At 34.1% G+C, this 72,089-nt stretch overlaps 2 protein-coding genes and 1 long non-coding RNA gene across 4 annotated transcripts; 2 read left to right on the forward strand and 1 right to left on the reverse strand.

Moving 5' to 3' along the window:
* The first annotated feature begins 14,067 nt into the window (after nucleotides 1–14,067).
* LOC139893656 (uncharacterized) lies at nucleotides 14,068–14,696 on the forward strand. Of its 2 annotated transcripts, none has more exons than XR_011774646.1 (3): nucleotides 14,068–14,341; nucleotides 14,427–14,476; nucleotides 14,551–14,696. It is a non-coding gene; the product is annotated as an uncharacterized lncRNA (long non-coding RNA). The 2 variants fall into 2 exon arrangements; XR_011774647.1 differs by having other exon boundaries at nucleotides 14,432–14,476.
* Nucleotides 14,697–32,958: 18,262 nt separating this feature from the next.
* Nucleotides 32,959–34,096, forward strand: LOC139893657 (uncharacterized). Its single transcript, XM_071876829.1, has 3 exons — nucleotides 32,959–33,003; nucleotides 33,318–33,849; nucleotides 33,974–34,096. The coding sequence occupies exons 2-3, from the start codon at nucleotides 33,496–33,498 to the stop codon at nucleotides 34,094–34,096; spliced, it is 477 nt and encodes a 158-aa protein (XP_071732930.1). The 5' UTR covers nucleotides 32,959–33,003; nucleotides 33,318–33,495.
* Nucleotides 34,097–38,714: 4,618 nt separating this feature from the next.
* LOC139890104 (uncharacterized) lies at nucleotides 38,715–42,842 on the reverse strand. Its single transcript, XM_071873005.1, has 2 exons — nucleotides 42,584–42,842; nucleotides 38,715–38,857 (listed from the first exon to the last, which is right to left on the reverse strand). Exons 1-2 carry the CDS (start codon nucleotides 42,840–42,842, stop codon nucleotides 38,715–38,717), a joined length of 402 nt encoding a protein of 133 aa, XP_071729106.1.
* Nucleotides 42,843–72,089: the final 29,247 nt, after the last annotated feature.

Raw genomic sequence — 72,089 nt, forward strand, 5'->3', positions numbered from 1 at the left:
TCATTTTGTAAAAACCTAAAAAAAAATAAAAATTCAGAATGGGGGGAGAAGACTAGTTCTTTAGGGTCTGCTAGGGAAAGACCATTCGGGTTCCATTTTCGAGAACTACACGAAAACAGACAATCTAACTCTAACAGAAATACATAAACCCCTTTAAAGACTTGATTCTCCCCACACTTAGTTAGCTGTGGTGTCGAAATTGTGATTAACTTCGTTGTCGACTTCCATCGGACTATCTATGTAGTGTTTAACTCTGTGACCATTAACTTTAAATTCAATCCCATTTGAATTTATTAATTCTATCGTTCCGTATGGGAAAACTCTTTTAACTATGAATGGTCCAGACCATCTTGATTTCAATTTTCCAGGAAATAGCTTGAATCGTGAATTGAAAAGAAGAACTCTGTCTCCTTCTTTAAATTCTTTTGAACTTCTGATTCTTTTATCATGCCATTTCTTCGTTCTTTCTTTATAGATTAACGAATTTTCGTATGCTTCATGTCTTAATTCTTCTAATTCATTTAGTTGACTTAATCGTAGACGTCCGGCTTCATGTAAATCAAGATTACATGTCTTCAAAGCCCAAAATGCTTTGTGTTCAATTTCTACTGGAAGATGACATGCTTTTCCATAAACAAGTCTAAAAGGTGTGGTTCCAATTGGAGTTTCGTAGGCTGTTCTAAAAGCCCAGAGTGCATCCTCCAATTTAATGGACCATTCCTTCGGATTTAATCCTACGGTTTTCTCTAGAATACGTTTTAAAGCTCGGTTGGTATTTTCAACTTGTCCACTTGTTTGTGGATGATATGCGGTGGAGATTTTATGAGTTACTCCATATCTTTTAAGAACTTTCTCAAGTTGATTATTACAGAAATGAGTACCCCGATCACTTATTAAAGCTTTCGGTGTTCCAAACCTTGCAAAAAGACGTTTTAAAAAGTTGACTACAACTCGTGCATCGTTATTTGGGAGAGCTTGTGCTTCCGCCCATTTAGATACATAATCAACGGCTACGAGTATATATAGATTATTATGAGATTTTGGAAATGGACCCATAAAGTCAATACCCCAAATGTCAAATACTTTACATACTTGGATGACATTTTGTGGCATTTCATCACGTTGACTTATTTTTCCGGCCCTTTGACAAGCATCACAGGATTTGCAAAGAAGGTGTGCGTCTTTGTAAATTGTAGGCCAATAGAATCCAGCATCATAAACTTTTCTTGCTGTTAGTTGAGGCCCATAATGCCCTCATGTTGGTCCTGTGTGACAATGGTTTAATATTTTACTAGCTTCATCTCCAAATACACATCGGCGTATTATTCTATCGGGACAACTTTTAAACAAATGTGGATCTTCCCAAAAATAGTGTTTTATATCACTGAAGAATTTCTTTCGTCTTTGGTACGATAATCCTTTTTCAAGGAATCCACAAACTAAGTAGTTTGCATAGTCTGCAAACCATGGAATTTCTTTATAATCTATCTTCAATAGATATTCATCAGGAAAGTTGTCTTGTATGGCCGATTCATTTAGAACTTCTAATTCGGGATTTTCAAGACGAGAAAGATGATCAGCGGCGAGATTTTCTGCTCCTCTTTTATCTCGGATTTCAATATCAAACTCTTGTAAGAGTAAGATCCAACGGATTAATCTTGGTTTAGCATCTTGTTTCGAAAATAGGTATCTAAGAGCAGAATGGTCGGTATAGACCACCGTTTTTGCTAGAACGAGATATGATCGAAATTTGTCAAAAGCAAAGACAATAGCAAGGAGTTCTTTTTCAGTAGTTGTATAGTTCGTTTGTGCTCCTTGTAAGGTCTTACTAGCATAATATATAGGTTGAAATCGTTTTTCAATCCTTTGTCCTAAAACGGCTCCCATTACAAAATCACTTGCATCGCACATTAGTTCAAATGGTAGATTCCAATTTGGTGTTATCATGATCGGTGCATTAGTGAGTTTCTCTTTAAGAATATTAAAAGATTTGATACACTCATCTGAAAAGATGAATGGAGCATCCTTTTCTAGGAGTTTAGTCATAGGAGTGGCAATTTTAGAAAAATCTTTTATGAAACGTCGGTAAAAACCGGCATGCCCTAGAAAACTCCTAACTCCTCTAACATTGATGGGATGTGGAAGTTTAGCAATTACATCTACTTTAGCTCTATCCACTTCAATTCCTTCTTTTGAAATTTTATGACCAAGAACGATGCCTTCTTTAACCATGAAATGGCATTTCTCCCAATTAAGTACTAGATTTGATTGTTCGCATCTAATAAGCATTCATTCCAGATTAACTAGACATGATTCAAATGTATCACCGAAGACTGAAAAGTCATCCATGAAAACTTCCATGCATTCTTCTATCATGTCGTGAAAAATCGCCATCATACACCTTTGAAAGGTTGCAGGGGCGTTGCAAAGTCCAAATGGCATGCGTTTGTAAGCAAAAGTACCATAAGGGCACGTGAATGTGGTTTTCTCTTGATCTTCGGGTGCTATTGGAATTTGAAAATATCCGGAAAATCCATCTAGAAAACAATAGTAACTGTTTCCGGCTAATCTTTCCAACATTTGATCTATGAAAGGTAAGGAAAAGTGATCTTTTCTGGTGGCGTCATTTAATTTTCTATAATCAATACACACACGCCATCCTGTTATAGTCCTAGTAGGAATAAGCTCATTTTTCTCATTTGTAATGACAGTCATGCCACCCTTCTTAGGCACGCATTGTACTGGGCTTACCCATGGACTATCAGAGATTGGATAAATTAGACCTGCATCTAGCAGTTTAATAATCTCTTTCTTAACTACATCTTGCATATTAGGATTTAGTCTTCGTTGGCGTTGCACATACGTTTTATGACCTTCTTCCATAAGGATTTTATGTGTGCAATACGAAGGACTTATTCCTTTAATATCATGAATCTTCCATGCAATGGCTGGTTTATGGGCTTTCAACACAGAAATGAGTTGTGATTTCTCATTTTCAGTAAGAGAAGACGATATTATTACAGGTAATTCAGATTCACCATGTAAATAAGCGTATTCCAAATGGTTTGGAAGTGGCTTTAACTCTAATTTCGGAGGTTCTTCCATCGATGATTTATATCGATATCTGTCTTCTTCTTTTAGCATTTGAATTTTTTCTGTTGTTGGTTCATATCCATTAGCTATAAGTGTAGCTAACATTTCAGCTTCATCAATTGGTTCATTACCTTCTCCTAAAGAACATTCTCCTGTTCCTTGTAATTCTGGAAATTCTTCTAATAATTCTGCATGTGCATCTATAGTTTGAATATAATAACATGTATCATCTGCAGATTGTGGTTGTTGCGTTGCTCTATCAACTGAAAAGGTAACACTCTCATCCTCTATACTTAGGGTCAGTTTCTTACCGAACACGTCTATCATTGCTTTAGCTGTGTTTAAGAATGGTCTTCCTAATATGAGAGGAACTTGAGAATCTTCTTCCATGTCCAAAACAACAAAATCTACTGGAAATACTAAAGTACCAACTTTAACTAGCATGTTCTCCATTATCCCTCTAGGATATTTTATTGATCTATCGGCTAGTTGTATGCTTATTCTGGTTGGTTTCAATTCTCCAAGGTCTAGTATAGCGTATAGTGAATACGACATTAAATTTATACTAGCACCTAAGTCTGCCAATGCTTCTATTGAACTAAGACTACCCAGAAAACATGGAATTGTGAAACTTCCTGGATCAGATAGTTTTTCTGGTATCTTATTCAACAGCACTGCTGAACAATTAGCATTCATGGTAACAGCCGAGAGTTCTTCCATTTTCTTTCTATTTGAGATTAGATCTTTCAAGAATTTAGCATATCTAGGCATTCCTGAAATCACATCAATGAAAGGAAGATTTACATTTATCTGTTTAAACATATCCAAGAATTTGGATTGCTCGGCTTCAAGTTTCTCTTTCTTCATTTTACTCGGGTAAGAAAGTGGTGGTTGGTATGGTTTAACATAAGGTTTAGCCTTAACTGTGTTATCTTCATTAACCTTTTCAACTACCGGTTCTTTTTCCTTATCTTGATTAGGTTGTGGTTCTTGTGGAGTAGGAATAGCTTCATCAGAAGTTACAGGTATTTCAGGTGATTTAAGTGTTGTACCACTTCTTGTGGTAATGGCTTTAGCTGTTTCATTTCGGGGGTTAGCATTTGTATCACTAGGTAGACTTCCCGGTTTTCTTTCACCTATTAACCTTGCTAGGTTACTTACTTCTTGTTCCAGATTTTGAATAGAAGCTTGTTGATTTCTAAATGCTTGAGCATTTTGTTCATTAGTTTGTTTCTGAGATGTGAAAAACTGCGTTTGAGTTTCAACTAGCTTCGTCATCATATCTTCTAAATTCGGCTTTTTATCATCGGTTTGTTGTGGTGGTTTGTTTTGAAAATTAGGTCTTTGCTGATTATAAGTATTATTGGATACTTGTTGATTGCTAGGACCTTGTTGGTTGTTGTATGGAATATTTCGGTTATAATTCTGGTTTTGATTGTAAATCGGTCTTGGCGGTTGATAATTATTCTGATAATTATTTCCAGGCCTTTGGTTTATGTATGAAATATTCTCTCTTTGTTCCATTGTTAATTCAATACTGAGACAATCTTTTGTCAAATGTGGTCCTCCACACTGCTCACAACTAATTCGTATTGAGTGAATATCTTTAGTCATCTTTTCCATTCGTCTCTCCACAGCATCTATCTTTGCGGAAATGGAATCTAAGTCATGGCTAGAATCGGCTCTAGCTGCTTTAGATGATCTAACGATATCTTTTTCTTGGTGCCACTCATGTGAGTGGGAAGCAGTGTTATCAATAATTTTGTAAGCATCAGTTTCGGTTTTCTTCATAATAGAACCACCAGCTGCTATATCTATGTCTTTCCTTGTAGTGATGTCGCATCCTTGGTAGAATATTTGTACTATTTGACAGGTGTCTAAACCATGTTGCGGACATCCTCTTAACAACTTTCCATATCTAGTCCATGCCTCATATAGAGTTTCATTTGGCTTCTGTGTGAACGTAACAATTTATGCTTGAAGTCTTACGGCTTTAGATGCAGGAAAGAATTGTTTAAGAAATTTTTCAACTAAAACGTCCCATGTATCGATCGCCCCTTCAGGTAACGATTCCAACCAATCTTTGGCTTCTCCCTTTAAAGTCCAGGGAAATAACATGAGATATATCTGTTCATCCTCCACTTCTCGGATTTTAAATAGTGTGCAGATCCTATTAAAGGTACGTAGATGTTCATTTGGATCTTCCTTCGGCGCACCACTAAATTGGCATTGATTAGTCACCATGTGTAGAATTTGTCCTTTGATTTCATAATCTGGCGCATTAATGTCTGGATGAGTAATTGCGTGACCTTGACCAGTGCGTTTAGCTCTCATTCGGTCTTCCATACTTAAAGGTTCCAGATTCTCCATAATTGAATTTGTTGAATCGGAATCACTAGAGGATTCTGATTTAATGGTTCGTTCCTCAACAATCTCTGTTTGAATGATTGGTGGTTCCGGATGAAAATTTAGTGGTTCAGGATCTACGAATCGTTCCTGAATATTCTCCGGATTCTCAATTGTGAGGTCGGGTTCAAAAAATGGATTATCGGAAATTTGAACTGGAGTACTTGGTCGACTGGATGACGATTCTAAAGAAAAATCAATGGCAGTAATATTTGCTAAATGTCTTGATCTAGTTACAGGTGGTGAACGTACAAAAGGTGGTGAACGTCTTGCTCGGTGCATTCACTGAATATCCTATTAGTTTTTAAAAGGAAAGAAAAATTATAATAAGTTATCCAATCAATAGACTTTTCTGATTTTGCCCACGTTTCGAATAGCCAAAAAATGCAGCAGAGGGGCAGGATTCGTTTGGTCTCAATATAATTGAGGACTGTTTGGCTCCAATAACCCGGTCCACGTACAAATCCAACTATTACTACGAACCAGAAAATTTTGATGTCTATCAATTTAACCACTTAAAATAAATTTTCGTAATTTTAAGAAATTTAGATAAGAAGTATAATAAAAATCTATGTCCTAAAAACTAGAATAGCGAGAAATAAGAAAGAAAAAGAGTTCGTCGAAAAAGGTCGAAAAAGAAAAATGGTTAAAACATAAAAGGTGACGGAAAAATAAAAGAAACTTATAAAACTTAAAAATACTTGACTAACCTAACCTTATTACTACAACTAACTTAAAATTATAATCGCAAATTGAGATTACTAATTGGAATGATAATTGATACATAGGTAAAAGTCGTCTAAAAATATTAAAGCTTACAATAAAAACTATATCCCAAATGGAAATCACTTAAAAAGAAACTAAAACTTAAAAAGGCGTCGCAAAATTCTAAAGTACCTAAAACTTAGTCTAAAGAAAAAGCACTTAAGGAATTCTACGGCAAAGTCTAAAAATCTAGAAGTAAAAATAACTATGGTAAAAAACTAAGTTTAAAACTAAATATGAGCTAAAAATACAAATATTACGCTAAAACGATTAAAAAGGGACAAAATATAAAAATATACAAAAAGTTGTAAAAAGTACAATTTTTATAAAAATATTATTTTATATTATTTATTTATTAAAACTATTAATTTTCCAATTTAATTAAATTAATTTAACTAAATAAAACAAATTAAATAAAAAGTAACTTAAAATAAAACTAATTATAATAATAATAGGTAATTAGGGTTTATAATAATAATAATTAATAAATACCCCGTAATTAATGATGTTTAGGGTTTCTGTCGGTGGCGTCAGAGAAACTCCGCGAGTTGCGGTATTCCAAGCATCAAACCCCGCGAGTCGCGGGGTTCCAAAATTCAACTCTGGAACAGTTTAAATTTTACGCGTTTTTTTTTTCTGTTTTTATATTTTCTGTTTATATAATCTAAAATTTTTTATATAATAAAAAAAACTTATATTTAAAAACTTAGAATAAAAATAGAACTACTTTATAATTTTTTAAATAAAAATCTTAAAGCTAGATTTATATATATATTTTTTTTTTTCGGTTTTTTATATTTATAAAATATATTTATAAAATAAATTAAATAAAACTTATATATTTTCAAACTAAAGAAACTTTATAAAACTTAAATATTTATCAAACTCCTAAAAATATTTATATTTTTGTTTTTCTTTTTATGTTTTCGAATATTTAAAACGTATTTTTATAAAAACGAATTTTAATAAAAGTAAACTAATTTTTTTTTATATATATATTAGCGTTGCGCTTCCGGCGTTTAAGAGTTCCCCGGCAGCGGCGCCAAAAATATACTTGATGTTTCGCGAGGTGTATATAAAATACTATTAAATTTTACAAGAAATATTATTAAATACGATACAATTTTACACAAGATATTTATTTATTTAGAGAATGGATATACTTAAACCTTGCTACAACACTTATAGGCGGTGTACCTAATCGTACAGTAGTGTAGTTTTTAGTAAGTCCGGTTCGTTCCACAGGGAAATATTTAAATAAAGCTTAACGCTATATTAGTTTACTTTTATAAAAATACAAATATAGATATAAGTAATATTATTATTATAAAGGGGGGGTTTTACCGTTTAATGACCGGTTTGTCGATTTTAAAAACTTTAGTCGCAGTTAAAACTAAATGTAAAATAATAAATAAATACAAGACTTAATTTTAAGCGTAAAGTAAATAACGATAATGAAATTGCGATTAATAAAAGTGCGATAAAATAAACTTGCGATAATTAAAAAGTACGATAATTAAAAGTGCAATTAAATACAATAACAATAAAAATGCGATAATTAGAAGTGCAATTAAATATAAAATAAAGGAAATTAAATATGAAATAAAAGAATTATGCTTATTTAAACTTCCGTAATCATGATGTTTGACGTGTTGATTTTTAATTTTATGCCCATGGGTTAATTGTCCTTTGTCCTGGATTATTTAATATGTCCGTCTGGTTTTTGTCCAAAACAGTCCATCAGTCATAAATATAAAGTGCGAGTATCCTCGTCAAATTATCCTTATACCCGAAGTTAAATATTCCAACTAATTGGGGACTTAAACTGTAACAAGATTTTAATACTTTGTTTAATAATTACACCAGGATGTCGACTGAGTGTAACCCAAGGTTTTAATATTTTGTTATCAATTATACCAAGTGTCCTTGTACATAATTTCACCCCTGTTTTAATTATTCTAGTGGCTATTAATCCATTCCCGTGTCCGGTTAAATGAACGATTATTCGTACATATAAATACCCCGCCCATCGTGTCCGATCGAGTGTATATGGTAATTTATAGGGACGCCCAATTGTAAATCTTTATATTAACATTAACAAACTATCATTTAGTTAAACAAATATAAAGCCCATTAATAGCCCATAGTCTAATTTCCACAAGTGTCGTTCTTTTGTCCAAACCCCAATTATGGTACAAAGCCCAATTACCCAATTTTAGTAATTAGCCCAACATCATGATTACTTCGGATTAAATAAGCATAATAATAACTTAGCTACGAGACATTAATATAAAAAGGTTGAACATAACTTACAATGATTAAAAATAGCGTAGCGTTACACGGACAGAATTTTGACTTACACCCTTACAATACTCGCTAACATACCCTTATTATTAGAATTAAAATTAAAATTAAAATTAAAATTAAAATATATATATAATACGTTTATGAGAGAAGAAGAAAAAGGATGATTTTGCGATCATAATTCGGTTGCTTTTATAGGGAGTTTCAGAAATTGGGGCTCCGCGACTCGCGGCATTTTTTGCCTTCAAACTCCGCGAGTCGCGGAGTTTGTAAATACAGCTCACACAATTTGGAGTCTTTCTTGCCGACGGTTTTATTTTATAAATATAAAATATATATAATTAATATAATTAATTATATATTATATTATATTTATATATATAATTAACTTGTAATTTTTAGTCCGTTGCGTCGAGCGTTGAGAGTTGACTCTGGTCCCGGTTCCGGATTTTCGAACGTCCTTGCGTACAATTTTATATTTTGTACTTTGCGTTTTGAATCTTGTACTCTTGTAATTTCGAGACGTTTCTTATCAATAATTGGAATCTCTTTGATTGTATTTTGTACTTTTGAGCTTTTTGGTCGTTTGCGTCTTCAATTCGTCGAATCTGTCTTTTGTCTTCACCTTTTATTATTTAAACGAATATCACTTTTAAATAGAACAATTGCAACTAAAAGCTTGTCTTTCTTGAGGAATAATGCTATGAAATATATGTTCGTTTTTAGCATTATCATATATACTGGAAACAATGAGAGAATGATACAAGAATTTAAAGAAGATATGATGAAAACGTTCGAGATGAGCGACCTTGGATTGATGCACTATTTTCTTGGCATCGAAATCAGTCAAGAAAATGAAGGCATCTTCATATGCCAAAAGAAATACACAGAAAATCTCCTGAAAAAATTTAAACTATACGGTTGTAAAACCGTCACCACACCTCTAGTTTCCAATGAGAAGATGAGACAAGAAGATGGATCAGAGAAAGCGGATGCTTCAAGATTCAGAAGTCTCATTGGAAGTCTACTATATCTAACAGCAACAAGACCAGACATCATGTACGCAACGAGTCTGCTATCCAGGTATATGCAAAACCCTACTCAAATACATTACGGAGCTTCTAAAAGAATTTTAAGATACTTGCAAGGTACCATGGACTACGGAATATGGTACAAGCCCACTATAGACTCGAAGCTTCATGGATACACTGATAGTGATTGGGCCGGATCGGTGGATGACATGAGAAGTACTTCCGGATACGCATTCACACTTGGATCTGGTGTATTCTCGTGGACATCAAAGAAACAAGAAACGGTGGCACAATCATCAGCCGAAGCCGAGTACGTAGCAGCTGCAAACTCAGCTAATCAAGCTATATGGCTAAGAAGAATACTGGAAGACATGGGTGAGAAACAAGATGAACCTACAAAAATATTCTGCGACAACAAGTCTGCAATCGCGATGGCAAAGAATCCAGTATTTCATGGTAGAACAAAACACATTGATATCAAATATCATTTTTTGCGAGAAGTCTCCGCCAAGAAAGATATTGAATTAAAATACTGCAAGACAGAAGAGCAGATTGCAAATATTTTCACTAAAGCACTACCAAGACTGAAGTTCGAGATCTTACGCAATATGCTCAGAGTAACATCGAAAAATATTAAGGAGGAGTGTTAAAATGCTAATATTTTTCTAGAGTAATCTAGAGTTAATTAATATGTGAAATAATACTTAGTGGTGATATTAGATATTTTTAGAAGATAACAATTAGAAAATTATAGAATGCATAACTAGTCAAAATATTAGAAATATTAGAAGATGCTAGAGTAATGTCAACCGACATTATGAGACTATAAATTGGGAACAAGCCTTGCAAATCAATGTACACTCACAAGAGAATTCAATAAATTAATAAAAGCTCTTCCTTTCTAAATCAAGAGTCACATGCTCTATATTTTATTAACATCCCCTCAATCATAATATCTAAAAAATATTACTCTGTAATAACTATCTGACTAATCAATCTAATTCTACAATAATTATAACATTTAAAGATACATTTTTTTACTATGAATGATGTTTCACAAAAAACCTTTTTCGTCATTATAATATTATAATAACTATATTCAATAGAAAGTGCAATTTTTACTGTTCACACGCTTATTAAATTACAAAAAGGTATTTTCGTCATTTTATTATAATCATAAAGGTTAATTTCATCTTTTCACATGGATATTTATTCAATCAGTTTTCAGATTCTTCACTTTCTTTCAACTATATACCCCCCATTCATCCCTCCAGATTCTTCCATCACTTTCTTCAACCAAATACCCCATTCATCCCTTATCTCTCTTTACCCACCAACCTAACCACCACCACCGCCGTTAAATACACTTACCGTCGTTACCAGTGAAACAACATCACCCTCGCCATCATCGTTACCGTACACCACCAACGCCACCGTCGCCGCCATCGACAACGACGTAATTTGCACCAACCAATAAACCCATCACCGCCGCCACTTATAACCCGAATTTTCAGGTAATTGTTGACCAGATCGATAAGTTTATTAGTAATTTTTTTTTGAAAGAAAAATATGATTTTTATTACTTATGATATCGTACAATCATGAGTCTGCGATAGCATACCATGAACTAACGAGAAGAGCAGAGTACATATATAAACAATACATTAGAGATTAAGCGGACTAATTTTACACAGTAAGTCGATTGCAGGAACTAACAAGAAGACCAGATAAGTTTATACACTACAATTTGTAATCTAATTATTAAAAAAATAGGATTCAGAGCATTAATTTAGGAATTATATATTCTGATTTGTGATACTGTTAATGTGAACTTGGAAATTATGATTTAAATTATTTAGGTTCAATCTGTGAACTATTATTTCGAATTATATAGAAAGATGAATACATATTTTGGATATAATAAATTTAGGTTTGATTTATAGTGTTTTTTTGTATACCCTGCTTTTTGGCCGCCTTCGGGTTACGGTTTGGAACTAAAAAAAATTGGGTTTTAAGTTGGATTATTGGTTGCGATTGATTTAGATTTTTCTCGGTCACTAACACTGATTGAAGAGGCGTTTAACGGCTGAAATACTTTGGTATGGCTCCGTTATTGATAGTTTCGATTTATTCATTTTTCCTTAAACTTGCTGCGATTTTGGTGTATGCTTCTAAAATCGATGGTGACTCTCTCTTATTTGCAGGTACGTTATCTATTGTTCTCCCTCATTTACTCTGTTTCCAGGTGACGTTTTGGCATTTTAAGTTTAATTAGACATTTTTATGATATGATCTTTTTCTTTGCACATGTTAGTAGCCATCTTCCATTACATACTAAACGAATTAGGTATAACATCGCCTACAAAAACGTCAAAAGAAACATAATGTTGAAAAGCCTTTGTCCCGGGGGCGGGGTTTACCTGGTGTTGTTTTGGGTCGTGGAATACAACTTCTTGATTGGGTTGCGGTAAAAGTTATTGCTGTTGTTGATCGTGTTATCGCGATTAATGTTTGTTGAAATTGTGGTAACTTCTTCTAATTTATTGTGATTAATGTTAACGAGTATGTTTCAAATATTGGCAAGAATTTGTGTAAGTTTGCATTATTATTTTTTTTCTTCAGATTCTATTCCCAACTACGACACTCTGCTTGATGATTATTTGGCTGATTATGAAGGTCATTGTAATTACATACAGGTTATATTGTTAAGTATAAACGTTTTTTTTTGTGATATTCACTCTTATATTAGATGTTCCACTGCATTGAATTGGGTTGATCAATGAGAAAAAATGGATTTGTATTTTGACCGGGTAACTTACAGGTTGCAGCCATGTCAATTCATGTTTGGAGGCTTTGTGTGTCTACATCATCTAATTATGCAGAAAATTTGGCATTGAAGGTACGTTGCCTCATTGAAAAGTGTGTTAAGTTTTTATTACACCCTATACAAATAACTTCTGTGAAATAACTTATACTTTATACGTTTGTTAGTTTTGTAGTTGATTAAAGGAAAGTTGCAGACCATCAATCCAATTTGATGCATATCGTAACCGAATTTATACGTTTAACATTTGTACTAGCACATGTGTTAGCAATTATGTACCAAACAACTATGCAATTTATGTACGACACTTATAGCAATCGCATTTTGAAGGTGGCCGCCGCAACGCGCGGCTGGCCACCTGCTTCTTGTGCTTCAATTTCGGTAAAATTGAACTGTTTGTTGCGTGTCACCAGAAAATTAGAGGCACGGTCATTATTATTATATATTATATATTATATATTACATTATATATTATACATTATAATATTATATATTATATTATATATTATATATATATATATATATATATATATATATATAATATATACTAAAAGTGGTGGAAGATTTCGTCGTTTCAGATTGTCGTTTTGAATTTGCGTTCACATTATAAACGGTCCCTCAACTTCGGCTATATTTACACAACGGCCCCTCAAGTTTACATTTTTTCAGGGGTAAAAAATGTAAATATATAATTTTATCATAATGACAGAAACTAATTCCACCCGAATTTATAACGGGCTCTATCTTCTCGCTCGATGCGAGTTAAATTTTTCCGAGACCACTGTTCAACTCGAAAAAATCTTACGAACCCAACGGGACTAACTATACGCGAAACGGATACTTCTCAAAAAAATGCTAAACACGACAACCCGTATCTTTCTGCTCGCTATGAGTTAAATTTTTTCGATTGCAGCGTCAGACTCGAAATAATTTTATGAACAAAACGAAACTAACCACGTTCGAAACAGACACTTTTTAAAAAACGATAAACACAACGATAACCTGTATCTTTCTGTTCGCCCTGAGATAAATTTTTTCGGCAACACCGTTACACTCGAAAATTGAATAAAACAAAAATAACTACGTTCGAAACGGATACTTTTTAAAAAACGCTTAACACAACGACATATAAAACGGCGCTTAACACATAGGCCGTGTTCAGCTCTGTAAATACTCAACGCTGCGTTAAATATGAATACGCAGGCCGAAAGCCCCCGCCGCAACACGCGGGCTGGTCCGGACTAGTTATAACTAAAGATAGAATGTTGAATTCGAAGTGATGTTTTCTTACAGCTGCTGATGATGGTGGTGATACAAAGGTTTGGTTATTTGGTTCATTTATGTTTCCTTATCACAACAACACCACAAAACCTAATACCACATGAGTGGTGTATGGGGAGGTGAGATGTAGACAATCCTTTCCCTATCTTTGAATAGAGAGAAGTCATTTCTCCACCTAGAGTAATACACTCTAGGAAGTAGAGAAAAAATCCTCCCTCTCTCTTTGACGGATAAAGAGATTGCTTCCGAATGGACCTCCGGCTAATAAGTAGGAAATTTTTTTATAAAAAAATTAAAATAAAACAAATAATTCCAGGGCGACTACTCACTTTGCGAGTAGCCCGGAGTCATTGCAGGCGTGGCCATGAGGCAGAATAACTTTGTGGGTGCAAGGAATCGAACCCTTGACCTCCACATTAGAAGGTCAGGGTCTTACCATGCTACCACCACCCTCATGGTTATATAATGTTCTTTTTATAATCAGTAAATTTAAAATTTAATTTCTTTCTTTCAGGAAACTGGCCAGATAGTGGTAGTAGTTCAGCTCAGTGCTTCAATCCCGCTTTTGTCCATGCAATTGCAGTTCCTGAAGCTGATATGTTAGATAAATTCGACAAGATATGTGTTGTGGCTAGAGGTACAAATTAATATAATTTAGGTCATTAGGTGTCGTTTGATGTAATTAAATTCGAATAAGAATCTCACAGTTTTTCTAAACCTAGAAAAGGTGGGATAAACAAGTTGAAATGGAAGTGTTCCCTCTCTATTTGAGGTAATGTGTTTGGTTTTTAACTAAATTTTTTAAGCATATTTTCTTTCAATCTACTAAATGTTGTATATATTCAGTTCGTGTTAGAAGTGGCAATATATAGTTGGAGCAGTGTAGATGCTAACAGTTCAAGAATGTTCTTTATTGTGTTGGATTGACCAACTTACATGTAAACGAATGTAAATGTCACTTTTTATATCATTCTTTTGTTTTAGAGTGAAAGGAATAATGATGGATGCGTTTGATAATGAAAAGTATATCATTTCAATGATAATATTCTTAGTTTTTATCGTTTAATAGGTTTAATGCATTCATCTTTGTGTTTAGGCAACTTTCAACCTATTTAACCCGGAAAACTTATACTAGTCCTTTATATTCGTGTAAATAGGTTGAGATTGTGTTGGGACTTGAAGAAGAATTCGGTTCATTTAGTTTAAACCAAATTCTTTGTAAGATTAGAGATTGTGCTTGTAACACGAAAGAAACTTATAAACCAGAAATCAAGGTACCAATCAAGTTTAAGATTCTTGAACTATCAAGAATAACCATCATCATTAGCAGAATGCCTAATGGATCGTAGGCACAGGCCGGCTTCAATCCACATTTTGAGTTGTCCATAGTGCCGTTCTTTGACCTTGAGGTCAAACCCATTATTTTAAAGTTGTATCCGTACATGACAAAAGATACCGTATTATTTTAAGTTTTTTATCTCATAGTAGTTCTGAATCTTAAAAGATATGTTGAATATGTCGTACAAATTAAAAAAGATCCGTTTTCAAAGATAACGGATTTCCTTTTTTATCTCGGACTGATCCTTTTTTTTTTCTCATGAAATTGTTATTGTTATTGATTGATAACTTCTTTCTTTAATTACGCACCAAAACAACATCCCACAATAAAATCTTATACTCCAACCGTAAGGAATATACAGATTTAATCACAAGCAACTCCAGCTGATTAATGACAAATCTTACTACTGGAAATTATGGTATGATTCAAATTTGACTACATTAAAGTGTGGTCTGAAATTAACATAAAGTTATCTCATTCGAGTTATAGATTTAATAATTAATAATAATAATAATTAAATAATAATGGGGTGCATCTGCTCAAAAGGAGTTTCAGACAAAAACAAGCATCATGTACTCAAACAGAAAGATAAATTAAGGAGACAACATTTGATGAGACTCCTTGGTGTCTCTGAATTGCAAGAGAAACAAATAATAGTCAGCTTTCAATACAAGACTCATGAACAAGTATTAAAGCTTATTTACAGCAATTGGAACACTCTGCAACACGAATCTTCAGTCGTTGAAGCATTAAAGCAGATCAAATTTGTAAAAAGTGACGACCCACAATTAGCTGACCAACTATACAAACCTAACGAATTGTTTGATCCTGGTGATGCACTCTTGAAATCAGTTTTTTCTGGCGAGGCTCATAAGTTTCCTGCACAAAGCTTTGCTAATTCAGATAAATGGCTAAACATACTTAGGAAAACAGGCCTTAGAAATACTGGTGGGGCTAACGTTCTACTCGAATGTGCCCAACGGGTCGAGCTACTCGGAGCTGAAAGTAAGGATAGCATGACTTTTGAGGTCTCTTCGGAAATTTGGTCCCTGGCTGAAAGTCTTGTCGTTGCGACATGTAAAAATTCGGATATATTTCGTCACGAGAAATTGTGCAAAATCCTTTTCGAGATTGCGTGCATTCCTGCAGAAAAAGGGTACCCGTTTGAGGAGAGTGAAAAGAAAGGTGTTAAAAGAATGTTGTGTTCATGCAGTGAAGCGATTTTGTTGAAAGATTGGGCGCTTGCATGGAGAGTTGCTGTTAGGAAGAGGGGATCGCCTGGACGTTGGGAGATATAGATTTGAGAGAAAAACAACTCTATTACTCACAAGAATAGATTTACAGAGTATTACAAAACTCTTACAAAAAAAACTCTCAAACTCACACACACTCTCTAGGTTGTGATTACACTTCTCTGAGTGATTTGGGATGATATACAACTGAGGTTTGCACCTCTATTTATAGTAAAAATTCTATGGCGGTGGAATGGTGTGAACGGAGAAGGTTGGCGGCCGTCATCGTCATCAACTTTGCTACCTCCATATGAGTTGTCAAGGTTGCCTACTTTGAATATCTAGAAGGTGGGCTTCTAGATTGTAGGCTGGAAATCTTCAATTCTCCCCCTCCAGCCGAATCCACAAATATTCCAGTTATGTCTCTGCATAACTCCAACTTCTCTCGAGTCACCACCTTTGTTAACATATCCGCAGGATTCTCCTTTGTATGGATCTTCACTAGTCTCAACAGTTTTCGATCAATTACCTCGCGTATCCAATGATAGCGAATATCAATATGTTTTGTACGAGAATGGTACATGGAGTTCTTGCTCAAATCTATAGCACTTTGACTGTCACAATATACCTTGTACTCCTTTTGCTTGATTTCAAATTCTTGAAGATAACGCTTTAACCACAACATTTCTTTTTCAGCTTTCGCGGCAGCAATATACTCTGCTTCAGTTGTGGATAATGCAACACACCTCTGTAGTCTTGACTGCCATGAAACAGCTCCCCCTGCAAAAGTGTAAATGAATTCTGAAGTAGATTTCCTACTATCAGGATCTCCGGCCATATCCGCATCTGTATAGCCTTCCAAGATTGGATCAGCTCCCCCGTAACAAAGACATAGATTCTTTGTACCTTTAAGATATCTGAGAATCCATTTTACCGCCTCCCAATGCTCTTTCCCGGGGTTCGAGAGAAAACGACTCACCGTTCCCACTGCATGAGCAATATCGGGCCTTGTACACACCATCGCATACATCAAACTTTCAACTGCTGAAGAATATGGTACTGAAGACATCTCCCCGATCTCTTCCTTGGATGAGGGACAAGAACTCTTGCTTAACTTGAAATGATTAGCTAATGGAATGCTAACAGGTTTGGCATTGTTCATATTGAAACGTGAAAGCACTCATTCAATATACTTCTCCTGAGATAGCCATAACCTTTTATTCTTCCTATCTCGGGTTATTTGCATTCCCAAAATCTGTTGAGCCTGTCCTAAGTCTTTCATGTCAAAAGACTTAGAGAGTTCCTTCTTCAGCTGGTTGATCTTCGTTACGTCTTTCCCTACGATCAAAATATCGTCTACATAAAGTAGAAGAGAAACGAAATCTCCTTCAGAAAACTTCTGAATGTAGACACACTCATCTGCTGCAGTTTTCTTGACCCGTGACTCACCATGCACGAGTCAAACTTCTTGTACCACTGCCTAGGTGCCTGCTTCAAACCGTACAAACTTTTCTTCAGCTTGCATACGAGGTTATCTCCTGAAACCTCAAAACCTTCTGGCTGCTCCATGTAAATTTCTTCATGTAAATCTCCATGAAGAAAAGCTGTCTTTACATCCATCTGTTCAAGCTCCAAGTTCATACTTGCGACCAATCCAAGTATGACTCTAATTGAAGTCATCTTGACTACTGGTGAAAATATCTCGTCAAAATCAATCCCTTTCTTCTGTTGGAATCCTTTGACTACAAGTCGTGCTTTGTATTTCACCACTTTTCCACTACCATCCATTTTCAGCTTGAACACCCATTTATTTTTCAGTGCCTTCTTCCCGCGTGGAAGTTCTACAATCTCATAAGTTTGATTTTTCTGCAGAGAATCCATCTCATCCTGCATTGCGAGCAACCATTTTTCTTTATCCTTATGAGTTACTGCTTCATGAAAACTCTCCGGTTCTCCATCTTCAGTAAGTAGAAGGTACTCGGATTCTGGATATCTACTAGATGGAATCCGACCTCGTTCAGATCTACGAACTTCTGGAACATTCTGAGGAGATCCACCATCATCTTGACCTTGTGATTGTTCTGGAACGTCTGGCAGATGGGGTTGTGGCTCCCCCTGCTCAGCACCGTCATTTTTCTCATTATCTTCTACTTCTGGAATTTCTTCCTGCATTGAAAATTCATTTCTCATGAATGATTCCGTTGTTGCCTCTGGCACCTGAGCAGCAACATTTGTCTTCTGAGATATTGTGGGCTTTTCAATATCTTCTATTGTCTGGCTTTCATGGAACACTACGTTCCTACTTCTGATCACCTTTTTCTCCTTTGGATCCCATAATCTGTATCCAAATTCTTCATCTCCATAGCCTATGAATATGCATGGAGTGGTCCTTCCATCCAGCTTCTGCCTGAGCTCCTTGGATACATGTGCGTACGCCAAACATCCAAATACTCTTAAGTGAGAGTATGATGGATCCTTTCCAGACCAAAGTTTCTTCGGAACTTCAAAATTCAGTGGTACTGATGGAGATCGGTTGATTAAATAACAAGCGGCTCTGACTGCTTCTCCCCAGAATGGCTTTGGCAGCTTAGCCATACTGAGCATGCTCCGAACACGTTCCATGATTGTTCGGTTCATTCTTTCTGCTATACCATTATGTTGAGAGGTACGTGGGACCGTCTTCTCATGTCGGATGCCATTTGATCTGCAATAGGCATCGAACTGCCTGGAAGAGTATTCACCGCCGTTGTCGGATCGAAGACACTTTAACTTCTTTCCTGTCTCACGTTCTACCATGACATGGAACTGTTTGAAGTAATCGAACACCTGGTCCTTCGTCCGTAAGAAATATACCCACACCTTTCGAGAAGTATCATCGATAAACGTCAGAAAGTATCGATTGCCGCCAATTGATTCAACCTCCAAGGGACCGCAAACATCAGAGTGTACCAGACTGAGTAACTCTGATTTTTTCATTGAAGAGGAATTAAATGAGACTTTATGCTGCTTACCAAACAGACAATGATTGCAAGGATCTAGTGCAGCGTCCTTGTCTACATTGATAAGCTCTTTCTTTATTAGGGTAGACAACCCTTTCTCACTCATGTGACCGAGTCTCTGGTGTCATAAATTTTGTGAAGCCTCCTTTTCTGCAACATTAATACTGTCTGTGCAGATCTTCACATGAGTCTTGTACAGTGTGCCACAAATATGTCCTCGAGCGACTATCATAGCGCCTCTTGACAATTTCCACGTGCCTCTACTGAAATGACTATCATAGCCCTGTTTATCGAGAGCTACCCCAGAAAGTAGATTCAGCCGAAGATCTGGCACATGGCGGACATCCTTCAAAGTAATTGTGTTCCCGGAACTTGTCTTTATCCTGACATCTCCAATTCCGACAATCTCAGCGGAACTGGAATTTTCCATCTTCATAACTCCAAAGTCACCAGCTTTGTATGTTGTGAAGTATTCCTTGTATGGAGTCACGTGGTAGGAAGCTGCAGTATCTACCACCCATTCTGTTTCTTCTCGTGAGATGTGAAGGCATGTCTCATCATGGGTTGAACAATAAACTACATCACCAGAGATAGTCACTAATGTTTCTCCACCCTTATTCTTCGGCTGTGAACTGCTTTGACCTTGTTCCTCTTTCAATCTATAGCAGTTCTTCTTCATATGTCCCTCTAATCCACAATGATGGCATTTATATGTTGGTTTTCTGCCATCAGCTGACCTGCCCCTGCTCTTGCTTCTGCCTCTACATTTATTTTTGCTACTCATTCGCTGTCTCCCCCGATTCTCTGTGACAAAGGCATGGGTCTGATCTGTGCCCATGTCCTTTCTCCTTGCCTCTTCACTGAATAGGGCATCCTTGACCATTGACATGGTAAGTTTGCCATTAGGAGCTGAGTTGCTGAGTGTTACGACCAGTGTTTCCCAGCTATCGGGAAGGGAACTAAGTAGCAGTAGCGCCTGAACTTCATCGCCAAGCGGCATCTCTACAGACGATAACTGGTTGACCAAGCTCTGGAACTCACTGGTATGCTTGGCAACTGAAGTTTCACTTTTGAGCTTCATGTTGACTAAACGCCTCATCAGTAGGGCTTTATTCCGAGCAGTCTTGGCCTGGTACATGTCCTCCAACTTTTTCCAGAGGACATATGCGTCTGTCTCTTGTGTAACATGGTAGAAGACACTATGATCAATCCATTGACGGATCTGACCAATAGTTTTTCGGTTTGATTTCTTCCACTCTATCTCTTTGGCAGAATCAGGGTTTATACCCTTCAATTCAATAGGATCGAACAAATCCTTACAGCTGAGGAGATCTTCCATCCGAGGTTTCCACAGTGTGTAGTTTGTGGCCGTGAACATAATCATAGCTCCGGAAGATGATGTTGACTCTTCTGTGGACATTATCACCTTACAAATAATTTTTCAACACAAACGGAGTTGAATTGTAGAAAACGGAGATCACCGTTACGTCCGGAACGGTTGAAAATGGTGGAATAGACACTTCGCGACCTAAATTCCTTATGGGGCAAAATTATAATTTTCTAAACTTTCAGGGACCAAAAATGAATTTCTGAAAATTTCAGGGACCAAATTGTAAAATTTCAGAATTGCTACAGTACCGCTACAGTGCCGCTACAGTGAATTGCTACAGTGCCGCCTGCTGCTACAGTGAACGTCTTCTCCGGCGAAAATTCCGGCACCGGTCGTCTTCTCCGGCGAGATTCCGGCGAGTTGACCAAACTTTGACCGCGTTTTCTGGGCTCGTTATAACTCCGTTTAAGTCACCGTTTTTTGCGTTGGACTCGGTTCGACGAGACGAATCCAATGGTACACTCAAAATTGGATTTTGAGAAAACTTCAGAAAACCCAAAACTCGACCAACGTCTCTAACCAAGCTCTTGATACCACTTGTTAGGAAGAGGGGATTGCCTGGACGTTGGGAGATATAGATTTGAGAGAAAAACAACTCTATTACTCACATGAATAGATTTACAGAGTATTACAAAACTCTTACAAAAAAAACTCTCAAACTCACACACACTCTAGGTTGTGATTACACTTCTCTGAGTGATTTGGGATGATATACAACTGAGGTTTGCACCTCTATTTATAGTAAAAATTCTATGGCGGTGGAATGGTGTGAACGGAGAAGGTTGGCGGCCGTCATCGTCATCAACTTTGCTACCTCCATATGAATTGTCAAGGTTGCCTACTTTGAATATCTAGAAGGTGGGCTTCTAGATTGTAGGCTGGAAATCTTCATTTGCTCCCATCATTTCGAATCAAAGCTTGGTTCCACCAGAGTATTCATGGGAAGCACTTCAATTAAGAAGCCCACCTCCTTTTACTGTTGTTTTAATCCACTTGCAGGTTATTAATTATTATGAACTAATTATTTACATTTTCTAGCTCCTTGATTATAACAGACATTGAATAGTATGTGGAATAATAATGTATAAGAAAACTAATTATTATTATTATATTATTATTATTATTGTGCAGAATGGGTCACGAATCACATCAAGCGCATTCACCCTGGAGGAAGCTACTCTTGAGGTACTACAGTATCTTGATAGAATTTGGCGTACTATATCTTCCTCAGGTAATTACTTGTAAATTATTAATTGTTGTTCTTATTGTTGAAAATTAAAATTAGTGTATTTTAGAAGATGTATTATAAGACAAAGACCCTAATTGTTTTTTTTTTTTTTTTTTTTTGGAAGATGTATCAAAGTTGCGGAAGATCTCATTAGTTCTAGCTGGGAATAAGAATTATTTGGCGAAACCTTTTACGGTTTTTACCCGTCCCACGGTGGACCTGTCACCGGTTGCATTTGAACTTCCGTCATGCTACCTTCCATTTATGGAGATTCTCAAGGAACTGGGTGTTAAGGAGATGCTATCTGTCTCTTCTGTGGTATTTATTCTTAGATGTCTTAAAAATTCTTGTGGTAATCAACGTATGTGTCCAAATAGTTTACATGCAGTCATGAAAATGCTACATTTTCTTTGTGACGAAATCGAGCTGCTGAACTCCGATAACTCCGATTGGGAATCGAGATTGGTTGTTCCCGATGATAGTTGCAGGCTTGTTCCTCTAGAGTCATGCGTATATATAGATGATCATGGCTCTATGTATCTCAAGTATATTGATACTTCGAAACTGAGGTTTGTTCACCATCATTTTTCAGAAAGATTATGTCTGGCTTTCGGCATAAAAAAACTTTCTGATGTTGTTGTGGAGGTATTACACGTAATATTCAACTAACTCTCTATAAATTATTGTTTGTCATGAAAGAGCTTTTATTCGATTAAGTAAAACAAATCCGTATCAGTAACTAAAAATCTCCAAAACTAATTGAATGATTTCCAGGAGCTTGATTGTGCCGTAACTCTTCAGACCGTTGAAGAGATTAGGTCCGTTTCATTGGCGGATATAAGAGAGAAGTTGTCAAGTAAGCCGTTTCAGGTTGCTGTGTGCAGTGTCTTCAGCAACCTATCAAGCAGTGTTAGGGGATTAAAAAATCCAAATTTCGAGACACTACAAACATCACTTGAATCTGTTGCCCAAAGGTTGCAGTTTGTTCGGTTCATCTACACCCGATGTTGGCTCCTTCCAAATTCTTTAGATGTCACTAATGAGTCGAAAGAGTCTGTTGTCCAAGAATGGGAAAGTGAATCTAGTCATCAAACGATGTATTACGTTGATCGTGCAAATAGTTGCATGCTAATTGCTGAATCACCAAGTCACTTATCGGTTGTTGATCATGTTGTGAATGTTGTGAGCCATGCTTTGGGTTCTCCACTCCCACTCCCCATTGGTCCGTTATTCTTATGTCCGCGTGACTCTGAAACTTCAATTGTTGATCATATCCTGAAAGTTTCTTACGATAAAACAGTGATGGCGGGTCGTGTGGGTTTTGGTAGTGGTTTACTTGGCCAGGAAGTAAGGCCGGAAGATGCCGAGAAAGTGAAGTTTAATCCAAGAAGACCATTTTACAAAGGAGAGATAGTGGCATGGGGAAGTAGAAAAGAAAAAAAGTTTAAGTATGGTAGAATACCACAAGATACAATACTAGTACCACCAGCAGCAGGGCATCCCCCTTATAGATTAGATCTTGAAACCTCTCCGGGGAAGACTGAAACTGTTGTTTCCTCAACTGTTTACTTTTTTTTTAGAAGCCATACTAAATTGCTAATACCTAAGGATGGTGATGATGAAGTTCAAAGTATACGAGTTGACCAACCAGATGATGTTGAGAACTCAGGTTGTTTGGCTCACTAACTTTTATAGTGATGTACGGTCATGGTTGTAAAAATTCAGATTAAACCGGCCGATCAAAAAGTCTTGCTTCTTAAATTATTATGTTGTCACATGTAATTAACTAATTATATATCCTTTTGACAGGGGCAACCAAGTAAAGAGCTCGAGAATGATCCTGTACGAGCCGATTGACAACCACTAAAGAGATCTCAGGCAGATAGCACTTGTGCTTGCGCACGTTAGCTTCTTACTTAAAGATCTAATATGCATTGAACATGTACCCCTCATATTATCTTTTGCAAAACATAACATATTTAATCTGAGATTTTCATGATTATAATTGTCAACTGTTTCATATGCTGTCCAGGAAATGTCAGAGACAGCAATAAAAGAAACTGCCACACCTAAAGCCACATTGCAATGCCAAATCTGTTTGACCAACAAAATAGATAGTACGGAGTATTAGCATTAGCAATTTAGCATACTTCCCTGTTTTCATGTGCTATATCATTTTATGCTCATCTCCTCTACTCTCTTCCACTGGCCAATTTGTCATCATCATATCTATATTCATTCATGAGTCTAATACGTTTGCTCTTTCTCTCAATTTTCTATCTATTACTATTTTCATGATTCACATAGATGTTGTGCAAAAAGAATAACTAGCGTTAAGGTATAAAGAAATCAGAAATCGTATTTAACATCAAACTAATAACATTGAAAAGATTGATCGTTCGTAAGTGCACAACAATGATATGGGACGAAAGAAAGATTACAAAGATAGGGAAATATTCATTTGAATCTCTAATTTTGCTTGAAATCTCTACAATCACATGTGATTGAATCTTACAATCACATGTGATTGTTCCGCGTTTTTAATCCTAGTCATTTATTATATTAATTCAAGGGCTGAGATTTATCCCCTAGATCTCAAGCAAAATTAAGGATGCAATGGAAAGTTTCTAATAAACAATTATAATTATAATTTTGAATATCCGATCTGCATCTTTTGAATATTGAAAATTGAAATTATTATAGCAGTCAATAATTTTATAATTTACCTGCTCTTATCAAAATAAAAAAGTGTTAATATGTACACATAATTACTGTTTTAATTAAATATAAAAAAATATGTTCATTTGTGAGTATTCTTAACGGCAAATTCCATAACAAAGGTAATTTTTTTACCTTAATTTCTTATTTTTTATAAAAGGTAACATATTTTTATTTATACGTTTAAGGGATTGTTTTATTAAATGTTAATCAAAAGATGAGTATCGTTGGTGTTCAAATGCCGACTTTTTCTAGCTGGTCCGAGTTCGATGTGTGGTTTGATGGGTGGACCGCAAATGAAGCTACAAAGATCAAATTGTACTTGATTGTGGCGGCTTTACTTTGAATGTTGTGGAGATCAGGAATAATGTCGTCTTCCCCGGTGAGGTTATACAGAAGTCTTGTTTGTTTGATTCAATTTGTAGTTTTTCTTTTCTTTGACTTTTCTAGTAGAGGAAATTGTAATGCTTCGTGGAACGATTAGCTTGTAAAGCTCTTGTAATGTTGTTGGTCTCTGCCCTTTAGCTGCTTGATAGAGGGTTGCTATTTAATAAAATTTTGATGTTAAAAAAGAAGAAGATAAGAATCGTTATTTTTAAGTTAAATTTCCGTTAAAAAAATAACGATACTCCATTTTTGATTCATACAAGACATTGCGAATCATATATATAAGATTTGATTTTAAAACAAGTTATATTATGTGGCACCATTATGTTTCATTTTCATGACGGCCTCGAGGAAGTGATTCCTGATAGTTTCTAGTTGTTTGAAGTCGAGCACAACATCGTTGTAAATGGTTCCGCCACCTTCAGGGTCGGAGACGCTTCCACAACATCTTCTCTAGTTTTATCATATGATTTACTTAAAAAAATGAAATATCGTTAATTTTCTAATGGAGTTCTAAGTTAATAGTAACGATACTCCTATTTTTTATTAACATTTGTTAAAACAAGCCTTAATTTTTTTTAGAAGATGTATTATAAGACAAAGACCTTAATTTTTTTTTTTTTTTATCCTTTATATCGGTATGTAATTAGGTTGAGATTGTGCTGGGACTTGAAGAAGAATTCGGTAATTTATTTTAAACCAAATTCTTCTTAAGATTATGTAGTTTGTAAGCCTAAGCCTTTTGGAGTTGGATTATCAGGCGAGTATGGTATACATTATTGTGTGGGAGTGGGGGAACCCTATTATATCAAAGTTCATATAAGAAAAATCGACTCTCTTTAAGTATCAAGTCTATATATGAACTCAAAGCATCTACTGACTATAGTTTGTGGTTGTAACACCGACTGTAGAAATATATAAACCTGAAATCAAGGTATGAATCCAGTTTAAGATTCTTGAACTATCAAGGATAATCATCATCTTTAGGAGAATGCATAATGCATCGTAGGCACAGGCTTCGATCCACATTTTTGAGTTGTCCAGCGTGGCATTCTTGGACCTTGAGGTCAAACCTATATTATTTTAAAGTTGTATCCGAAAGTTTTGTATCAACAATTGATAATGGATATATCTGGCTAATTAATAGAGTATTTGCACATTTAAATAACCATAGACGGATGCCTATATGGTATCACCTGTAAGGATATTAGGACCCAAAACAACGCAAGTGATTCAACAAGATCACTCACCGATAGTAATTCTGCAAGATTACTAACCCACTTAATGAACGAAAGATTATAAATGCAAGAAATGTAAATCGACACAAGAGATAACGTGGTTATATGCAATCGTTGTGATTGCTTTAGTCCACGGACCAACTAGAGAATGTATTTACTGAATATTTGTGGTGTGTTTACAATGAGTTACAAGAGGGTCTATTTATAGAATGATTTAAGAAGTAAGCTAAAAACAATTCCTTGAAGCTTCATGTGAGTTTTCTGACAGCTTCATGGAGGCTACATGTGAGTTTCCTGACAGCTTCGTGGAAGCTACATGTGAATTTCTCACAACTTCGTGGAAGCTACATGTGAGTTTCCTAACAACTTCGTAGAAGCTACATGTGAGTTTCCTAACAACTTCGTGGAAGCTTCGTGTGAGTTTTCTGGAATCTTCCCTCTAATTGTTTAAAGTTCTCCATATCTCCAACAATCTCCCACTTGGAGACTTTGAACAAACCCAACCTTCGTCAACCCAAAATATCAACGATCTAACCAAGAACGTTAAACCACCATTATACCGCCAAACTCCATTTGGGACACGCACACTCAACACATACTTCGGATGAGCAGACTTTCGATACAAGGTCTTCAACACTACTTGTTAGAATTGAAACATTAACTCTCTAATTCTCTAGTTTTGGTCTTCTCTCATCAATTCATTAGAAGACCAATTGAGGTAATGCAAAACCTCAATTTCTCTGTCGTAACAACCTTAGTAAACATATCAGCAGGATTCTTCGTACCAAGGATTTTCTCCAATAATAAAGTACCATCATTTATATGTTGTCGAATAAAATGATACCTTATATCGATGTGTTTCGTACGACTATGAAACACCGGATTCTTCCCAAGATGAACCGCACTTTGATTATCACAATTCAAGACGCAATAGTCTTGTCTTTTACCCAACTCACCTAAGAAGTTTTTCAACCAAACAAGCTCTTTAGAAGCTTCTGCAATAGCCATATATTCGGCTTCGGTGGTTGATAAAGTAACACTCTTTTGTAGTCGAGACATCCAACTAACCGCCGTCTTCCCTATTGTGAAAACATAACCCGTAGTGCTTTTCTCCGAATCGTCACATCCACCCAAATTAGCATCCGCATAACCTCTAAGTATGACATTGCTTTTAGAGAAGCACAATCCCATATTAGAAGTACCTTTCAAATAACGAAGTAACCATTTAACCGCTTCCCAATGCTCTTTCCCCGGATTAGACATATAACGACTTACAACTCCCACTGCATGAGCAATATCGGGTCTTGTACAAACCATGGCATACATAACACTACCCACGGCCGATGCATATGGAACCTTTTCCATCTCCATTTTGTCTTCTTCCGTTTTAGGTGATTGACTTTTCGATAGCTTTATCGTGCTACCCAAAGGCTAGAACGAGCCTTTGAATTTTCCATGTTAAACCTCTCTACAACTTTCTCGATATATTTGGATTGAGACAAGTATAGAGTACCCTTCACACGATCACGCACAATACTCATGCCAAGTATTTGCCTAGCACCACCAAGATCTTTCATCTAGAACTCATGGGAAAGTAATCCCTTCCACTTGTTGATTTCGGGCATGTTGGAACCTGCAAGTAACATGTCATCAACATACAACAATAAGATTATGTAAGAAGACTTGAATTTCTTCAAGTAGCAACAGTGATCTGCTTCACATCTTAAGAAACCAATCTTCTTCATAAACTCGTCAAACTTCAAGTACCATTGCCGAGGTGCTTGCTTCAATCCATACAAACTTTTCTTTAGCTTACAAACCCACTTCTCTTTACCCTTTACCTCAAAGCCCTCGGGTTGCTTCATATAGATCTCTTCATCAAGGTTACCATGTAAGAATGCGGTCTTCACATCTAGTTGCTCTAGATGTAAGTCCTCGAATGCAACCATAGAAAGTACCAAATGAATAGTAGTCATCTTCACCACCGGTGAAAATATCTCTTGGTAGTCAACTCCTTTCTTTTGTTGAAAGCCTTTAACCACCAAACGAGCCTTGTACCTTTTCTTTCCATCCAACTCATTCTTGATTCGATACACCCATTTACTTTGCAACGCCCTTTTATCATGAGGTAATTTCACTAGTGACCAAGTTTTATTCTTCTCAAGTGACCCCATCTCTTCTTTCATGGCAAGCTCCCATTGTATGGATTCTTTTGTCTTCCTTGCCTCAAAGTAACTTTCGGGTTCACCATTCTCGGTATAGAGCAAGTAGTTTGCTGATGAAGAATACCTAGGATTAGGTTTGGGCACTCTAGTCGAGCGTCTTAGTGTAGGAGCAACCGAAATGGTTGGACCGGTTTCATTTGTGTCCTCCTCATCACTAGAACTCGCACTATGTTGGGAATCATCACCGCTTTCCGAATCATTTCCATCATTAGCATTTTCTGACGTCTCACCGTTAATTGGCAATTCATTGTTACCCGTACTCCCACTAGAACCTGCAAGATCATCAATAGAAACATCGTCAAAAGTAACATGACCCAGTTTAGGACTCCCCGTTTCCGGTTTGCCATAAACCGAATCTTCATCAAAGGTAACATCACGAGAACGAATCACTTTTCTAGCCTCGTTATCCCAACAACGATAACCCATTTCATCCGACCCGTAACCTATGAAAGTAAACTTCTTTGACTTAGCTTCAAGCTTGTCTCTATTCACATCTTTGGTCTTCACATAAGCATTACACCCAAAGATCCTAAGGTGATTATAACTCACCTTCTTACCTTGCCATTCTTCCTCGGGAATTCAGAAACCCAACTGTGTTGAGGGTCCCCTATTTATCAAATAAGCCGCCGTATTAACCGCATCTGCCCAAAACATCTTAGGCAAACCGGCATGTAGCCTCATACTCTTAGCCCTTTCATTTAACGTACGATTCATACGTTCGGCGACCCCATTGTGTTGCGGTGTCTCTGGTACCGTTTTTAAGATTCTAATACCGAGCTTTTCACAATGGTCTTTAAACTCAAGACTGCCATATTCCCCTCCATTATCCGACTTCAAGCACTTGACCTTCAAGTTAGTCTCATTTTCTACCATAGCTTTCCACTTCACAAATGTATTAAATACATCAGATTTAGCTTTAAGAAAATAAACTCATACCTTTCGAGTAGAGTCGTCAATGAAGGTGACATAATAGCGAGAACCTCCATGTGATTCTACATTGGTTGGACCAAACACATCCGAATGAACAAGCTCCAATTTCTCCAACTTAGGAGCATTTCTCGATTTCCCAAAAGTCACCTTCTTTTGCTTCCCATATACACATGGTTCGCAAAATCCAAGTTCTACCTTTTTCAAATCTGGAATTCTCCCACTCGAAACAAGCATCTTCATACCCTTCTCACTCATATGCCCGAGTCTTCGGTGCCAAAGAGTTGATTCGGACTCAACATTAACCGTAGCAACCACCGTGTCTTCATCAAACACTTCAACCATATAAAGAGTTCCCCTTTTATGTCCACGAGCCAAGCCACAACTACCCTTAACCACCTTCCATTGGTGGTTTTCAAAAGTAACCGCGTTACCTTCATCATCTAATTGACCAACCGAAATAAGTTTCTTTTTTAATTTAGGAATGTACCTTACGTTTTTCAAGGTCCAATTAGAACCAAGAGTAGTGTTCAATACAACATCTCCAATGCCCTCTATATTGAGTTGTTTGTCGTCCGCTAATCTCACCTTGCCTTGATATGGACGAAAATTCTTTATCATGCTTTTGACATGAGTAGCATGAAACGAAGCTCACGAATCCAAAATCCAAGACTCCATAGAATTTTCAACACTACATAAAAGTGCATCATCACTTTCTTCCTCGGTCAAGTTCACACCTTTCGCCGGACCATTTTTACAATTCCTTTGAAAGTGTCCCTTTTGATTGCAACACCAACAAACAGCTTCACTTCTATCTTTCGATGGATACCTCTTCTTAGACTTCTTTCTACCCTTCTTCTCACCGCGATCAAATTTTCTACCACGGTTGTCGGTACTTAACAAAGAACCGGATGTCGATTCCCCCGAGTTTCTCCTACGAGTATCTTCACCAAGAATCAAATCCCTTATTGCTTCAAACGCTAGCTTAGTAGTTCCCGTAGAGCTACTAACCGCGGTAACCGTACCCGACCAACTTTCCGGTAGTGATGAAAGCAAGATTAGTGCTTTTAGTTCATCATCAAACTTAATCTCTGCCGATTCAAGCCTTGAAACGATATTATTAAATTCATTGATATGATCCGTTGCACTCGTACCTTCCTTCATCTTTGTATTGAACAATTGACACATGAGAAATACCTTATTAGAAGCGATAGGTTTCTCATACATGTTAGAGAGTGCTTTCAAGCAAGCAAATGTCGCCTTCTCATTCATAACGTTGTATGCAACGTTCTTAGCAAGTGAAAGACGAATAGCGCCCAAAGCTCGACGATCCAAAAGCGTCCAATCGGCATCGTTCATGCTTTCAGGCTTGGTCTCTAACAAGGGTTGGTGTAGCTTCTTTTGATACAAGTAATCTTCAATTTGCATCTTCCAAAAGCCAAAGTCTCTCCCATCGAATCGGTCGATTCTAAACTTCCCGTCTTCCGCCATCGTTCCCTCAACGAAACCTTTTGCTCTGATACCAGTTGTAAGGATATTAGGACCCAAAACAACGCAAGTGATTCAACAAGATCACTCACCGATAGTAATTCTACAAGATTACTAACCCACTTAATGAACGAAAGATTATAAATGCAAGAAATGTAAATCGACACAAGAGATAACGTGGTTATATGCAATCGTTGTGATTGCTTTAGTCCACGGACCAACTAGAGAATGTATTTACTGAATATTTGTGGTGTGTTTACAATGAGTTACAAGAGGGTTTATTTATAGAATGATTTAAGGAGTAAGCTAAAAACAATTCCTTGAAACTTCATGTGAGTTTCCTGACAGCTTCATGGAGGCTACATGTGAGTTTCCTGACAGCTTCGTGGAAGCTACATGTGAATTTCCTCACAACTTCGTGGAAGCTACATGTGAGTTTCCTAACAACTTCGTAGAAGCTACATGTGAGTTTCCTAACAACTTTGTGGAAGCTTCGTGTGAGTTTCCTGGAATTTTCCCTCTAATTGTTTAAAGTTCTCCATATCTCCAACAATCACATAGTGCAACTAATTTGAAAAAATTGGTTTAAATTAGGTAGAAAATTTAGGCGCAGCGCCTAATAATTTGGTAGAAATCACATGGGTGACCCGACCCGTACGTGTAGTTATGTCAAAAAAAGGTATGGGAAGTTGAGTATGGATTTCTACGCAAATGGATTATATGAGTTAGTAAAAGTTGTTTATCTCATATAGTAGTTCTAAATCTTAAAAGATATGTTTGAATAGTTCGTACAAATTAAACAAGATCCAAATTTTTAGGCACGTTTTCAATGATAACGAATTTCCTTGTTTATCTCAGACTCTCTTTTTGTTTTTCTCATGATATAGTACGTAGTAGATAGATAACTTATTTCCCTAATTACGCACCCAAGTTTAAAATCTCCTGAAACTCATCTTCACAGTTCACACTGACCGTAATAAAAACGTATAAACCGTAACGAATATACATATTCAGTCACAAACAACTTCAGAAATCATGGTATGATTCAAGCTTGACTACGAGTGTGGTCTGAAACATAAAGGTATATCATTCAAATTCGAATTATTATAGATAAAATAATAATGGGGTGCATCTGCTCAAAAGGAGTTTCAGAAGACAAACATCATGTATTCAAACAACATTTGATAAGACTCCTTGGTGTCCCTGAGTTGCAAGAGAAACAAATAATAGTCAGCTTTCAAGAAAAGACTCCATGTGAACAGGAACAAATATTAAAACTTATTTACAAAAATTGGAAGACTCTACAACACGAATCTTCACTCATTAATGCATTAAAGGAGATCAAATTTGTAAAAAGTGGTGACCCACAATCAGCAGATTTACTATACAAACCTAATGAATTGTTTGATCCTGGTGATGCACTCTTGAAATCAGTTTTTTCTGGCGAGGCTCACAAGTTTCCAGCACAAAGTTTTGCAAAATCAGATAAATGGCTAAACATACTTAGGAAAACAGGGCTTAGAAACACTGGTGATGCTAACGTTCTACTTGAATGTGCCCAACAGGTAGAGTTACTCGGATCAGCTGAAAGTAACGATACCACGACTTTTGAAGTCTCTTCCAAAATTTGGTCCTTGGCTGAAACGGTTGTGGGTGCAATATGTAGAAATTATGACATTTTTCGTAACAAGAAATTGTGCAAAATCCTTGGCGAGATTGCGTGCATTCCTGCAGAAAAAGGGTACCCGTTTGCGGAGAACAAAAAGAAAGGTGTAAAAAGAGTGATGTGTTCATACAGTGGAGCCGTTTTGTTGAAAGATTGGGCACTTGCATGGAAAGTTGCTCCCATCATTTTCAATCAATGTTTGGTTCCGCCAGAGTATTCATGGGAAGCACTTCAGTTGCGGAGCCCACCTCCGTTTAATGTTGTTTTAAAGAACTTGCAGGTTATGTATTATATATGAAATATTCATAGACATTTTCTAGCTCCTTGATAAAGTACAATAATTATTAATGTTATTGTTGCAGGATGAGTCACGAACCAAATCAAGCGTATTAACTCTAGAGGAAGCTACTCTTGAGGTACTAAAGTATCTGGACCGAATTTGGGATACTATATCTTCCTTAGGTAATTACTACGGTAGTAAATAATTAATTGTTGTTCTTGTTGGACGTAATCATTACTCTAGCTAAGTCGGTCGGTCAATCGAGGTAAAAAATTCTTTTTCATGAGGTTTAAGACCATGGGAATATCAAATTAGTAAAGAGAAAATCTAATTCAGATTGTGTTTTTTAACCAGATATAATATTTGTTACTCGATCTTATGTGTTTAATCACTAATCATAGTGCAAGCTTATATAATTTTTTGATTTCAGGCGTAGCTTCAACGAGTTACAATATTTGGCATATTGCAGTAATAATATATTCTTTCTTTTTGACAGATATATCAAAGTTGCGGAAAATAGCATTCATTTCAGTTGGTAATATAAGATATATTCAGCGATAGCTTGTCTTATTTTTACCAATATTACGATAGACCTTAGGCCAGTAGCATTTGAACTTCCTTCATGCTACCTTCCATTTGTGAAGATTCTCAAGGAACTCGGTCTTAAGGACGAGATGCTATCTGTCTCTTCTGCGCTATCTATTCTTAGTGGTCTTAAAAAGTATTGTGGAAATCAATGTTTATGTCCAAATGAATTACGGGCGGTGATCAAAGTTCTAGAATTTATTTGTGATGAAATTGAACATCAACCGAACTCGGATTGTTCTGAGTGGGAATCGAGTTTGGTAGTTCCTGATGATAGTTGCAGACTTGTTGATCCACATTCGTGTGTGTATATTGATCCACGTGGCTCTTTGTATCTCGAATATATTGATTCTTCAAAGCTGAGGTTTGTTCACCATCATGTTTCGGAGAGATTATGTCTGTCTTTCGGTATAAAAAGGCTTTCTGACGTTGTTGTAGCCGAGGTATTATATTACACACTCCGTTCTCTTTAAATTGTTAATTTGACTTGAAATAGTTTTTGTAATTCGATTGAATAAGCGATGTTTTTTTTTTTTTTTTTTTTTTCCTTATTTATTTGTTGGGCAGGAAGAAACACTGCCAATTGGTTCGTTATTGTTATGTCCACCTGACTCTGAAACTTCTTTAGCTGATCACATCATGAAACTTTCTCGGGATAAAAAGGTGATGGGTCTCTTGGATCATTTTTAGCTCAATAACATATCTTAAATATAAGGACGTGAGTTTACTAGTACTCTAAAAACCAGTTGGTGATAGAGGGTGGTCCTAAATCCCAAATGCTTATATGTAAAGATTAGTTTCTTTTTAATTTTTGATGTGGGACTATAGTTTGCACCTATTAACCGATTATCTCCAACAGGGTCGTGTGGGTTGTGGTATTGGTTTTCTTGGCCAGGAAGTAACCTTTGAAGACAGCAAGAAAGTCATGTTCAATCCTAGAAGTCCATATTACAATGGAAAGATAGTGGCATGGCGAAGTAAGAAAACAAAGACGTTCAAGTATGGTAGAATACTACAAGATACAATGCCACCAGCAGCAGGGCACCCCCATTACAGATTAGATCTTGAAACTTCTCCGGGGAACATTGAAACCATTGTTTCCTCGCAGGTTCACTTTTTTAATGCAAGTCGGGCTGAATATCCGATGCCTATGAACGGTCATAATGAAGCTCAAAGTATAAAAGTTGAGCAACTAGACAAGGTAATGTTGAGAAATCAGGTTTGCTACCTCACTGACTTTTACTATATCTTCTAAATTCTTATTATTATTTAAGATAATGATGTATGGTCATATGTGTTGGGTTTGAAGATGTTAAATGAAGAAGAGAAACAAGAAATTCGAGCTGGCGAAATCTTGTGTTACGAAGTCCTAGTCGCGGTTGCGAAGTCCTAGTCGCGGTTGTGAAGATGCTTTAATCATGAATCATGACAGAAGCGATTGGGCCGTAATTATAAGTTGATATTCTATGGTTTTGGAAATCACAACCTCGTGGTTGCGAGATTCTGCCTTGCAGACCAAGTCGACAGATTTAGTTTCCTTATATCATTTTGCACTATAAATACAACCATATGTAACATGTAATTGTGTGCACGAAAAATAATGAAGAATTTTTATGGTTTGGGGGTCTTGAGTAAACCTTTCTCCGTGTTTGGATTTGGGATATAACCACGTTTAATCCCCACGTTGTTTATGCATTATTTACCGTTTATACTATTATTTATTTGTCGTTAGTGGGTTGTTATGTGACTGATGATTTTACAATCGCATTTTCTTGGTTAGGGTCCTCATGGATTCATAACAATGAGTGTAAAAAATTTAGATTAACTATCGATTATTCGTTTTAGAAGCACGTAAATGTCTTTTTAATCCTTCAACTTCAATCAACGTGTAAAAATCAGATTTATTTGGTTAAAATCGGATTCATTTGATGGTGAAAATCAGTTTTAAGTGGGTGACCGAGTATATGTATGTGACTGACGAATTCCTAACAAGTGATATCAATGTCCAGGCTTTGAAGAACATGAATGATGGCAAATTGAAAGCAAATATTTGATTGGGTTGATTATTCAGTTGTCATCATGAGAAGAAACGACGGCCAGGTTTTTTTTTCGCAACATGTATCAAAATCTGGAGACTAATTGACCACGGTAAAACTTCGGGTATGTCTATGTATCCAGGAAAGTTGACCACGCCTGGGTTAGTCTGATACTGGCGGTTATGATGTAAATGGGAAACTGGTTGCATTACGATGGTGATTGTTCATGAACGGGTTATGGAGTCAGAGGTCGGTTTGATAGGGTTTTGTTGCAAGAAGAGATTTTAGGGAGATGCGGGTGTCAATTTCGAGTTATCGTTTTTCGTGATCGTGTGGGAAAGAATGTTCTAGTTAAGTTCGGATGTTCATGCGCAAATGGAGGAGAAAATTCATAGCAGCTTCGTTAACCGTCGGTTCGACTTGATTTTTGGATTGAAGGTGGTCGATATGTAGATAGAGATTTTGTAGTTGGTAGTGATCGGAGATTTGGATTTTTAGATACAAATTTTCGAAGTTGCTGCAGTTTCAGAATTGAAGGTGGTCGATACGTAGATAGAGATTTTATTATTATTATTATTATTATTATTATTATTATTATTATTATTATTATTATTATTATTATTATTATTATTATATTATGTTATAATATTATCTTATATTATATTATATATAAATATAAATACTCATAGTACTCTGAATAAATAAACACTCATAAAAATAAGTATAAGTAAATATATAAATATAAATTAATATAAATTAATATAAATATGAAACTTAATTAAGAAAAGAGAAAATGAAAGTGACATGTCAATGACTAAAACAACTTTTACATCTTTCATTTTACAATTAAAAAAAGAAATATACTAAGAAAGCTTCACATTTCTCTTTTTTCCACGTTTCCATCTCCTAAAATTCTTCTTTTCTTCATTTCTCATGTATATCATCTTCAAAAAAGCAACTTAAACTATAATATTCCTTAAAATCAGTATAAACCAACACTAGTTGCTCAGATCTCAGTAGGGGCGGGCGCCCCTCTCAGTCACCACTAAGATCCGCCCCTGGGCAGCATAAAGGCTAAAAACCGTCACTTAGCATAAATTTCTCAAAAATAACGCTGTCGATAGTTTTTCGTAGATAGTCGATCGACTGTCTTTTGTCCAACGATCAACTGTTTCTATCTAACACCAACGGGGGACAATCACAGTCTGATGGTCGACTGTCATAGTCTGACGGTCGACTATCAAAGACAGTCGGTCGATTGTGTTTAGGGATGGCAATGGGCGAGAAAAAACCCGTGACCCGCGGGTACCCGATCCTCGATGGGCGGGTAAAATCATTAAATCTTACCCGCGGGCATGGGTACGGGTAAAAATTTATACCCGTCGACGGGTCGCGGGCGGGTCGCAGATATGTACTACCCGTCGCGGGTAAAACCCGACCCGTGAATACATGAGACTTTTCTTAATTTACCCACGAATAAATACTTACAATTATTAAATTTAAAAGCTATTTTACTAGTATTTAAATAATGATTAAAACATAATATTATATACATGTAAAAAACTTAATTTTCACGTCATTATACATATAGTTTGTACATATAATTTTATAATTAATAAAATTATTTGGATTTTCTAATTAAAAAATTGTATATTATTATTACTTGCGGGTCACGGGAACCCTCGGGTCACGGGCATGGGCGAAATGTTTTTACCCGTAGCGGGTCACTGGTTTCAACGTGCAAAAAAAAAACCCGACGGGCGGGTCGCGGGTATATAGAACCCGTGCCCGTTACTCGCGGGTGCCATCCCTAATTGTGTTCTTTTTTTTTGAACGGCAAATTATATTAAAAAACCCAAATGATACAAAATGTTCTCACAAGATGGAAACATAACGATACTGAGCTAGAATCCTATGTTTACATCAAAACACACAATTACAGCATAAAATTATAGGATAAGAACTTGTGGATTACATAACCAATTGAGCCACTCAAGCTTTTTAACTTTGCACCGGTTCCCGATCCACTCGAAACTTTTGAGTTGAATATCGCACAAGGCTACCGGAGGCGTCCAACATTTTTTCGAGAAGACCATTTGATTCCTATTTTTCCAAATGAGGTATACACACGTCCAAATCACTCCTTGCCAAATCTTCGCACCCATATCCGAGTATTGTGAATAAGAGGACTCGTCAAGCAAACTATCTAGGCTTCGAGGTAAAGAGCCCAACCCCCACCAAGTGAAAACTTTAACCCAAACGACCCAAACCTTTGGACAGCAGAATAAAGCATGTTCCACTGTTTCAACTACATCACCACATAAAGGACAGAGGACGGAATGGAGATCAATACCACGCTTGTCAAGTTGTGACAAAACCGGGATTCTCTCCCTCCGAACCCTCCACACAAAAATGCTCACCTTTTTTGGAACTAATTTATTCCTTAATGTTGCCAAAGTCGACCCGTCTGCGGACTGACATGAATCCATGAGAAGTTTAGTGAGAGCCTGTGTTGAGAAAGAACCCGACCCGCATAACTTCCAAGTCCATCGATCTTCCCTGCCATTCGTGAATGAAAACCCCGAAATCATTCCTTCTAGTTCTAACAGTTCACCCATCGTTCTCCCTGTGATGCCTCGACTCCATTCCCATTCGGTAATCCACTTGCTGCCATCCCATTTTATACGGTCCGCCACTTTTGCATTGATATTGGATTCTAACCGAACCAATCGTGTGAATTTTTGTCTTAAAGGTTTGTCACCTAGCCAAACATCATCCCAAAAATTCGTCAAATTTCCATCGCCAATCACCTTCGAAATTGAGCTGGAAAAATCCACGCCTAAGCCATCTATCTCATAACCTGTTTTAACAACATTCCTCCATGGAGAGTTAGAACGCGAAAAAGTAGAACCCATCCCCGGAATAATTGACCCCGAAACCCTAAAAATGCTTTTAATAACGCTTACCCACAAGGAGGTGGGTTCGGTAAAAAACCTCCACCACCACTTGCCGATAAGCGCCATGTTTTTAAATTTAAGAGAACCAAGATTAAGACCCCCCTCCGCCCAAGGGCAGATTACTTCGTCCCATTTTACCCACGCGATTTTTGACTCATCACCCGCCCCGCCCCAAAAAAAATTTCTTCTCACACTCTCTAATTTTTTCAGCACGCAAGGCGGGGCACGAAAGAGCGAAAAGTAGTACAAGGGCAAACTATTGAGAACCGAAGAAACAAGTGTCAAACTGTCACCAAAAGACATCGTACGTGCTTTCTAATCCGATAATCTTTTCTCAAATTTATCTATCACCGGCTTCCAACTTGAGTATTTATTCATCTTAGCACCAATTGGCAATCCAAGGTAGTTAAACGGAAATGACCCAACATTACAACCAAAAGTACTAGCCATCTTTTCCACTTCACTTTTATCACATTACTTTTGTTGTAGTTAATCTTAAGTCCCGAGCACAACTCAAAGCATTTTAGTAGTTTCATAAGCCTTTCAGTAGTATCTAAGCTCCAACTTCCAAAGAACAAAGTGTCATCCGCATATTGTAAGTGTGAAATTAGAATATTATCTTTGCCTATCTTCACCCCACTATAAAGATCATTTGCTACCGCCGATTTAGTTAGCCAGTTAAGACCCTCTGCCGCAATAATAAAAAAGAAAGGTGAGAGCGGGTCACTGAAATGTCCCGTTCATATTGATTATAAACGTTCCATATTAATTGATTTCGTTGCGAGGTTTTGACCTCTATATGAGACGTTTTTCAAAGACTGCATTCGTTTTTAAACACAAACCATAACCTTTATTTTATCGACAAGGTTAAAAGGACATCACCTAGATTATCCAGAAATGATAATCTAAAATATCACACTTACACACTACCAATACATATTGGTTTTCAATATTAATATGTTACAACAAAGTAAATCTCGAATGCAGTTTTAAACAATATTATACAAGCATGCTGACACCAAATCTTGTCCTTATTTTAGCATGCAAAGCTCTTAATAATCACCTGAGAATAAACATGCTTTAAACGTCAACAAAAATGTTGGTGAGTTATAGGTTTAACCTATATATTTATCAAATTGTAATAATAGACCACAAGATTTCATATTTTAATATACATCACATACATAGAGATAAAAATCATTCATATGGTGAACACCTGGTAACCAACATTAACAAGACGCATATAAGAATATCCCCATCATTCCGGGACATCCATCGGACATGATATAAAAACTCAAAGTACTAAAGCATCCGCTACAACGGATGGGGTTTGTTGGGCCCAATAGATCTATTTTTATTATTCGCGTCAATTAGTAGACTGGTTTACTAATTCTTAGGTTACCAAGTAAAAGGGGCATATTCGGCTTCGATCGTTCAACCATAGAAAGTAGTTTCATGTACTTGTGTCTATTTTGTAAAACATTTATAAAGCTGCATGTATTCTCATCCCAAAAATATTAGATTTTAAAAGTGGGACTATAACTCACTTTCACAGATTTTTACTTCGTCGGGAAGTAAGACTTGACCACTGGTCGATTCACGAACCTATAACAAATATGTACATATATATCAAAGTATGTTCAAAATATATTTACAACATTTTTAATATGTTTTACTGTTTTAAGTTTATTAAGTCAGCTGTCCTCGTTAGTAACCTACAACTAGTTATCCACAGTTAGATGTACAGAAATAAATCGATATATATATTATCTTGAATCAATCCACGACCCAGTGTATACACTTCTCAGGCTAGATCAAAACTCAAAGTATATATATTTTTGGAATCAAACTCAACCATGTATAGCTAACTCCAACATTACTGCATATAGAGTGTCTATGGTTGTTCCAAATAATATATATACATGGGTCGATATGATATGTCAAAACATTTGCATACGTGTCTATGGTATCTCAAGATTACATAATATATTAGAATACATGTATAATACAATATGAATTAGCTAGGATATGATTAATATAGATTTGTTACCAATTTTCACGTAGCTACACCAAGAAAAATTATCCAATCTTGTTTTACCCATAACTTCTTCGTTTTAAATCCGTTTTGAGTGATTCAAGTTGCTATGGTTTTATATTGAACTTAAGTTTATGAATCTAAACAGAAAAAGTATAAGTTTATAGTCGGAAATACAGGTTACAAGTCATTTTTGTAAAGGTAGTCATTTCAGTCGAAAGAACGACGTCTAGATGACCATTTTGGAAAACATACTTCCACTTTGAGTTTAACCATGATTTTTGGATATAGTTTCATGTTCATAAGAAAAATCATTTTCCTAGAAGAACAACTTTTAAATCAAAGTTTATCATAGTTTTTAATTAACTAACCCAAAACAACCCGCGGTGTTACTACGACGGCGTATATCCGGTTTTACGTTGTTTTTCGTGTTTTCAGGCTTTAAATCATTAAGTTAGCATATCATATAGATATATAACATGTGTTTAGTTGATTTTAAAAGTCAAGTTAGAAGGATTAACTTTTGTTTGCGAACAAGTTTAGAATTAACTAAACTATGTTCTAGTGATTACAAGTTTAAACCTTCGAATAAGGTAGTTTTATATATATGAATCGAATGATGTTATGAACATCATTACTACCTCAAGTTTAGTAGGTAAACCTACTAGAAATGATGAAAATATAACTTGAGCTTCAAAGGATCTTTGATGGCTTGGAAGTTCTTGAAATAGAATCATGACACAAAAACAAGTTCAAGTAAGATTATTACTCGAATTAAGATAGTTATAGTTATATAAATTGAATCAAAGCTTGAATATGAATATTACCTTGATTTAGAAAGATAACCTACTGTAAATAACAAAGGTTTCTTGATCTTAGATGATTGCTTGGAATGGATTAGGAAACTTGGAAGTAAACTTGTAAACTTGGAAGTGTTTTTGATGTGTTCTTGAGTAATTGTTTTTATGATGATTATAGGTAATAACCAAAGCTTGTATTTGATGATTTTTGCTGGAAAAATAGTAACTTAGACGTTCATGGAAGAGTGTGTGTGTTTTGAGAGAGAATTGGGAAGAAAATTGGAAGTGAAATGGAGTAGGTGGTGAGTGGTGAAGGTGAGTGGGGTTAAAAGGAGTTCTTGTCTTTGTTTCCTTGCTCATAAGTCATGCTAGTTGTCTAATTGTTAGTTCCACATGTTTGTTGACTATCTAGGGCTGCTAAGAGCTGAATTATTATGTGTATATACCAATAGTATATACGTCTAGGAGCTGGGTATTGTACGAGTACGAATACAGTTGCATACGAGTAGAATTGTTGATGAAAATGAATGAGAATGCAATTGTAAGCATTTTTGTTAAGTAGAAGTACTTTGATATGTATCTTGAAGTCTTTCAAAAGTGTACTAATACATCTAAATACACTACATGTATATACATTTTAACTGAGTCGTTAAGTCATCGTTAGTCGTTACATGTAAGTTTGTTTTGAAACCTTTAAATTAACGATCTCATTTAATGTTGTTAACCCATTGTTTATTATATCTAATGAGATGTTAAATTATTACATTATCAAGATATTATGATGTATGAATATATCTTAATATGATATATATACATTAAAATGTCGTTACAACGATAATCGTTACATATATGCCTCGTTTCAAAATTCTTAAGTTAGTAGTCTTGTTTTACATATGTAGTTCATTGTTAACATACTTAATGATATATATATAATTATTATTTTATCATGTTAAATATAGTGTAACAATATCTTAATATGATACATATGTATTTAGTAAGACGTTGTAATAACGATAATCGTTATATATATCGTTTCAAGTTTCTTAACTTAGTAGTCTCATTTTTATGTATATAACTCATTGTTAATATAATTATGGAGATACTTACTTATCATAATCTCATGTTAACTATATGTATATCCATATATATATCGTCATGTCATTTTTACAAGTTTTAACGTTCGTGAATCGCCGGTCAACTTGGGTGGTCAATTGTCTACATGAAACTCATTTCAAATAATCAAGTCTTAACAAGCTTGATTGCTTAACATGTTGGAAACACTTAATCATGTAAATAACAATTTCATTTAATATATATTAACATGGAAAAGTTCGGGTCACTACAGTCACCTTGTCTCACTCCTCTACCAAGTTTGAATTCTTTCGTTGGGGATCCATTCACAAGAATCGAAATGGATGCCGTCTTCAAACAAGATGCAATCCACCCTCTCCATTTAGTACCGAATTCCATAAAACCCATCATGTCATCCAAAAATTCCCAATTAAGACTATCAAAAGCCTTTTCGAAATCCACCTTGAACATCATGCTTTTTATTCGATTATTTTTTAAGAACTCAAAAGACTCATTTGCGATAAGGGCACCATCCATTATATCTCAACCTTTAATGAAAGCACTTTGTTCCAATCCCACAAGATGCGGTATTACCTTTCGAAGTCTCAATGAAAGTAGTTTCGCAATGATTTTGTAGAAACTACCAATCAAGCTAATAGGCCTATATTCACTTAGGCTTACCGGGTCCGTCTTTTTGGGGACAAGTGTGATAAACGAAGAATTAGAACCCTCCGATAATTCGCCTTTATCCCTAATTGTGTTCTTCAGTTGCAGCATCAACAGCAAACTCACGGCTTTTGAGCCAAATTCACTAAATCTCGATCCTGAACTCGATTTTGACCTCTAAACTGAACACAACTTGTTTATAAAACATCTTGAGACATAAACCCACAAACTTTACACCAATATAAAACAATTTGAGCAATTTGACACAAAAATTCCTTTTTGACAAAACCTAACATAAACACCCAATTTGATCCACATTTAGACATGAATTGACATAAATCTTACCTTATTTGAACTGCTGAAATCACTAGACATTGATTTCAAACACAATTCATCACCCAAGATCAAGATCTAGCACTTTAAGGTTTCAAAAGAAGGAGATGTTAGGTACGATGTGTTTTTGGTGAAAAAACTGGAAACCAACCAAATGAGGTGGACACAGCCCTTAAAAGAGTTTAAAACACATACCCCACAACACACGAGTATTTACCAATTATTATATATCTTTCGTACTTCGTTAGACAGCCCCTACGGAGTCCAAATTAAATAAACAAACATTGTGTGTGACCCTTGTCGCAATCTGGTCTTAACCAAATATTTAGATAACACTAAACACATAAATAAAATAAAAGCACATAAAGACACATAATGAAACCTTAAGGGAAAAACCATCATCTTACATCTAGCCTGAAGTTCCGTCAGTTACAATTATGGAACTCCTTTTGAACAATGTCTGATAACCATCCGGAACACGCCGCTCTTCCACACCTTGAGAAGGAAGATTTTCGACACTCAAAATGTTGAGTAATAATCCAGTCTCCGTTAGTAGCTTGGGTCATCTCGGTTTCTGCACCACCATCTTCATACACTAGAAGATCCATCGAAGTGTGCGAGACTTAAAGCACATGATTTTAATATGAGACAAAACCGCCTCAACTCATCGCTCTAGACACGTCCAAATCTGCCACTGACATGTCAACGATCACCCATACATAATCTTATCCTATATCCGATTTTATTTTAAAAAACTGCAGAAAAATTCAACAGATGCCCTCGTAGGCTCTTCGTCAAAATTCAACTAACTCGTTCTCATAGCTATGAATTTCATGAACACATTATCTCATCCTCAAGCATGCTTCCACTGTACGAGTAAGAAAACAAACCGCGACTATCCGAGAAGAATCTAGTTCTACCACCTGGTCTGTTTGCAAATTTCTTGGTTATTGGAGAGTAAAACAAGTACCTGGGTCTCTTGTGTTACCTAGAATTAACGTACCAACCCTACGAAAATGGTAGAATCACGTCGCAAAACCATCTCCCATTAGCCTGATACTTCCGTCGGTTATCAAACTCACACTGAGTTCCCGATACCCTCAACATTATCTCGAAAGCTTACGTTTAGGGACTTACAAGATTATCAGCTCTATCAATCACCTAAAGATTCCTATTTGGTCTCATCAAAGAAACCGCTCCCTTTGTTGAAAAATCCATCAACCAAAACACGAGAAACTGATCGAAACTGAGCCAAACCAAACTAAAAAAACAAAAGCATACATTGCAACTAAAAAATACACGAGATACTCCTACAAAAATAGAGAACGCCATAACACTAACAAGCAAAAGAAACCAAGGCATACAACCCTAACGGGTAGCCATCTTTGTCTTCCCATCAACGATCTCCCTATCTATCCTTTAACCATTTTGATTAACAGTTTTGTAGGTCAAAACGTTAGCATTCTCATCTCCAACCAAAACCGCCAGAGAAGGAGCGATAATACCGCGATCTTCATGGTCTTAACAAAAACCTTTCCCGTCAGTATGATGCCCCGTATCCGAAGAGGTAGCCCCACGATCATCAACACAAACATCTTTAAAAAGATTTTGAATCGAAACCCCTATATCCCCATCATTATCACTATTAACCAAACCAAAAGAACAATAGGCATCTTTGGCTTTCTTTATGCTCGCCCGTTTACCACCCCTCTTTGGCCACATACTCTTTAAAACCTGCAATCTTTAATTTTCCTTTATTAAAACTTCTTCATTCTTGACAAAATCCTTCACACGTACCATTAGTACGTTCGCAAAACATTCAACTGTAGTGACCCGGGAATTTCCGACCAAAATTAAACTTAATCTTATATGATTTCGACACGATAAGCAAAATCTGTTAAACTGAGTCTCATAATATTTGAACTATTTTCATGAATACATTTGACTTTGACTATTCCCGACGATTCACGAACACTTGTTGTAAATAAAGATGTTTATATATTATATAAATAAAAATAAGTATATACATATAATATTTTGAATTAGTAAATTATATTCTATTTAATTGAAAACTAAAATGTAAAATAATACTTAGAATAATTAAGCTATAGTTAAAATAATTAGATATATATAAATATATGTATATAAAATAATCTGACATGTTAATTTAGTTGCTTAAACTAAACATGAAAAATATGATACAAAAATATTTAAGTTGTAATTGAAATGAATATATAAAGATATCCGACTTTTATACATAATTGTTATATGTATATTGGGATACATATAAAAGTTTTAGATATTATATAATACATAAATAATAATATGCAATATTATTATATTAGATATAATTACAAGTTAAGGAATAGTATCATAATATTAGTATTATTATTTTCATTATTATTATTAATACTAATATCAATATTAGTATTCATTATATTATTATTATTATTATGGTTATATTTGTAATTAATAAATTCTAATAAATCTAGGGTTATCATAATAAAGATCCTCATTATAAATGTAACTATGAGAAAGATTGGAATTACAAATTTAGTTGTAATTTAAATGTTAGTAGTTATTATTGTTCTTAAAAGAATCATTATTATTAATATTATTATTAATAATTATCATTATCCTTGCTGTTGATATTATTATTCATTACCATTATTAAAATAAGTATTACTATAAAAACTATCAATTTTTTATTTAAAATCGTTATTACTAATATTATTATTATTATAATTAAATAATTATTATTAGTAGTCTTATTTTAGTAATTTTATTAATATTTGGATTATTATTATAATTATAATTATTAATTATTAAATTTTTCATACGTATGATTTTAAGGAATAAAATTCAGTTGTTTATATAAATTAAAACTGTATTAGATTGGTACCAGCAGATTTCATATCACAGAATGCTCCAAAATCTATTGTGAGTCACAATCTACTTTTATTTATTTTACTTTTCTCCCTCTGATTGAATTTCATCCTGTCTGTATATTGGTTACACGTCCAAATCAATTAATATACCAACAATCCAGTTACTGCATCAATATTCGATTATTATCTATGTATTATGCTATCCTCCCAATGCAAATTGTTTTAAAAACAGAAAAATTAGAAAGAACACAGAGGGTCGACCTCTGTTCTTGTTTCAGATTTTAAAAGCTTCAACAACGAACCAAATTTAAAAATCCTTAAATGTAGAAGTGTTAGGATCCTTTTACTAAAACTATCTGCAAAATCCTAGTTTCCAATTTCTTATAACGAATTCTAATTCGAGAGTCAAACTTTCGTTCTAAAAAAGTCAAACGATGCGTTCATGATGAAATTCAAATTTGTTTTAGTGTTTTGATTTAAATTGATGATGCAGATAGTTTATGAGGAAGATTTGCAACCTCTTTCATGTAGGAACTTTAATCTAAAACGTCCTCAAATTCGATTTCATGATTTTTTTTTTTTTTTTTACAACCGTAACTGCACAGGTAGTTTTATTTTTTTTATCGTTTGCTTTTGATTCAATCTATCACATAAAAAAAGGTTCCGTTTCCAATACTAGTTAAATCAAACATATAAATGAGAAGCAAGGATACATCGATTCATGGTTTGTTTGATTTCAAAGAAGAAGAAAAATATGACAGAATTATATACGGTATAAATATTATACAGTTGTGTGTTATTTCGGAAATTGGGCATGGCTCAACTGGTTTAGAGTGTTAATGGGTTTAGGAGAGGTCTCGGGTTCGATTCTTGTATGGGGCAAGCCTTTTTGGAAAAACATTTTGAGAGGGTATATATTTTTCCTTTCATTTCAATTATTATTATTATTATTATTATTATTATTATTATTATTATTATTATTATTATTATTATTATAAATCATTTTGTTATGTTATTATGATTTGTGTAATATTAGAAATAGAATTATTATTATTATCATCAAAATTAAAAGTATCATAAACATTATTTGTATTATTATTGATATTATGATCATTATGAGTTACTGTTATTGTTATGTTAATATTAATAAAATGATTTTTTTTATTATCATTTTAGTTATTATTAAGTAACATCATTACTTATTAATAGTGCTATTGTTGTATTATTAATATTGAAATAAGTATTATTATGATTAGGATTATTATCATTATTGTTGATATGAAAATAATACAAACTATTATAATCACCATTAATATTAGTATTATTAACATTTAGAATTTTTATTAACAAAAGTATTATCATTAAGATTACCCCTAATAGTAAGATTGTTATTATTATTATTATTATTATTATTATTATTATTATTATTATTATTATTATTATTATTATTAAATGTTACGTATTATTATCAAAATCTTTATTTTCATTATCATTACTATTAAATTATTCACTTTATTAAAAACTACTATTATTATCATTATTATGAATTTTATTATAAAAATTATCATTAATATTACCATTTATAGAATTATTAATACTATTATCATTATTATTAATATTAGTACTATCAATATTATTATTGCCATCACTTAAAATATTATCTTAAAATACTACTTTAACAAATAAATAATAATTATTAAAATATTTTTAATACATATCACATAACAAAAATTTAAATATTTTTTTTTATGTACAAAATGAATATATGAAACATATATATATATATATATATATATATATATATATATATATATATATACATATATATATATATATATATATATATATATATATATATATATATATATATATATATATATATATATATATTTAATATAAAAAAAGATATAATTAATAATCTTATGAATATATTTGTTCGATTACCATTATGTATATTAATAAATATACAAATGATATAGGTTCGTGAATCTGAGGCCAGCCCTGCGTTGTTCAATGTTGTCATATGTATTTTACTACAAAATACAGTACTGTGAGTTTCATTTACTCCCTTTTTAAATGCTTTTGCAATATATATTTTTGGGACTGAGAATACATGCGCTGCTTTTATAAATGTTTTACGAAATAGACACAAGTAATCGAAACTACATTATATGGTTGAATTATCGAAATCGAATATGCCCTTTTTATTAAGTCTGGTAATCTAAGAATTAGGGAACAGACACCCTAATTGACGCGAATCCTAAAGATAGATCTATCGGGCCCAACAAGCCCCATTCAAAGTACCGGATGCTTTAGTACTTCGAAATTTATATCATGTCCGAAGGAGGATCCCGGAATGATGGGGATATTCTTATATGCATATTGTGAATGTCGGTTACCAGGTGTTCAATCCATATGAATGATATTTTTGTCTCTATGCATGGGACGTATGTTTATGAGAAATGGAAATATGAAAATCTTGTGGTCTATTAAAATTATGAAATGATTATTTATGTTAAACTAATGAACTCACCAACCTTTTGGTTGACACTTTAAAGCATGTTTATTCTCAGGTACGAAAGAAATCTTCCGCTGTGCATTTGCTCATCTTAGAGATATTACTTGGAGTCATTCATGACATATTTCAAAAGACGTTGCATTCGAGACGTTGTGTTCATCAAGATTATTATTAAGTCAATTATAGTAAAATATATTACGAAATGGTATGTATGTTGTCAACTTTCGATGTAATGAAAGTTTATCTTTTCAAAAACGAATGCAATGTTTGTAAAATGTATCATATAGAGGTCAAGTACCTCGCAATGTAATCAACTGTTGTGAATCGTTTATAAGCGATATGGACTTCGTCCGGATGGATTAGGACGGGTCTTCACAGTTGGTATCAGAGCGGTGGTCTTAGTGAACCAGGTCTTGCATTAGTGTGTCTAACTAATAGTCGTTAGGATGCATTAGTGAGTCTGGACTTCGACCGTGTCTGCATGTCAAAAGTTTTGCTTATCATTTCGTGTCTAAAATTACCTGCTTATCATTCTTAGAGAATCACTTGCTTATCATCCTTAGTCTAGACACATCTTATTGCATTGATTGCATGATTAGTGTATGGACAAAATTCATATCTTAGCATATCTGCTAATTCATATCTTAGCGTATCTGTTATTGTAAACTTTGCCTGACATTTTCTGTAGATTCCTCCGTAACTTATGGGATTTTAGTATTATATATGCATATGTAAATTATGTATTGCAGGGTACTAATCTACATTCTATAATCTATTTCTTATCGAAAATCCTTCTTCCAATCGTACGAGATGAATCCCTCAACCAGTTCGAGTCCCTCAGATTCTGATAGCTATTCCGATAGTTATTCCGACAGCTATTCCGATATGGATTTCCACGCGAACTCCGAAAGCAGTATAACCAGAATGAATCAACCAATCATCCATCCCTAATTCATCTGATGGGTTCGTAATAGACTTAATCAATGGAGACGCGTAGAAGGCGATCCCTTCCACCAACCGAATTCATCTCTTGGTGGAAAACCTGAAGCACTTACCGGCGAACCTGTACGAAACACCATATTTGTAACGACCCGGATTTTTCCGATCGTTTTACACTTATAAGATTAATATTTACATAAATTAAAACTTACCAACATGATAAGCAATCTAAATTGTTGAGATTTATGATTTTGAAAAGAGTTTTACATAACGTTTAACCGTCTAGTTTGACCGATGATATCACGAACTATACAATATATGTTAATTATACGTTTGTGTATATATATGTATATATACATATTTAACATGATTTAAGGATGTTTAAATATCTCATTTTGTATTAATAACAATAAGTTATAAGTATATTTTGAAACTACTAACTTAAGCTTTCAAAACGATAACTATACGTAATGTTATTTGACATAAATACTTACGACCTATAATGTTTATACATATATCGTATATATAATGTATTTAATCACTTTTAAAGACTTAAATACATAAAACAATATAAGTATATTCACAAAAGATAGCTATATTTGAATCCTCATTCCATTTTTCACAAGATTTCTATACGTATATCTAGAGTATATGTACTCGTATCATACCTAGCTTCTATACGTATTTACTATTGGTATATACACATCAAATCACCACCAACCAGCCCTTGTTCATGCCTTATGTATAAGGTAACTACTTTTGTTATTTAGTATGACAATTTCACATGATTAAAAGATCTTTTCACAAAATTACAAATTTATACACCTTTTACACCACCATAAATACATGCATCCATTTTCAATTTTTGGAACATCATTTCTCTAGCTAAACACACACACTTACTAGCCTCATGTCTCTCTAAGAACTCCAGCAAAAATCCTCTCAAGAATCACCTTAAACACCACCATAAAAAGATCAACAAAAACACTACAAAAATACAACTTTCAATTCAAGTTTATGTCTTAAGTTGCTTCCAATCTTTCATCCAATTTCATCACTCTTTCGGTTCTAGGTTTTTACTCCTCTTTTACAGCAATCTTGTCCAAGTAACTTGAGGTAGTAACTTTGTTCATAACCTTATTCGATTCATATATATATATAGCTATCTTATTGTATGGTATACAATTTTAACAACAAAAACATAGTTTGAATGATTTCAAACTTGTTTGCAAACTAAATAGATCCTTCTAAATTAACTTTTAAAATACTTCAAGACCTGTAATATAACTTAAATATATGCTAATTTAACAAGGTATAACTTGGGTTTTCAAAGAATACCTTAAAAAACTGTTTTTATGACGTCGGAGAGCAACCGGGGGCTGTTTTGGGTTGGATAATTAAAAACCATCTTGAACTTTGAATTGGAGGTTTATATTCTGGAAAAATGATATTTCTTATGAATATGTTAACACATAAAAATTTCATGATTTAATTCATAGTATAAGTATATTTAGAAAAATGGTCATTAAATGATGTTTTTGTAACAAAAATGATTAACTTCATAAGTTTCACCAAAATTTGACCTATGACCTATGATTTCGAATACAAACTAAGGTATTTACAGTTCATATTCTTAAAGAGGGACTCGATCCAAGGAAGTGGAAAGTTGAATCAACGAAAACGGAGTTGTAACGAAGAAATTATGACCAAAACAAAATCGGATATCCAAGACTAGTTTAGCCACGAAAATAATTGGAGAAAATTAAATAAATCACATCTTCCTAAAGTAACATGATATTTTATACATATGTACTCATAATTTAATTTTATATGGTTCAGGATCACCCGTAAACAATACGAGAAGATTAATCATAAGATCCCATGATTGTACGCAACACGTCATTTGACAACACCGGTACTTTATGTACGCAACACGTCATTTGACAACACCGGTACCATGGGTCAAGATTAATCTCGACCAATACATATATGATGGGGGTTTTATTTATTTCATTGGGGGTTTATTAAACAACTAAATATGAACCATTAAAATTGAATTACTAACATCGGACTGCTAACTACGGACTAAGGAATTATTAAAAGTATTAAAAGTATTATAAGTATATATATGTGACGATTGTTTAAAAAGAAAAGGTATTGATATATTATATATGGATAGGTTCGTGATATCAATCGGAGACCAAGTCGAAATTACATATCTTCAAGACAAAAGTGAGTATATAGTCCCACTTTTAAACTCTAAATATTTCGGGATGAGAATACATGTATTTTATGTTTTACGCTATGGACACAAGTAACTGAAAAATATATTCTACGTTGAGTTGTACCACTGGCATACTTCCCTGTAGCTTGGTAACTAATATTTACAGCGGTATTGTAAACGCGAATCCTGTTGATAGATCTATCGGGCCTGACAACCCCAACCGGACTGGACGACCAGTATTCAACGGTTGCACAGTACTTCGTTTCGTGACTACACCTTGGTACGGTGTAGTAAGATTTCATAATAAAGGGAATATGCGACGTGATTAAATGTTAAGTATGGTTACCAAGTGCTCAACCACTTAGAATATTTTTATTAAAATGTTTATATATGAAATCTTGTGTTCCATTGTTATAACGCTGCTAGCATCAAACCTATATATCTCACCAACTTTATGTTGACGTTTTAAAGCATGTTATTCTCAGGTATGAATTAAGTCTTCCGCTGTGCATTAGCTCATGTTAAGGATACTACTTGGGACCTTTTAAGCCATGATACAAAGACGTTGCATTCGAGTCATTGGAGTTCAATAGAGAATATAAATAAGTAAATGACAGATTAGGTCATTTGGATATTATGAAATGTTAGACGAAAATGTCAAATATTGATGTAATGATAGTTTGCCTTATAAGAATAAATGCAACGTTTGTAAAATGTATCATATAGAGGTTAAGTACCTCGCAATGTTATCATATGTTATTGTATTCGTCCCTATGGATTGGGTCGGGTCGTCTCATGTGGTATCAGAGCGTTGGTCTTAGCGAACCAGGCCTTGCATTAGTGTGTCTAACTGGTAGTTGTTAGGATGCATTAGTGAGTCTGGACTTTGACCGTGTCTACATGTCAAAAGTTTTGCTTATCATATCTAGTCGAAAATCATCTGCTTATCATCCTTAAGAATTGCCTGCTTAGTATTCTTAAGTCTAGACACGTCTTACTGCATTTGGTGCATCGATAGTGTATAGACAAAATTCGTATCCTAGCGTATCTGTTGCTATAGACATTGCCTGACGAATTTCAAAGATTCTCCGTAATTCACGGGATTTTGAGTATTATAAATACATATGTAAATTATGTATTGAAGAATACCAAACCCAACTCCTATAATCTATTCCAAACCAAAAATTCATTTCCCCGACTGTACAAGATGAACTCCGCGTCCAGTTCGAATTCCTCCGACTCCGACAGCTACGCTGATATGGATTTCCATTCGGGCTCCGAAGGCAGCGTCACTGGAATGGATCAACCAATTTCTCATCATCTATTCTGGATGAATTGGGGATGGGTTCGTAGTATACTAAATTATTGGAGACAAGAAGAAGGTGATCCCTTTCACCCACCGAATTGCCCCATTGGCGACGAACCTGAAGCACTTACCGGCGAACCTGTTCGAGAAACCATTTTCTCTCTCATTTCTCGAGTATCTCGTCACGATTATATCCTATCCCATATTTCGGATCTTGTTCATTCGCTCACTCCAACCGCCAATCATCCTGGTGTACTAGCAGAAATTAACGAACTTCGCGCTCGTGTGACGGCTTTGGAGAACACGGTGCGAAGGTTACAAACACCAGCAGCAGCACCAGTAGCATAACCAGTACAGTTAACAACATCAACCTCGCAATCTTCAGTACCAGTAGCATCATCGACGTCAACGACATCATCAGCATCAACACCAACCGTATCATTACCACCACCAACAATCACATCCGCACCACGTACCTCAACATCATCATCTGAACTTCGAATATGATCTTTGTTCTACATATCATTCTACACCGATTACCTCTTCTTTACGTATCGTTCTTCGTTCGACATGACGATTATGTAATCTCTAATGTTTTGGAGATTATGTAATCTAGTAATAACGATAAATCAAATGAGTTGAATATTTTATTGACTCATTAAATTCATAGTTACCTCCGAAGAAAATATATATGCAAATATATTTTCATAAAGATTGTAATTAAAAATTTCATTCGTACAAACTGTTAATGATGAAAATATTTTAACGGGTGGGTAGTACCCAAGGAATATTTAGAATTCACATTAACAAGTTACACTGTACATTCTTCGAATCTGATTCAACGATCATTTATTATCCTACTTACAATTACCGATATACGTATCCGTTCATCCCAGATTAACCATTTCCATTTAAATTTCATATTTTGATTTTTACCTATCCGAATCCAACAAGTGGCATAATGAAGAAACATTGGCAAAATAAAAATTGTTAGAAACAGATGAATTAATTAATTGAAATTGTGATAGGATTACACGCTAACTGTTCTGGCTAACTGTTCCCAGCTAACTGATTAATATTTAATTTATCGCAATTTACATTCTTGCAATTTTAATTTCTGTACTTTACATACCGTCGGGACACATGTACAACAACACGTCGGATTAATTCTGAGACAACACGTTGTATAATGGGTCATGATATATATTTATTTATTTTACGCATTTTAAATAACGGGACACGTATACAAGGTTTCGACTTATCATATTGATCCATCTATATATATATTTCGGAACAACCATAGACACTCTATATGTGAAGGTGGGAGTTGGCTATACAGGGTCGGAGTTGATTCCAAAATATATATATACTTTGAGTTGTGATCGACACCGAGACCAGTACACGGGTCACGATACGTATTAAGTAATTCGAATATTATATATTTAGTTCATATATGTATTTATTGAACCATTGGACAATCGGACTATTGGACTGCTAACTTTGGACAATTAAAAATGAGTTAAAATGATGATTATTACATATGAAACTAAACAATCCTTCAAGTTTGCCACTTGATTCTATTTTAAACCTCATTTGTATCTTGACGATTACAATTCGCATTCACAACTTTTCATGATTCTTGAAAACATCTCGATCGAGAAGTTCAACCAGCCGCACCTCGTCTACGAAATAAAGATTTATGCATACAGTTATGCACCTAAAAATTTTTGAACTCGAAGTTATAGTTAAAACGTATCCGCATCGAATTCCTTATCATCCATTAGCAAAAACAATCACGCGATTCCTTTTCAATTAACTAATTTTGTCACAGCTCCACTTCGATATCTCAGTAAGACTACTCTTATTACAATCTCGATATATATATATACGTTGTTCTTTCGCCATCGTTACCGGAGAACCTTTTATATTCCATCATATTACCATCAGCGTTTAATCATCTAAAAATACAATTCTCCTTAAACCATCTTGGTTTGATAACCAATGACCCAGATCCGATAACTTTGAAAATACTGACGAAGCAGCATGTTGTAGAAGGTCTTAATGACCAAATGTTGATGATAAAAGAAGGAAGTGTTAGGAACGCTCGATAGAAAATTGGTACTGAAAACCGGATTGAACAAACCATGAAGGAGACTCTGAACAAGTTACAAGGACTAAACTTGTACATAAAGAATTATGACGATTCTGTAGCAAACACCTTGCTTCTGAATCTAAACCCTTACGGGTCAATCTTCATCATCATCCTTCGACATTAGAAATTCCAAGATATTATCATATCTTTCATTATAAATATCCTCAATATTTCTGAAGATATTTTCACCACTATCCTTATCTGAAATCATTTATCTCTCTGTAATATCTGCGTTACAATATAAAGGAAACTGTGTTAGTTTCTAAATCCTTCAAGTTTAAAATAGGAATGTTCTGAAGCAGTGTTGGGAACTGATGCATGAACTAGTATAATATAATGAAACTTGATCAACTTCATTATATTACAGTAAGTCATATTAAGTTTCTAATGGAATATGATGATTCACAGTACCGTCATCATGTGCCATGTTACACGACTTTTACATTCTATCCAATTCCGAAACATATTAAGAACAAATCATCTTGATAGTTCTATTTTCCTGGATATTCTGGTAATTTGACAAATCAAAATCGTGTCATTACCATTCCTTTCTTAGAGCATTAGCTATGTTCATTCCGAATTTTATACCTACGAATTTCGAACTATTGATCGCTTGACTCAAGGACGGGAAGAAGAAACGAAGGGACAAAGTCCCAAAATAGAAATTGGGGTATAGATTACAGCAAATAGGAGAGAGTATTAACTATGGATGACAATGATTATGGAAAACAGAAGCAGGAGCATCGAAATATAAGGAAAGATATCAAACCCAATAACCACCCAGAAACTACAAACCGTGTGTATCAATACGTATGGCGATGTAAAGACACGGGAGAATTAGAAACATTATAATTCCAAGAAAATCATAAAAGTGAATAGATTCTTCTAGCGGTAGATGAAAGAGAAGAATGAAAGATATGAAAGTTAGAAGTATAACAAAAATCAGAACGGGATGAAGCATTTTAAAGGATACCTTAAGGTATGAATTAGAGGAGGAAGAGTAAGAGATGTGAGGTATGGAAGTAAGAAAGGGAAGGAGGTGGATTTATAGTGAAATATCCGACAAAGAAATCGAAACAGATTATCGCATTAAATCAAAGGAGATCCTGTTTTCTAAATCATCGAAGAACCAAATCTTATTACATAAGATTTTCTTTAAATCCCTTAAATTCTGGAAATCAATCCTAATCTCGACATCGGTTAAAACAATTCTATATTCACTCATTTCATTCTTTTGTGATAGCTTCACTCGTGCGCTTCACATGACCGAATCGTTTTATCCATATCTTCCAATAATGATAAAACTCTATTAATACCTCATATTCGTCATGAAAACATTCCTATTGTTATTTATGACAACCTCTACCAAATTTCGGGACGAAATTTCTTTAACGGGTGGGTACTGTAACGACCCGGATTTTTCCGATCGTTTTACACTTATAAGATTAATATTTACATAAATTAAAACTTACCAACATGATAAGCAATCTAAATTGTTGAGATTTATGATTTTGAAAAGAGTTTTACATAACGTTTAACCGTCTAGTTTGACCGATGATATCACGAACTATACAATATATGTTAATTATACGTTTGTGTATATATATGTATATATACATATTTAACATGATTTAAGGATGTTTAAATATCTCATTTTGTATTAATAACAATAAGTTATAAGTATATTTTGAAACTACTAACTTAAGCTTTCAAAACGATAACTATACGTAATGTTATTTGACATAAATACTTACGACCTATAATGTTTATACATATATCGTATATATAATGTATTTAATCACTTTTAAAGACTTAAATACATAAAACAATATAAGTATATTCACAAAAGATAGCTATATTTGAATCCTCATTCCATTTTTCACAAGATTTCTATACGTATATCTAGAGTATATGTACTCGTATCATACCTAGCTTCTATACGTATTTACTATTGGTATATACACATCAAATCACCACCAACCAGCCCTTGTTCATGCCTTATGTATAAGGTAACTACTTTTGTTATTTAGTATGACAATTTCACATGATTAAAAGATCTTTTCACAAAATTACAAATTTATACACCTTTTACACCACCATAAATACATGCATCCATTTTCAATTTTTGGAACATCATTTCTCTAGCTAAACACACACACTTACTAGCCTCATGTCTCTCTAAGAACTCCAGCAAAAATCCTCTCAAGAATCACCTTAAACACCACCATAAAAAGATCAACAAAAACACTACAAAAATACAACTTTCAATTCAAGTTTATGTCTTAAGTTGCTTCCAATCTTTCATCCAATTTCATCACTCTTTCGGTTCTAGGTTTTTACTCCTCTTTTACAGCAATCTTGTCCAAGTAACTTGAGGTAGTAACTTTGTTCATAACCTTATTCGATTCATATATATATATAGCTATCTTATTGTATGGTATACAATTTTAACAACAAAAACATAGTTTGAATGATTTCAAACTTGTTTGCAAACTAAATAGATCCTTCTAAATTAACTTTTAAAATACTTCAAGACCTGTAATATAACTTAAATATATGCTAATTTAACAAGGTATAACTTGGGTTTTCAAAGAATACCTTAAAAAACTGTTTTTATGACGTCGGAGAGCAACCGGGGGCTGTTTTGGGTTGGATAATTAAAAACCATCTTGAACTTTGAATTGGAGGTTTATATTCTGGAAAAATGATATTTCTTATGAATATGTTAACACATAAAAATTTCATGATTTAATTCATAGTATAAGTATATTTAGAAAAATGGTCATTAAATGATGTTTTTGTAACAAAAATGATTAACTTCATAAGTTTCACCAAAATTTGACCTATGACCTATGATTTCGAATACAAACTAAGGTATTTACAGTTCATATTCTTAAAGAGGGACTCGATCCAAGGAAGTGGAAAGTTGAATCAACGAAAACGGAGTTGTAACGAAGAAATTATGACCAAAACAAAATCGGATATCCAAGACTAGTTTAGCCACGAAAATAATTGGAGAAAATTAAATAAATCACATCTTCCTAAAGTAACATGATATTTTATACATATGTACTCATAATTTAATTTTATATGGTTCAGGATCACCCGTAAACAATACGAGAAGATTAATCATAAGATCCCATGATTGTACGCAACACGTCATTTGACAACACCGGTACTTTATGTACGCAACACGTCATTTGACAACACCGGTACCATGGGTCAAGATTAATCTCGACCAATACATATATGATGGGGGTTTTATTTATTTCATTGGGGGTTTATTAAACAACTAAATATGAACCATTAAAATTGAATTACTAACATCGGACTGCTAACTACGGACTAAGGAATTATTAAAAGTATTAAAAGTATTATAAGTATATATATGTGACGATTGTTTAAAAAGAAAAGGTATTGATATATTATATATGGATAGGTTCGTGATATCAATCGGAGACCAAGTCGAAATTACATATCTTCAAGACAAAAGTGAGTATATAGTCCCACTTTTAAACTCTAAATATTTCGGGATGAGAATACATGTATTTTATGTTTTACGCTATGGACACAAGTAACTGAAAAATATATTCTACGTTGAGTTGTACCACTGGCATACTTCCCTGTAGCTTGGTAACTAATATTTACAGCGGTATTGTAAACGCGAATCCTGTTGATAGATCTATCGGGCCTGACAACCCCAACCGGACTGGACGACCAGTATTCAACGGTTGCACAGTACTTCGTTTCGTGACTACACCTTGGTACGGTGTAGTAAGATTTCATAATAAAGGGAATATGCGACGTGATTAAATGTTAAGTATGGTTACCAAGTGCTCAACCACTTAGAATATTTTTATTAAAATGTTTATATATGAAATCTTGTGTTCCATTGTTATAACGCTGCTAGCATCAAACCTATATATCTCACCAACTTTATGTTGACGTTTTAAAGCATGTTATTCTCAGGTATGAATTAAGTCTTCCGCTGTGCATTAGCTCATGTTAAGGATACTACTTGGGACCTTTTAAGCCATGATACAAAGACGTTGCATTCGAGTCATTGGAGTTCAATAGAGAATATAAATAAGTAAATGACAGATTAGGTCATTTGGATATTATGAAATGTTAGACGAAAATGTCAAATATTGATGTAATGATAGTTTGCCTTATAAGAATAAATGCAACGTTTGTAAAATGTATCATATAGAGGTTAAGTACCTCGCAATGTTATCATATGTTATTGTATTCGTCCCTATGGATTGGGTCGGGTCGTCTCAATATTCACTCTCATTGCCAGGATATCTCACAACGATTATATAATGTCCCAAATTCTGAACCTTATTCATCCGTGATGCGTTGAAACAGTACCTTTATTTATGAACGAATTTGAGTTATTTTGTTACACGAATTAATTTATTGTATATGTGGTATTTTAATGATTTTAGGTTGATTTCACACATATAGGCAACTAGTCCTATCCGCGTAGTTTAGTTTGTCGGTAAATCCAGTTCGTTCCACAGGGAGACAGTGTTCAATGGTTTTTAATAGTCTTTGAAGTTAAACTTATTTTAAGGGAGTTTTGGATTAGGAATTGATAATACTACATAATAATAATAAAATATAACTTAATCCTAATTTAATTGAACTACTTATTAATTTATACGAATACATTAATTATAATTATTAATTTAGAAGTGAATTAATTGAAATCATACTAATAAGTTTATTACTAAATGCTAATTAATAAAATGATAACTTTTTAATAAAACTAATTGTTTAGAATTTTGTTTTGAGCAATTATAATATAATTTTATTTAAATTAACTAAATAACATATTTTAACTAAATTAATATAAATTAATAGGAATTATAATATTTAACTAGTTATAAACTAATTACCAAATATAAATTAATACTAATTATAAACTAACTATTTAAATATAATAATAAAATAATTAAACCCTAACTTTTAACCTAATTCGTACAGTACCCGTATTATACTTACGCGTTTCGCGTAGTATAATACGCGTTTCTCGTATGGTTTGAAATGTACGCGTATCGTGTAGTTTTATACGCGATCCGCGTATGATATGGTTGATGTGACAAAACAGTGACGAACAAACTGAGTTATAAAGTTGTGTAATTATTTTCTTTTTAGTTTTACTGAATAAATATACGTGAATAATAAAAATAATAATTAACAATAAATAAAATGGGAGTGTTTACTTAAATGTGTCACCTCTAGGTCCATGGATTGTTTTAAGTTTTAAGCTCGTATTAAAATGTTTAGTATAAAACTTATATTTTCCTTTCGAATAAATAATAAGTTTTGACTAACTAAATTAAATCTAATTTTCATTGGATTATATTTAGATAGTTACTAGTCCTTAAGTAATTAAATTGAGACCCAACCCAGTTTTGACCTTCGCCAAAACCCAAATCATAACGGTTTCCCTTTTTACAATTTCATTATTATATGACTCGTGATATTACTGATAATGCTAAAAACGAACATATATTTCATAGCATTATTCCTCAAGAAATACAAGCTTTTAGTTGCAATTGTTCTATTTACAAGTGATATTCGTTTGTATAATAAAAGGTGAAGACAAAAGACAGATTCGACGAATTGAAGACGCAAACGACCAAAAAGCTCAAAAGTACAAAAGACAATCAAAAAGGTTCCAATTATTGATAAGAAACGTCTCGAAATCACAAGAGTACAAGATTCAAAACGCAAAGTACAAGATATTAAATTGTACGCGAGGACGTTCGAAAATCCGGAACCGGGACCAGAGTCAACTCTTAACGCTCGACGCAACGGACTAAAAATTACAAGTTAACTATGAATATAAATATAATATAATATATAATTAATTATATTAATTATATATATATTATATTTATATATAAAAAACCGTCGGCAGAGAAAACTCCAAGGACTGAGCTGTAAATACTATCTCCGCGACTCGCGGAGTTTGAAGGGGTTTTTGCCGCGAGTCGCGGAGCCCCAAATTTCAACTCTGGCTATAAAGCAAACCGAATTCTGATCATTTTTCATATTCTATTTTCTCTCTTCTCTATCTATACGATATATATATATATATAATTTATATTTTAATTTTAATTTTAATTTTAATTCTAATAATAAGGGTATGTTAGCGAATGTTGTAAGGGTGTAAGTCGAAATTCTGTCCGTGTAACGCTACGCTATTTTTAATCATTGTAAGTTATGTTCAACCTTTTTATATTAATGTCTCGTAGCTAAGTTATTATTATGCTTATTTAAAACGAAGTAATCATGATGTTGGGCTAATTACTAAAATTGGGTAATTGGGCTTTGTACCATAATTGGGGTTTGGACAAAAGAACGACACTTGTGGAAATTAGACTATGGGCTATTAATGGGCTTTATATTTGTTTAACTAAATGATAGTTTGTTAATGTTAATATAAAGATTTACAATTGGGCGTCCCTATAAATTACCATATACACTCGATCGGACACGATGGGCGGGGTATTTATATGTACGAATAATCGTTCATTTAACCGGACACGGGAATGGATTAATAGCCACTAGAATAATTAAAACAGGGGTGAAATTACATTCAAGGGTAATTGGTGTAATTGTTAACAAAGTAGTAAAACCTTGGTTTACACGCAGTCGATAACCTGGTGTATTCATTAAACAAAGTATTAAAACCTTGTTACAATTCGAATCCCCAATTAGTTGGAATATTTATCTTCGGGTATAATAATAATTTGACAAGGACACTTGCAATTTATATTTATGACTGATGGACTGTTATGGACAAAAACCAGACGGACATATTAAATAATCCAGGACAAAGGACAATTAACCCATGGGCATAAAACTAAAATCAACATGTCAAACATCATTATTACGGAAGTTTAAATAAGCATAATTCTTTTATTTCATATTTAATTTCCTTTATTTTATATTTAATTGCACTTCTAATTATCGCACTTTTATTTATTGTTATTTAATCGCACTTTTAATTATCGTACTTTTTAATTATCACACTTTTATTTTATCGCATTTTTATTATTCGCAATTTCATTATCGTTATTTACTTTACGCTTTAATTTAAGTCTTGTATTTATTTTATATTTTACATTAGGTTTTAACTGCGACTAAAGTTTTAAAATCGACAAACCGGTCATTAAACGGTAAAAACCCCCCTTTATAATAATAATATTACTTATATATATATTTGTATTTTTATAAAAGTAAACTAATATAGCGTTGAGCTTTGTTTAAAGATTTCCCTGTGGAACGAACCGGACTTACTAAAAACTACACTACTGTACGATTAGGTACACTGCCTATAAATGTTGTAGCAAGGTTTAAGTATATCCATTCTATAAATAAATAAATATCTTGTGTAAAATTGTATCGTATTAAATAGTGTTTTCTAATAAAATTTAATAGTATTTTATACCCCTTAGCTTTAACATCAAGTATTTTTTGGCGCCGCTGCCGGGGAATCTATCTTAAAAGCCGGAAGCGCAACGCTAATAATAAAAAAAAAAAAGATTTTTTAGTTTACTTTTATTAAAATTCGTTTTTGTAAAAATACGTTTTAAAAATATAAAAAGAAAAACAAAAATATAAGTATTTTTAAGATTTTGTTAAATATTTAAGTTTTATAAGTTTCTTTATTTCTATTTTAGTTTATAAAAATATAAGTTTTATTTTAAAATCTTTTATTTATTTAAAAAACAGAAAACATAAAAAAAAAAAATAAATAAATAAAGAAAACGCGTAAAATTTCAAACCTGTCAGCTGAAATTCTGAACCCCGCGACTCGCGGGGTTTTCTTCATTAATTGCCGCGACTCGCGGAGACCATCTGACACACGGACAAAAACCCTAAATCTGCATTAAATACGGGTTATTTTTAATTATTATTATTATTTAAACCTAATTATTATTATTATTATTATTAGTTTTATTTTTATCTTTACTTTTTATTTAATTTATGTATTTAGTATTAATTAGTTTTATTAAATTGTAAAATTTGTAGTTTTATTAAATAAATAATATAAAAATAATATTTTTATAAAAATTGTACTTTTTACAACTTTTTGTATATTTTTATATTTTGTACCTTTTTAATCGTTGTAGCGTAATATTTGTATTTTTAGCTCATATTTAATTTTAAACTTAGTTTTTGCTATAGTTATTTTTACTCCTAGATTTTTAGGCTTTGCCGTAGAATTCCTTAAGTGCTTTTTCTTTAGACTAAGATTTAGGTGCTTTAGAATTTTGCGACGCCTTTTTAAGTTTTAGTTTCTTTTTAAGTTATTTCCATTTGGGATTTAGTTTTTCCTTGTAAGCTTTAATATTTTTAGACCTTTTACTATGTATCAATTGTCATTCCAATTAGTAATTTCAATTTGCGATTATAATTTTAAGTTAGTTGTAGTAATAAGGTTAGGTTAGTCAAGTATTTTTAAGTTTTTATAAGTTTCTTTTATTTTTCCGTCACCTTTTATTTTTCAACCATTTTTTTTCTTTTTCGACCTTTTTCGACGAACTCTTTGTCTTTCTTATTTCTCGCTATTCTAGTTTTTAGGACTTAGAATTTTTTTCTACTTCTTATCTAAATTTCTTAAAATTACGAAAATTTATTTTAAGTGGTTAAATTAATAGACATCAAAATTTTCTGGTTCGTAGTAATAGTTGGATTTGTACGTGGACCGGGTTATTGGAGCCAAACAGTCCTCAATTATATTGAGACCAAACGAATCCTGCCCCTCTGCTGCATCTTTTGGCTATTCGAAACGTGGGCAAAATCAGAAAAGTCTATTGATTGGATAACTTATTATAATTTTTCTTTCCTTTTTAAAAACTAATAGGATATTCAGTGAATGCACCGAGCAAGACGTTCATCACCTTTTGTACGTTCACCACCTGTAACTCGATCAAGACATCGTTTAACAAATATAACCGCCGTTGATTTTTCTTTAGAATCGTCATCTAGTCGACCAAGTACTTCAGTTCAAATTTCCGATAATCCATTTTTTGAACCCAACCTCACAATTGAGAATCCGGAGAATATTCAGGAACGGTTCGTAGATCCTGAACCACTAAACTTTCCTCCGGAACCACCAATCATTCAAACAGAGATTGTTGAGGAACGAACCATTAAATCAGAACCATCTAGTGATACCGATTCAACAAATTCAATTATGGAGAATCTAGAACCTCTAAGTATGGAAGACCGAATGAGAGCTAAACGCACTGGCCAAGGTCACGCAATTACTCATCCAGACATTAATGCGCCAGATTATGAAATCAAAGGACAAATTCTACACATGGTGACTAATCAATGCCAATTTAGTGGTGCGCCGAAGGAAGATCCAAATGAACATCTACGTACCTTTAATAGGATCTGCACACTATTTAAAATACGAGAAGTGGAGGATGAACAGATATATCTCATGTTATTTCCCTGGACTTTAAAGGGAGAAGCCAAAGATTGGTTGGAATCGTTACCTGAAGGGGCGATTGATACATGGGATGTTTTAGTTGACAAATTTCTTAAACAATTCTTTCCTGCATCTAAAGCCGTAAGACTTCAAGCAGAAATTGTTACGTTCACACAGAAACCAAATGAAACTCTATATGAGGCGTGGAAAAGATATGGAAAGTTATTAAGAGGATGTCCGCAACATGGTTTAGACACCTGTCAAATAGTACAAATATTCTACCGAGGATGCGACATCACTACAAGGAAAGATATAGATATAGCAGCTGGTGGTTCTATTATGAAGAAAACCGAAACTGATGCTTACAAAATTATTGATAACACTGCTTCCCACTCACATGAGTGGCACCAAGAAAAAGATATCATTAGATCATCTAAAGCAGCTAGAGCCGATTCTAGCCATGACTTAGATTCCATTTCGGCAAAGATAGATGCTTTCGAGAGACGAATGGAAAAGATGACTAAAGATATTCATGCTATACGAATTAGTTGTGAGCAGTGTGGAGGACCACATTTGACAAAAGATTGTCTCAGTATTGAATTAACAATGGAACAAAGAGAGAATATTTCATACATAACCCAAAGGCCTGGAAATAATTATCAGAATAATTATCAACCGCCAAGACCGATTTACAATCAAAACCAGAATTATAACCGAAATATTCCATACAACAACCAACAAGGTCCTAGCAATCAACAAGTATCCAATAATACTTACAATCATCAAAGACCTAATTTTCAAAACAAACCACCACAACAAACCGATGATAAAAAGCCGAATTTAGAAGATATGATGACGAAGCTAGTTGAAACTCAAACGCAGTTTTTCACATCTCAAAAACAAACCAATGAACAAAATGCTCAAGCATTTAGAAATCAACAAGCTTCTATTCAAAATCTGGAACAAGAAGTAAGTAACCTAGCAAGGTTAATAGGTGAAAGAAAACCGGGAAGTCTACCTAGCGATACAAATGCTAACCCCCGGAATGAAACAGCTAAAGCTATTACCACAAGAAGTGGTACAACACTTAAATCACCTAAAATACCTGTAACTTCTGATGAAACTATTCCTACTCCACAAGAACCACAACCTGATAAAGATAAGGAAAAAGAACCGGTAGTTGAAAAGGTTAATGAAAATAACACAGTTAAGGATAAACCTTATGTTAAACCATACCAACCACCACTTCCTTATCCGAGTAAAATGAAGAAGGAAAAACTTGAAGCCGAGCAATCCAAATTCTTGGATATGTTTAAACAGATAAATGTAAATCTTCCTTTCATTGATGTGATTTCAGGAATGCCAAGATATGCTAAATTCTTGAAAGATCTAATCTCAAATAGAAAGAAAATGGAAGAACTCTCGGCTGTTACTATGAATGCTAATTGCTCAGCAGTGCTGTTGAATAAGATACCAGAAAAATTATCTGATCCAGGAAGTTTCACAATTCCATGTTTTCTGGGTAGTCTTAGTTCAATAGAAGCATTGGCAGACTTAGGTGCTAGTATAAATCTAATGCCGTATTCACTATACGCTAAACTAGACCTTGGAGAATTGAAACCAACCAGAATAAGCATACAACTAGCCGATAGATCAATAAAATATCCTAGAGGGATAATGGAGAACATGCTAGTTAAAGTTGGTACTTTAGTATTTCCAGTAGATTTTGTTGTTTTAGACATGGAAGAAGATTCTCAAGTTCCTCTCATATTAGGAAGACCATTCTTAAACACGGCTAAAGCAATGATAGACGTGTTCGGTAAGAAACTGACCCTAAGTATAGAGGATGAGAGTGTTACCTTTTCAGTTGATAGAGCAATGCAACAACCACAATCTGCAGATGATACATGTTATTATATTCAAACTATAGATGCACATGCAGAATTATTAGAAGAATTTCCAGAATTACAAGGAACAGGAGAATGTTCTTTAGGAGAAGGTAATGAACCAATTGATAAAGCTGAAATGTTAGCTACACTTATAGCTAATGGATATGAACCAACAACAGAAGAAATTCAAATGCTAAAAGAAGAAGACAGATATCGATATAAATCATCGATAGAAGAACCTCCGAAATTAGAGTTAAAGCCACTTCCAAACCATTTGGAATACGCTTATTTACATGGTGAATCTGAATTACCTGTAATAATATCGTCTTCTCTTACTGAAAATGAGAAATCACAACTCATTTCTGTGTTGAAAGCTCATAAACCAGCCATTGCATGGAAGATTCATGATATTAAAGGAATAAGTCCTTCGTATTGCACACATAAAATCCTTATGGAAGAAGGTCATAAAACGTATGTGCAACGCCAACGAAGACTAAATCCTAATATGCAAGATGTAGTTAAGAAAGAGATTATTAAACTGCTAGATGCAGGTTTGATATATCCAATTTCTGATAGTCCATGGGTAAGCCCAGTTCAATGCGTGCCTAAGAAGGGTGGCATGACTGTCATTACAAATGAGAAAAATGAGCTTATTCCTACTAGGACTGTAACAGGATGGCGTGTATGTATTGATTATAGAAAACTAAATGACGCCACCAGAAAAGATCACTTTCCCTTACCTTTCATAGATCAAATGTTGGAAAGATTAGCCGGAAATAGTTACTATTGTTTTCTAGATGGATTTTCCGGATATTTTCAAATTCCAATAGCACCCGAAGATCAAGAGAAAACCACATTCACGTGCCCTTATGGTACTTTTGCTTACAAACGCATGCCATTTGGACTTTGCAACGCCCCTGCAACCTTTCAAAGGTGTAAGATGGCGATTTTTCACGACATGATAGAAGAATGCATGGAAGTATTCATGGATGACTTTTCAGTCTTCGGTGATACATTTAAATCATGTCTAGTTAATCTGGAACGAATGCTAATTAGATGCGAAAAATCAAATCTAGTACTTAATTGGGAGAAATGCCATTTCATGGTTAAAGAAGGCATCGTTCTTGGACATAAAATTTCAAAAGAAGGAATTGAAGTGGATAGAGCTAAAGTAGATGTAATTGCTAAACTTCCACATCCCACCAATGTTAGAGGAGTTAGGAGTTTTCTAGGGCATGCCGGTTTTTACCGACGTTTTATAAAAGATTTTTCTAAAATTGCCACTCCTATGAATAAACTCCTAGAAAAGGATGCGCCATTCATCTTTTCAGATGAATGTATCAAATCTTTTAATATTCTTAAAGAGAAACTCACTAATGCACCGATCATGATAACACCAAATTGGAATCTACCATTTGAACTAATGTGCGATGCAAGTGATTTTGCAATGGGAGCCGTTTTAGGACAAAGGATTGAAAAACGATTTCAACCTATATATTATGCTAGTAAGACGTTACAAGGAGCACAAACGAACTATACAACTACTGAAAAAGAACTCCTTGCTATTGTCTTTGCTTTTGACAAATTTCGATCATATCTCGTTCTAGCAAAAACGGTGGTCTATACCGACCATTCTGCTCTTAGATACCTATTTTCAAAACAAGATGCTAAACCAAGATTAATCCGTTGGATCTTACTCTTACAAGAGTTTGATATTGAAATCCGAGATAAAAGAGGAGCAGAAAATCTCGCCGCTGATCATCTTTCTCGTCTTGAAAATCCCGAATTAGAAGTTCTAAATGAATCGGCCATACAAGACAACTTTCCTGATGAATATCTATTGAAGATAGATTATAAAGAAATCCCATGGTTTGCAGACTATGCAAACTACTTAGTTTGTGGATTCCTTGAAAAAGGATTATCGTACCAAAGACGAAAGAAATTCTTCAGTGATATAAAACACTATTTCTGGGAAGATCCACATCTGTTTAAAAGTTGTCCCGATGGAATAATACGCCGATGTGTATTTGGAGATGAAGCTAGTAAAATTTTAAACCATTGTCACACAGGACCAACAGGAGGGCATTATGGGCCTCAACTAACAGCAAGAAAAGTTTATGAAGCTGGATTCTATTGGCCTACAATTTACAAAGACGCACACCTTCTTTGCAAATCCTGTGATGCATGTCAAAGGGCCGGAAAAATAAGTCAACGTGATGAAATGCCACAAAATGTCATCCAAGTATGTGAAGTATTTGACATTTGGGGTATTGACTTTATGGGTCCATTTCCAAAATCTCATAATAATCTATATATACTCGTAGCCATTGATTATGTATCTAAATGGGCGGAAGCACAAGCTCTCCCAACTAACGATGCACGAGTTGTAGTCAACTTTTTAAAACGTCTTTTTGCAAGGTTTGGAACACCGAAAGCTTTAATAAGTGATCGGGGTACTCATTTCTGTAATAATCAACTTGAGAGAGTTCTTAAAAGATATGGAGTAACTCATAAAATCTCCACCGCATATCATCCACAAACAAGTGGACAAGTTGAAAATACCAACCGAGCTTTAAAACGTATTCTAGAGAAAACCGTAGGATCAAATTCGAAGGAATGGTCCATTAAATTGGAGGATGCACTCTGGGCTTTTAGAACAGCCTACAAAACTCCAATTGGAACCACACCTTTTAGACTTGTTTATGGAAAAGCATGTCATCTTCCAGTAGAAATTGAACACAAAGCATTTTGGGCTTTGAAGACATGTAATCTTGATTTACATGAAGCCGGACGTCTACGATTAAGTCAACTAAACGAATTAGAAGAATTAAGACATGAAGCATACGAAAATTCGTTAATCTATAAAGAAAGAACGAAGAAATGGCATGATAAAAGAATCAGAAGTTCAAAAGAATTTAAAGAAGGAGACAGAGTTCTTCTTTTCAATTCACGATTCAAGCTATTTCCTGGAAAATTGAAATCAAGATGGTCTGGACCATTCATAATCAAAAGAGTTTTCCCATACGGAACGATAGAATTAATAAATTCAAATGGGATTGAATTTAAAGTTAATGGTCACAGAGTTAAACATTACATACATGGTCCGATGGAAGTCGACAACGAAGTTAATCACAATTTCGACACCACAGCTAACTAAGTGTGGGGAGAACCAAGTCTTTAAAGGATAATATGTATTTCTGTTAGAGTTAGATTGTCTGTTTTCGTGTAGTTCTCGAAAATGGAACACGTATGGTCTTTCCCTAGCAGACCCTAAAGAACTAGTCTTCTCCCCCCATTCTGAATTTTTATTTTTTTTAGGTTTTTACAAAATGAAGACTGCCTGCGAACTAAACCATGGTCTAATGCTACACGCTTTGATCACTAAACGTAATAATGACATACTACCGAGCGAATTAGTATCAGTAATCAGAGAAAGAATGGACGGAGTTAGAAAAGAATCCAGATGCGAAGATAATAAGTTACAATTTGGTAAAGGAAAATCAAAATCCGCAGCGAAAAGAAGAGCACGACATCTAGAACGATGTCACAAATGTGGAAAATGGTCACATGGAGGTAAATGTTCAAATAATCAAACCTATTCAAATACCGAATTTGTTACTTTATGCAGAGACGGACCGTTCATATGTTTAGAAGAAAAGACACTGAATGCTCGAGGTTACGCCTATGTAGCCATGGAAAATCAATTAGACCGACTATCTTATGAATGGAATAGATCATATAACTAAGAAATCTATTTCACAGGTATGTCTGTACAGTTTTTATTTTTATTTTTAACCTTTTGATAATAAACGCTAATTTGTTCGCTAAAAAGTATTAAATTGGTATTGAATAAAATTAGGTTTGGCGACCGAAATTATTGATATCATTCAAAAATTTATTACATCACTGCGAAATTTAACGTTTATTCTTAAGGTATAAATATCTTTAATCAATCAACCCAAAATATTTCAAAAATTCGTCATGAGTTAAATTAGGTCTTGGAACCGAAATTACTTTACCGAAAAGAGGGGCGCATATTTTTGATAATATTTGATTGATTAAAGTGAGATAAAAAGACAAAAAGATTTTTAATTTTATTTTTACCATATTTTTAAAATTAATATTTAAATCTTAAATTAATATTGTAAACTTTGTAAAAACAATATATTTAAAATTGTAAAAATTAATATAAGTTTGGTATGAATTTATAATATGAATTTTAAAATTAAGTTTGGTGTGAATTTTTAATTTTTAAAATATGAAATTTTAATTGTATGCATTTCAAATTTTAAGTTTGGTGTGAATTTTTAATTTTGAATTTTATATTTAAGTTGTGTGAATTTAAAAACAAAAATTTACTTTATCTCATTAAGTTAAGAATATGATTTTTAAAATTCGTCGTAAGTTGAAGACTAGGTCTTTGAACCGAAATTGCTTTACCCGAGGGAGGGACGAGAACTTTTATTATCATTATTTTTAATCTTATTGATTTAAAGTATGCCAAAAAAAAAAATTAAAAAATCCAAAAATCTTAGCTTTTAAAACAATCGCTACAAAAAGACAAATTTTAAAATTTTGTCGAGGGACGGACTAGGACATCGATCCGAAACGACCTCGTCCTAAATAACAAGGGAAACAAAATTTTAAAATTAATTTCTTAATTGTTTTCAAAAGTTAATGATTATAAAAAAAAAAAAAAATATATATATATATATATATATATATATATATAAAACTCCGCGAGTCGCGGAGTTTGGAGGGTAAATCCCCGCGACTCGCGGAGGGATAAAAACCCAGAAAAAAAAAAATAAAAGAGCTGCACGATCAGTACACTCCACCACACAAAAACAACTCGAATTCTGCTGCGAAAAACCCCGAAAAATCACCCAAAAACACCCCAAAAATCCCAATTTTTAACCGTTAATCACCAAATTTTTTGCTAAAATCATGTTGAGAAGGATGCTATCTAAGAATTACTCAAGAAAAACGGTAAATTTCTACACCTAAACACCATTTAATTCGAAATTAAGTGTTCTTGAGCTATTTTTTTCCCAATTTGATTTTGATGCTTTTTAGTGTAATTAGGCTAAAATTGTTTATGTATTATGCTTGTATAACCTAGATTGATGCTGTTTAACATGATTAGAAGCCTTAAACTTCAAATTTTGAATAATCTAGGGTTTGTGTTCTTGAGCAAATTTGGGGCTTTTTGATATAAACAGGTTATGGCCGATTTTTGTCATGAATTGTTGCTAAATTGAGTAGTGTAACATGTCTAGGTAGTTAAATGATCCAAACTTTGAGCCTAAACATGATTTTGAGAATTAAAGTGGACTTTTTCAAGTCTAAAAATTCATGAACTTGATTTTTGAAAGATAATGCCATTTGAGACTTGTTTGATTGCTAGTAATG

Source organism: Rutidosis leptorrhynchoides, chromosome 2 (assembly GCF_046630445.1).
Source record: "Rutidosis leptorrhynchoides isolate AG116_Rl617_1_P2 chromosome 2, CSIRO_AGI_Rlap_v1, whole genome shotgun sequence".
Taxonomy (NCBI): Eukaryota; Viridiplantae; Streptophyta; class Magnoliopsida; order Asterales; family Asteraceae; genus Rutidosis; species Rutidosis leptorrhynchoides.

Bases quoted from the DNA above. Each gene is read 5' to 3' on its own strand.
- LOC139890104 (XM_071873005.1), bottom strand. From the start codon at position 42,842: ATGGATGGTGCCCTTATCGCAAATGAGTCTTTTGAGTTCTTAAAAAAT. The intron at 38,858-42,583 runs GTGACTGTAGTG...ATAAAAGTGAAG, and splicing joins TGGTAGAGGAGTGAGACAAG to TGGAAAAGATGGCTAGTACT.
- LOC139893657 (XM_071876829.1), top strand. From the start codon at position 33,496: ATGCTATCTGTCTCTTCTGCGCTATCTATTCTTAGTGGTCTTAAAAAG. The intron at 33,850-33,973 runs GTATTATATTAC...TTTGTTGGGCAG, and splicing joins CTGACGTTGTTGTAGCCGAG to GAAGAAACACTGCCAATTGG.